The following is a 71328-nucleotide window of genomic DNA, read 5'->3' on the forward strand; positions in this document are numbered from 1 at the left end:
TCCACTTTCATCAGAAGTCATTTTAGATCATCGCTGCCTTCCACCAGGAAGACACCGTCATCTGCACATTTCAAGTTGTTGGGGGAGCTAAGCACCATTCAGTGAAAGAACAAAGAAAATCAAAAACAGCGAGGACTAGGAATGTGCTTCTAATTCACCCAGGACTGGCCCAACCTGTCCTGGCTCACCCTCCCCGCAGTGACTCCGGCAGAGGTCACACCGCTGGAGGGGGAAGGAAGGGTCCTCTACTCCGCATGAGGTTGGCTGCAGTGGGGGTGCTTCCAGGCCTGACATGGGGTTGTTGATGCCATTTTGGGAAGAACCGGGCTTGTGTATCCCATCGTTGGATGGGTTCCAGTCTGAGCCGGTGGTAGGACCTGTCAGCCCCAAACTAATGTGCTGGGGGACCCCCCAAAAATGGACTTTTGACTGTCCCTCTAACACCTGTTTACTGTCCAGTGTGGGTCACTCTGTGGTGTGATCTGGGTCTGAACCAAACACGCTTACACAACTAGAGTGGTATTCTCATGTTGGCTGAAATATTCAAATGTGTTACACCAGAAAAAAAAACCCCAACAAATCCTAATTCCACACCACCAAGAGACTCCATATGGAGTGTAAAGAGGGAGAGAGTCGGTTTGAACAAGAGCCACTAGCTCCCAATGAGACAGGGTGGGGGTACAAACCCCATTTCCTCCTCTGCACTGGGGCTCATCGGAGAGCAGACACAGCAGGAGTGGGGCAGACGGGACCGGTGATGGAAGGTGCTTCCTCACCTGGCACGCACAGCAGGAAGGCGGCTGCGGGGGGACACGCATGACTGTTTGGGAAGGACCCGTCCCCGTGGAAAATGTGGGCGTGAGATCGGTCCCGTGTGGATTCAAATCAGGCTCTCCAGTACCAGTACAGGGGCCACGCCTGTTTGTGCCTCCACGAAATGGAAGGGATAAAACGCAGTCTAAGGGGTGTTGTGATGATTGAATCCAGCTCCTGGCAGGTGTGCGAGAGAGAGCCAACTACGGCTCAGTTCCAGGTCCCCTCCGTTAACTTGGGGTTACAGAGTTAGTTTTAACACCTCTGGAGACGTGCAGGTGAGCACAGCTTCATTTGACCGCGCCCAGCAGGCTCCCCTTTCGCCCGGGGAAGTCAGGGGCCGATGACCCCGCAGGTAATTTGCGCCTCTAGCCCTTCCACGTGCGCCAGTCGTGGTTTGGACTCAAGTGAATAAAATAACCTGGAAATCACTGAAAACAGTACCTCCTGGCTGCCAGTTTTACGGACATCCTGCATTACCCAAAGAGATAAATTAGGAATGACTTTGGGAAAATTGTATTTCCTCTTGATCTCTTCTTAGCTGAAGCCCTTGCTTTGATTTATTTGCTATTGCTGCCTTCTAATATTTTCCCATTATTTTTCCTCTGCCTTCTCCAAAAAGTAATTGCTCCTGGAAAAAGTTAATTCCGTTTCTAGTGTCACTAATGAACAATTTAGTCTGTTGGTTTAGAGCTGAAATAAAGCTTCCGCAAACATCAAAATCAGAGCTGAATGTGCGTCCCTAAGAAAAGAATCGCCTCTGTGCTTTGAAACGTGACCGAGTTCCGCCAAGGAATGAGACCAGAGTTTGCTCCATGTCACCTACAAAGTTACCTGGGGAAAGAAAAAAAAACCCCAACCCACAACTGTGTATTTTTTTCTGACAGGCAAACAGGCAAATCACAGTCCACATGCAGGGCAGAGGGGATGGGGGTTGGGGGGCCTTGAAAAAGCTCAGCTTCCTGTCTCTTCCCGCCCGTCGCTGTGAAGGATGGCTTCCCTCCCTTTCTGAACTAAGTCTGCCACTGTAAAATCCTACCGTCATTCTTCCACACAGAAAGGACAAATAAGCCCAAGGGGAGGACCTGCATGCTTTCAGTTTTAACTCCTCACCAATGGGGGCGAAGGCAGAAGGCCCGAGCTGGCTGTCGGGCCAATGGGCTGGCTGTGTGTGTCCCACATGACTCGCTGCCCCTGCCTTTCGCACGGGCTGTAATTCAGTTCAATTCAGAACTGCGGCTAGTCCAGCCCTCACAGGAGCAGGGTGCTGGAGCACAGGCCGCGTCCCGGGCACTTGACTGGGCCTGGCTCTCCCCCCCACCCCACCCGTCCACCCCCGCCCAGAGCGGGGCTCTGCACCTGCGGCGGGGGCAGCGTGGCTCGAGCCCCCGCGCTGCCCCTGGGGACCAGGAGCCAGCGCCGATGACCGTCTGGAAATGGTAAGTGTGCCTTCCTTTCCGTCCAGCGCCCTGGCTCAAATAGTTTGATGTCATCCGCATCAAACAGTGGCAGATTTCGAAGGCACTCTTTTTCTGTGCGGGGTTGGAAGGGTATTCCAGCGGCAGGAAAACCTTTCGGGCACAATTGTTGCTGAAGGCTGGGAGAGATGAAGGATGGGAAATAAAGTAGGGGCTGCACGGCGTAGCCGCAGGAGCCTCTGTCCCGGAGCAGAGCCCCAGCGTGCTGCTTTGTTCGAAAGGAAAGATGAAGGCACACAGGGTGCCCTCCCTTCGCTCCCCTCTGCTCCCTCCGTCCGAGCAGATCCGCCCTGGCCCCTGGAAAAATAAAAGACAAACTTTGCTGACGCCCCTGACAAGAGCCCCCTCGAGTCCCCAGCCATCTGACAGTCATTATAATTAGCGACGAAAGACGGCGAGGCACTTGGGGCAAAGAGCTCTTAAATTCTGAACAATGGCTTCAAGCCAGGGCTTCCTTTTAATTTATTTTCTAACCACCACTTGGCACTTCGTAGTAACGATGGAGACTGAACGGGTTTCAGCGTTTTTGCCCATAAAATGTGCAGTCGGGTCCTGGCAGAAGTGAAGGGCAGGTCCCAGACGCCCAGTGTGGAGACGAGGGGAGAAGGCAGCTTCCGGACCCAGCCTTCCATGTAGAAAGATTTTTTTTTTTTTTTTTTTTTTTTTTTGAAATTCCTAACAGGGTGGAGTGAGGATGTGGGGGTGGGGAGGAAGCATGCGGAAGCTCCTTTATAGAAGAACGCTGGAAGGATAACATAATTTGGGATCTCTTCTTACAAGCAGGCAAAAGGTTAGCCTCCAAGTTACATTCACGGTAAGATTTTCTGATAGAGTTTCAAACAGAAGCAACCTACAAAGCAGTTTTCTTTTTGTTAATTTATAAAACATTTGGGAACAAATGGGGAGGGGGAGTGCTCCCACTGCTTCCCTTTTCCGTCCAGCCAGCATAATCTAGCCATGTTTATGCCTTTACTTCTGGGATCAGCCAAAGCCTTCGAAAGTTACCAGCGAAGTCTGGTAAGAAATTAAAAGGCAAATCAGATGGATGTGATTTTGACTGATGAAGGTTTTGAACAACAAAGCTCCGAGAGAAAGAGAGTTTGTGAGGAGCTCTTGCCCTCCTCGTTTTTAAAAGAAGAATATTAACTCCATCAATTATTGAAGGGAATTATTCACAGGCTCCAGACATAACTAATTATGGCTTCGCGAGCTCTGCCCAGAGCAGAGGCTGTGTGCTCTAATTATAAAAGTCCGAGACGTTAGGGTTCTTTTTTTTTTTTTTTTTTTTTCTTAAAGAGGACCCGGACACACATTTTCCCATAATCTTTGTGAAATACACCATTTTTTTTTCTTTGTCTGCTCTCACATTATCCCCACCCCACCCCCTGCCGCCCCCCCGCATGCGGGGACACCTGAAGGCGAGACATAATGACCTGCAGAGCTCCAGCCGGCCTGGCCTCCAGCCAGATCCCCCACCCCGCAGCCAGCAGCCTGCTCGCAGTGCCTGCCCAGCCCTCGCCCCTGCTCCCTGCTCCCCGCTCCCTGCTCCCCGCTCCTCGGTGCGGAGGGGCTGGGAGTCCGCACCGACTGCAGCTGCGGAAAGATTAAAGACAATATCCCTTTTCTCTTACCCCAGACGGCCTGGGCGCTTAACCCTTTCCTGGCCTTGAAAAGCAAGACTCCTTCTCCGCTCGGGGCAGGTCTCAGGGGACCCTGCACCGTGGTAGAGGCGCACGCCTCACTGGGCAGAGTGGCTCGGCCGCACAGACCCGCCCCGGACATCTTAGGCTCTGCGGCGTGCCCACGAACCGGAGCCTCGTCGGCGTGTGCGGGGAAGCGCGTTCTCGATGAACTCGAGCTGTCTGAAATCTGGAACGAGTCAAAGGTCTGTGGAAAGATTTTTGCAAACCTTGCAGATGGTTGTGCTATTTCTGACCGTGCTGTTCCTTAAGCAAACCCCCCTCCTCTCTCTCTCTCTGTCTCTCTCTCTCTCAAACGCACACACACACTCACACTCACTCTCAGGAGACACACTCAGCCAGGCAACCCTATCATGGTATCGCAAAGAAACCAGGTTTGCTGGTGATGTCACCAGAACACTTCGCCTTTGTGGGTGCCGTTCGCAACCCCCTTCTCGCCAGGGTCTGTTGGGTGTGTGCCCGTAGGGACCTCACGTGGCTGCGGGGTTACCCGACCCCCACAGGAAGGGACTGTTTTGTTGGTGGTGCTCTCTGTCTTGAAGATGTGTTTGTGGGGCAGTGTGGCCATGCTTTTCCAGATGTACCTGGCTCTGGGAAGCCTTATTCACATGCAGGTGGAAGACGGGAGAGGGGGCTGAATTTCAATGGCGTGCATAGGGTGCGGGAATGGTGAGCGTTTTTGAAATCACTTGGATAAAAAAGCTACCCTACGGACGATAGGTGTGACGACTTGGTGATTCTTACTTGCCATTTAAATTTTTGCAACCGTGAAAGCGTGTTTACTATTAACTTGCTGCTTAAGGAGAGGTTATATACAAATGGTTTAAAAGTCATGCTGGTTTCCTGGGCTCTGTGTCCACAGTCATCGGGCTACAATGTTACCTGCTGGGACAGCATGTGGATTTATTTTCAAGTCTGTTTTATGGGTCTTACACGAAACAGTTTTCTACAAAACAAGTGTTCGCATTTTAGGAATATGTAGATTTAAGTACATTATTTTATTTTACTTAACTCAAATAGAAAAAGTTTAATAATTTTACCAAAACATATTGCTATGTCTGAGATATAAATATAAAGCAACTATGTATACGTAATGTCTCTTAATTACCAATTTTTAATGTAGAAATAAATTAATCTTCATTCCTAAAGGATTGCTGGGTATATTTACCAGTTCTCACATACCAAGTATCTGATACGTTATTTTCTTCACATGGCGATTTGCCCTGAATGCTTCTTTCTTGCATACTTACAAAAGGGTTAATTGTGCAAAGATCACAAGGCAGACGAACAGGGACAGCACAATTTTTACTTCAGTGCACACGGTGATGAGATTAATGTTGCCGATGGATTGTGCAACTGTTTTCAAACAAGTGAAGAGTGTTTTGTTCTTTTTTGCCGTCGTGTCTCTATTGTTGCGAAAAGTATAGAGCTTAAAGAAGGGACACATTTTGTCCTTGGGAAAAAACAAGCTCCACGAGTTAGGTGACATTCTCGGGGGTAAGACAGCAATGTGGACGAACGAATAACTTTGAGAAATGCTTGGGCCTGACACACTGTGCTCATAAACAGCTCTCTCATCGTCCAGGGGCGCTCATGCCCGGGGATGAATTATGTAATTGTTTCATCAGAGATCAAAAATGAACGAAGAGTTAGACTTCAGTTTCACCTACTTTCTGAAAACAAACCACGATGCGGCCCGCTGGGAACACTCGTTACTAAAAAGGCCTCTTTCAAAGAAAACAAGATAACGGACTTGATTGAAACAGTTGAACTACGTAACGCCCGTTCAGAACAAATGGTTTTTCAGAGCACAACGAGGAAGAACAATTTGCTACAGTCCAGTTTATTCTCCCCACACAATAGTAATGATTTGTTTCAAATGGCAGAACAAGCAAAGTAAATACACAGAAAACAGCCAGCGATATCTTCCTTCAGGGACCTATCTCGATTCTCCTGTTTCTTCATATGTTAGATACTCTTAATCCAATTATTTATTTATCTGAGGACTTTAGTTGAAACTACACTCTTGCTTAGCCAGCGTTAATATAGTCGTGCATCCTTGTACATGCATGTAGTACATGCAGCATGTACATACGTGTATTTGAGGATAGTCACGTGGACAAAATAATTGTTGGTATTGTATTGTGACCAGAGTTTTTTCAAAATCCTCTGGAGTTAGGATATTAACATATTTTAATACAATGAAATTTGGGAGCCGCCCTCAGCTAGCTGTGTGTCTGCCAGCGGTGGGCCCTGTTCAGATATCAGCTAGATTAATGTAGGAAGGATGTAATTATTGCAAGTGCCTCGAATCAGAAAAAAATGGAATCATATCAAAAGACACGACTCTACTTTGGCAAAGAGTATAAAATGTTCTTTTAATTAAAATCTCTCTTTCTTACCAGGATGCAGCTGATTTCTAAAAGTAAACTCACACTCCCATTTTCTCTGTGTGGACGGAGAGATTAGGGTTTCTCAAAACTGAGCATGTGGGCACAGGGCCTGACATTATTTTGAGTGTGGTAGGTTCTTCCACACTGAGCAGGGAGCCGAGGAGCCTCCAGCCTCCATGAGAAAAGGCAGCAAGCTGGTTTGGTCGCTTCCTGCCTCAGATGGTTGTCTCCCAAATCATGCACATCTGTGAAAACTACCGGGTTATTCTCATGGTTTTCTGAAGCCCCGTGGCCCTGGTGGTACCACACAGGAAATGAGTTCGAGCAGCGATGGAGCATCCGGCTGGGCCCCAGTGGGCTCCTGCATCCTGGAGCGTGCATGGACTGGCCATGGCGTGGCTGGAGGTTAAAAAAGAAATATTTAGGGTATTTTACCGTGAACAGATTCGGGGCTGACTGGGGGCCCGTCTTTTTGAATATCAAGCCTGCAGCTCAGCTGAAACAACTTCTCTTCCCAGCTCCGACCAGGTGGCCACGTGCTCCTTTCTCATTTAGATGAGACTTTTCCTTTCAATAACATCTTTCTTCTTGACCTGCTTAAAAATTCTAGCGAATGAAATCAGCCCAGGATTTTCAATGCTAATTGGCCGTGTGCAGGGGGGGGGGGGGGTGGCCAGCTCAGTGGCAGCATTGTGAAGCTGGCGGCTCCAGTGGTGACCCTGCGCGCTTCCCCTGCTGGCCAACCTAAGCTCAGGGAACGCGTTTCGTGTGTTAATATTACTAGAGCTGCAAGAGTGCTCCCCCACGCAAGCTATTTGAGTTGGCCGTTTCTGCCATATGTAATCACAACTAATAATAATAAAAAAAAAAGTCACACACTTCCACAGCCTCCCAACTAGATAGCAAGCTATTCACTGGTTAAAAGTACAGGCATATTGGCATTGTGGTTGAAACAAGACAAAAGCCTGATGATGCCAATTTAGTTTCTTTGTCACTTGAATAAATCATCATTATTGGAATGCACACACACACACACACACACACATACTTTTACATACACCATGAAAATATCCACTACCTAAAATTCTTGGTCCATTATTTGTATAGTCATTATGTAAACAAAAAATGTTTTCGACTGGGTATTTTGTTTGCACTTGGATTAGGAGAAGAAGTATCAAGGGTTGAAGATGATACACACAGCTTAGCAAATGGCCTGTGCAGCCCAATTTCGCAGGCGTGTGTTTAGCTTTTTTCCTCTTTCGGACAAGTTCTTGACTTAAATACTTTTCTCCCTTGTTTGTTACTGCAAAGACTCAAAGGGTGTTCTCTGGTTAAAAACGTAAGTCAGGAAACGTAAAATCGTTAGATGCAAACAAGTCACCCTTCTGGTGCTGACATGAGCCTCCCCGATAAAGGCAGAACCATGCGCCCAGGCTGCCCATTTGAAAAATGTGCAACGGAGATAAGGAAAAACTTCAAGTGACGTGTCAGCGTCGCGGAGACACGGGGGCCTCAGCGCAGCCCTGCCTCGGATGGGGATTCTTGGCTCCTCCTTCAGTGAACTTCCTTTCTCAGGAGAATCTGCCAGTTCTCAAACCCAGGGTGTGCCACCAAGGGCCACACTAGTGCCAATGCTTGGAAGAGGCATCTTAGGACGAGGATCGATTCGAATTTCTTTGCATCCAAACTACACAAAGTTAACATGCGATTGCCTGTGGCCTTCACGACTGTGAAGGCATAGTTCTTTAGAGCCTTGTAAAATTTAAGTTTCTGACTCCGTCATATATATGTACCTGTGTGTGTGTATACACTTACACACACACGTCAATTCCTGTTACCAAAATAGAAGAACTCTCCTCATGCCATTAAGAGTGTGTTGGTGAATACAGCCCATGTTTGATTATTTTTCCCACTGATCGATGAATGATAAAAATCCACTAGAAAAGAGGGTATGTGGCAGTGATTTAGTCAAGTCTTGTTCTACTACCCCAAGTGCACAAAACATATTTCTCAAAGAAATCAAAATATAAACAGAAAACCTAAGCATAACACTGAGTCTAAGGTACTCAATCACACATACATATTTTTAGCTTGGTTTTACTTTTGTAACAACAGATATTAATTAGCGATGAATCTAGCCCTGGACGTAGGAGGTGATGGATAATGGAATCTTGGGGAAAATTGTAGAAATTGTATTGGCATTGTAATTACAGCTAAGATGCTCACAGACAGACGGGTATAAACAAAGGAGCGAACTCTGAGCTTCTCCAGTTTTCCCCGCCTCAGGTCTTGGTTCTGTAGGACCACAGATCATCCCAAATACTGAGGGAGTTGTGATGTTCTCGTCTGTCTGGGGTCCCGGTGGGGAGTCGCTGTGTCTCCCTGTTTATCCTGGTTCCTTAGGTGACCGGCGCTGGGCTGTGGGCTTCGCAGCTGTGTGTGGTGTCTGCCCCTCCCGCCCCCCTTTCCTGTCCCATGGGACTGCCGTGATCAGTCAGAGATGGGGTCTGTGACACCTGCAGGCCCCCTCCCCCTCTCCTGGGACACTCTATCTGTTCCCCGGCTCCTTCTGAAGGGAGCTTCCCCCGACCAGATCGCACATGTGCCCCTCGAGGCTTCCCACCCGAGTGCTGGGTTCTCAGCCACGGCTGCTTGCGTAGGGCTTCACCTCTCCCTTAAGCGTGCAGCTCTGTTCACAGTCGGGCTGCAGTTTCTTTCAAGTTCTGTATTTTTGGACTGTGAAGGAGGTGGTGCTAATGCGGCCTAGGTGCAAGGGGCAGGTAGCACCCTGCAGCCCGCGAATGGGGTAAGGAGCTCACTAGGAACGTGGCCGGACTGGACAGCTCCCCCTGGCGCTGGTGGACTGGGGCCACCTCAGGGTGGGGCCCAAGGGAGGCGGACTCACGCCCATTTCCTGCAGGGAAATGGCTGTTTTAATTTAAAGGGCCTAACTTCTCTGTCAGGAGCTCTTGGCCCAGAGAAACAAAATGCAAGCATCCAAAGAGATGGAGTCCATAAGAATACGAGAGTGCAAACGGTCCCGGACAGTCCAGAGTGAGGACAGAGACGTGTCCTGCACACACGTAGATTATCCGCAAGCCTGTCCGTGTAACTTCGGGGGGAGGGGAAGCCAGATGGGAACAGAGATCCCATTCAAGGCTTTAAGTGCTGAACTTGGCTGCTTAGAAACTGTTGTGGAAGAGACAGAGTTCCCTGGTTGGGACAGTCGCCTGGTGGCCCTGCTACCATTGATCACCTATCAGGACACTACTCAGGCAGTGGTGGGAAAAATGAGACGCTCAGCCACTTTCCCAAGTGCCTCTTGGGAAAGGCCTTGAAGGTTTAAGCTGACAGTGGGGCCCTAGGGTGAGGCTGAGGACAGAAAGGGGTTAATGTTTCAAATCTCCGTCAAGAGGGGTGGGGTGGGGGGAGAAGATAAAACCCAAAGCAAAGACTAAGCTGCTGGTGATTTGGTTGTATTTATGGGTTCTCCACATCCTGAAAAGGAGAAATCAGAGCTGGAAGGTGACACGGCAGGGGGGCGTCGGGACCCTTCTCTGAGTCTCCAGGCTGGGCCATCAGTGCTTCTTAAGGCTTCCCTTTGACCTGCGCTCCCTCGCCCTCCCTGTTCCAGGGCAGCATGTTTGCAAATGCTGCGGCTTTATTGGATTGTGTGAACGGACAGAGGGCGCTGAGCTGAAAACCAGTCCGGCAGTGTTGATGCCCGCTTTTGTGAAAAAGTTAAGTTCCAGAAACTTCCATCCACGTCCTTTTATGGTTACTAAACAGTGAAGGTAGTTCAGGTTATAACTTAGGCTATTCAAGTGCAAGTTACATTTCAACAGCTGGTGCGGTGGCTGTTACAACGAACCTTTGCAAGAATATTTACAATGGCGATTTCTGTCTAAACAAATGCTCTTTGATGTGAATTCACAAAACCGTATTTAATGATTTTTTTCCTGAATTTTCACATACACACTCTTAGTAAGGTACATGATGTTTTCATGTTCTAGCTTTGAAAATTCTACTTTTTAAAATTGCAGTAACTAAGAGAATAAAACACAAAATGCTCTAGTATTTTACCCTGAAATATAGTAAAACTTTGATTTTATCTTTCTGCTGAATGTTTTCTTTAGCAAGTCTCTAAATTACACAAATTTGCTCATTTTAAACATGTATTTTTGAACTCTGAAGAAAATGAAATCTCTAACTTACGAGGGAAATAAGGGTTTTAAAATTTCACCAAAGGAGTCATGTATAAATATGTCCTTTCAGCTGCAATAAAGTAGAAAAAATTATTCTTAACTTGCAAATATTTCAAACGACACCAAAAAGATGTATCTGTCCTGCCTTGGTTAACTTCCTTGGTGTCAAAAACTGAGAAAATAGACCCCCTACTCCCTCTTACTAAAATTCTTTAGAATTCTTTTACATTCTCCCTGTGTTCACATTGCATAGAGGATTGGTAACATGGTCAGATCAGCACACTATAACCTCATCTCCATTGCTCTCCTATCAGTTTGCTAAATGAACACGCGTACAGGTAGCTACATGCCTGCGTATTAATTTTCATATTTTATACTCTCATAGTATCTTGTAAGGATGCTCATTTGAAAATGTTCTAAGAAGCTAGAAAGGTCCCCTTTGGTGTGATGTGCTAGGAAGGTACCAGCAATATCACAGTTAAAACCCAACAGTGGGGCTGGGTTTTGCCTCTGCACGTGGAGTCAGAGTTCTTTGGAAAAGCAGCGTATGCGCTTCTGAAAAAGCAGATGGAGACCCAGGCCTCGTGCGGACGCGGCATCGCTGTGGATTTGCATAAACGTGTGGCCGTGTGTTGTGGCCACGGAGACCTGAGGGCAGCGGAGCAGAGACCACGGGCACCTCGCTGCCCTGTGCTCTGCAAACACCATCCGCGGAGAGGAAGCGCTCGCGTTCCCCCACACGCCCCTCGCCTAGTATTTGGGCAGCGATACAGAAAGAGATGCCAACTGTCCACTGAAAACTAAGTCAAGGACTTGATGCCTCTTTGAAGGGAAAAGATGCCACCAGGGTCCCTAGATCAGGTGCCGGAGATTACTCACCACCTGAGCCATTTCCAGCCCACGTTCGTGGGCTCTAGGCTATTTCCGGAGTGGACAGTGGGTCGCCGCTAGGAAGTACTTGCTCCAGGCGATATTTCGGCGGACGTAGTCGAAAGGTGAAGAGAGACAGGTGTGCAGGACCCTTGTGTTTTTTAGGTTCACACCCAAGTGTCCTGTGCCCTCCACCAACACAAAGTCTAATCTTTTGTGTTAGGTGCCAATAAAGACGGTTCCATGACTGCGACTGCGTCGTTTCTTAAAAGAGTGTTTTGGACGCAACCCCTTCAGGCCTGATTTCTTCTCTGAGTGCCGTGTACGAAATCGTTCATTCAAAGACATCGCATTTTCACCCCACAACAAGCTGAGGGGTGTGGAAAGCCGGTCTCTAAAGGCTCCCCTCTTCTACAGGCACAAGAAACGCAGACTTGGCCACTACACGTTCACTGGCTCCTCCTTTCCCTCTCTCCGCTGCCCATCTTCTCCATTCGCCGTCCGGCCCCCCAGTTACCTGAGATTAACATGTCCGTTGCTCTCGCTGGTCCCGCAGCAAGTAAGAACTGCGCTGGGAAAGCACTGAGAAGATGTGTTACTCAACACCTGGGTGATGCTTTCGGGCCTTCGGTTCCCTGCCAGCAGTTTAGGGAGTTGGGGCTGGTGGGTCTCCCAGGTCCTGGGACACACACCCCCGGGCCCACTAAAACTGAGGCAGTTGGTGGGTTGGCGCGTCCGGAGAGCTCAGGATAGTCTCCATCCTAGGAACCTGGGGTCCCCCTGATGCTGATTCCAGACTATTCCTTTTCGGACTTGAGTTTTCACCTTGTGAATTCCTTTGCACATAAACCTCGGCTCTACGTGTGCCTCCCAGAGGGTGTTTCTCACACGAGTCTGAGTTCCTGCCAAAGTGTCTTCCAGGTGTCTAATGGAAATGAGCGCACAGCTTCAGGAGGCCTGAGTGCGTTCTGACCGTGCGCGTCCCCTGACACAGCCCGGTCACTCCTCTGTAAAGGCCCCTCCTGACTCGGACTTTCTGGGCAGACTCTGTAACAGTGTGGGGCCATCGGGCCGCTCGGCAAAACGGGGATTTGCCGCAGGACAGACCTCAACGGTCATTCCTGCGGCTGACTCGGGGTTCCCAAATGCTGATTTAGACATCAGCGCTGCCCGCTCCCAAACAGGCATCCTAGAGATGTCACCGGAGTGATCACATTCCGAGGGACCACTGCCACTATTTTTATTATGGGGAAGCAGACCCCTGAGAGACCGCTGAGGGATCTTGCCACTGTCTTTACCCTGAAGTTTAGCGATGCGAAGTCACTCAGGTTTCTGGTTTATGAACAACCGAGGTAAGTCATAAATTCTCTCGCTAATTCAGACTATGCCTTAGGTGTAAACTAGTTTATAAACGTGGTGTATGTTTACTGAACATCCACAGGGAGTGAGCCTATGAACAGAACTTACCGTTTCAAATGTCAGAAGCAGAGATAATATTAAAAATCCGAAAATCAAGAGTACAGCCTGGTAATGGGAGTTCAGGGAGGAAAATATCACGTCAAGTGAGTTAAATAATAAATACAAAATGAATTCCAAAAACGTACCCTCGATATGAAGTTATAACTACATTGAGATTTTTTTCTACTGAAGTCTGCACAAAAGATTTAATTTCTTCTTTTAAGAAATTGTAATCAAAAGCTATTCAGATCATGTCAATAAAGCAGACAATTAGAAACTAATTTCTTAAACTTATTTGTCCACCAAAATTATCTCTGCCTCCAGAATATTGCATAAACAAAGAATAGATCCAAATTAAACTGCTTTTGTAGGTGTCCACAGCATACCAAAATCTAGTCGTCAAAATAGCTGTAACACGAAATAGGAGAAATGTAATTTTCTCCATCCTTCTTTTAAAAAAAATATCATTTTACTCAAGTAGTCCTATAAGCCTACCCACGAGATAAGGGGAAATAAAGGAGAAAACTAAGAGCTGTAACAGCAGATCATATGGCATCTAGAAAGCAGTTTCATGACTGAAAATGTGAAATCATTTCGTGAAAATCATGTGGACTTTCAGAAATATTTACTTATTTCAGGTTTGGATATGGTCTGTCCTTGTGGGGAGCTGTGATACATTATACACAGGCGCACATTAACACCAGGGTATTATTCACGATGACGTTTGGCCTTGGTAGAGGAACTTTAATTCCATAAGTGCTGTCGAGGTTAAATTGAATTTATGCATCTGAATTTTCGTCACAATTTTTCTTTTCAATGGGAAGATGAACTCAGGAAGAACCGACCTAGCAAATATCAGCCAAAATCAAATGCGCAAAATAAAACGCATCAACATCTTCTATGATCAAAATGTAAATTCCTTGTCTTTCAATCTAGGACATTTATGTATTAAGAGTCACACCTCAGAGCTCCAGGGCTTGGTCTTCTAGTCGGTGAAATCATACTGTTTTCAGGCAGGAAAGGGCCTTCAGGCTCATCAGCAGACAAAGAAACTGAGGCCCCCAAGGCGAGGCCAGTAGTCCGAATTCCTGGGGTCAGTGATCTGGGATGATAAGATAGAATTCTTTCAGTCGCTCTTTACAAATGACGGGATAAAGGAAGACATACAGAGATGAAAGCACAGTAGTGCCTTTGGTTAATCACATTTAGTTCTGATAAAAGTGCAGCTCAAGATAAAACAGAGTCGCTTGTTTCAATAGGAAACTTCAAACCTCCTGCGGAAGCACTTAACCGCTCTGGAACTCAGCTTCCCCACTGGCCAACCTTCCAGCACACACCCTGCCTGTCCAGCCCCCTCCCCTCCCCCTCCCCGCCCCCCCACCAGGGATGTGTATTCAATGCTTCCTACCAGTAGAGCGCAGCACTGTGCACACAGCATCTAACCCTCAGATGTTAAAAGTCTCATGACCTGCGTCGAACTATTCTCCTTGCTTTGGGAAATGAGGGAACCTAGGAACAGGTGGCTACGTAGCAAATGCAGGGTGCCCTGACACCTGTGGGGCGGGGTAGTATTTGGACCCGAAGGCCAGCCTCACCCTCTGCGCACTGAATGGCTTTTCCTCCGTTGTCGTGCTGAAATACGGGATAAAATGGGCGGGCGAAATGTCCGTGCAAGGAAGCGTTTGATGAATGTAAGACGGCGTTCACTTTAGAAAGGATGCTGCATTAGAATGAAGATTAACGTACAACCCGGCAAAAGCCCATTTATTTTCCTTATTTATTTAAACCTTCTGTGCACCGAACTCTCGTGAAAGTCACAGTAGTAAGAACTGACCACGTGGATAATGCACCTTTGTTTCCACACCAATTGTATTTCTTCTTTGAAATCAGCTTGTCCCCAGTCACAGTTCCTTATGGCTCATCACTTTCCTCTTTTTAGTTCCTTCACCTAATCTACGTGTTATATTCTGCTGTTCCATCTAAGTTGAAGTAACGCCTACAAAAAGTATATCAGCAATGGTTGCCAGTTTCAAAGGTAACCTCTCCGCATTTCCTGAATCCAGTCCACTAGGCTCTGAGGGAATTTGACAAGTAACAAAGAAGTCCAGGGTGTAATGGCCTCCATCCTAATGAATGCAGCCACCAATTAGCCTTGCAAGGGACAAAGTTGCATCTAAGAGCAGGGTTCTCAAACTGTTACAATGTAGCTCTTTCCTAATCCATCTGAGTGTTTGTTGAAGGCTCCCTCTGAGGAGGACATTGGACTTCAACCTAGTTTGTGTTCTCAGGGTTTAAAGAGAAAATCTGTCGACAATCATAACCTTGGACCCCGGTCTTTGCAGAATTGAAACTATGTGATTAGAAATCCTACAGTCTCGCACCTCTCCATTTTTTCCCCGACATTTCCCCCATTTCTGTGCACAACTAAAATTTGTTTTAGTTGGAGCTTTGGTTGTGCTCACAAGACTCTCTCGTGATTCTTTAACCCACTGGACATTTCTAGATGTGAAACTCTTGACTCAAAGCAACTTCTTTCTTGGAGGAGAAATGTCAAGTCATTGCCAGAAAATTTTCCTGTTGGTTCTCAGTTTTCTAAAAAAAAAAAAAATAGTTCTTGCTTTTGTGTCAGGTAGTGAAACTCACTACAGAAACTCATCTCTTCCACCAACAACAGTAGTTTTTTTTAATTTTTCATATGCTACATGCGGAGGAATTCCTACTGTGTACGTATGTCTTATTCTCTTGAAAATACCGTTGAAGGCATTCACTACTTAAAAACACGCATCTGGCGTGTCTAGTGTGCAGTCTCAGCCTGCTACAGCACAACTGTTATGAAGGTCAAGAGCAACATTTTAGCAAGTGACCGGAAGCTATTGTGGCTGTTTCCTGTCTGCAGGATCACTCTAAAATCTAAGAAAGCTTTTACAATAAATGTGAAATTGTCTCCTAAAGTCGTGCTGGCTGTCCTGGAGAAGGTCCACTATTTATCGGATAAAGTTTTATCCCTAAAAAAATAAGTTCTCTGATCTGTCTATTGTTAAAGCCACTAAAGAAACTTTTATTAGGAAGTTTTTATGGTCGAGTATTTGTTCATAGTTCACACCCAGTTTTATCTCCAACCTTTATAGACATGTGATTTTTGAATCATTCAGCAAAACATTCATGGGTTATGATAGATTTTTTTTTTTTTTTACCACGTGTAAAGAGTAAAGTTAAACTAACATGATGTCTCCGAGGCGTAGAAAGAAAAAGAGGTGCTGAGCAAAGTGCACAGCTTCTGGTCAAGGCGAAGAGAAAGACTGAGCCAGGTGACGGAATCGTACTTGCTAGAAATTGCCGGGAGTGTGTGTCCTCCTGGGGGTGGGCCTGGGAGGGTGCCTGCCAGACAAGCTGCCGGAGAACACGGCGGGAACTGTAAAGAGGACAGCACTCCAGGGAGAGCGCAGAGGGGCCCTCTGGGAACGCCACGGGGGCCGTGGAGGGCATGTCACCGCCTGATCACACAGACTCTGGTGCGCTGTGCCCCCTCAGTCACATGGCAGGGGTCACCAAAGGCAGCCCCGGGAGCTGCGTGCTCTTCTCGCACTTTTGTGGAAGTGGCACTTTGTTGTAGGTAGGATTCTGCTCTGAGGCCCCCAGGATGCTCTCTGGGAGTAGCCTGGCTTCCTGCCCGCTCAGCCACTTCCCCCCTGTGAGTCTCCTGTTCTTTAGGGGCCACCTCTGAAGTGCAGACTGCGGCCTACCAGTGGTCTAGGCTAACGTCCTCGAGTCCACGCCCACGTCCCTGTGCTCCCTGGATGACAGGTTTCCAGAGTTTTCACTTGATCGCTGTGGTTTTCATTGGTTGAATGTTACGTGTCTAGAGCGGAGCCAGGTTTCATTGGCCGAGACAGGGAATGAGGGGCGAGAGTTGTGTTTTACTCTTGATTTTCGTGGTTTTTCTCACTGGGGGCAACACACCACCTCTGAATTGATGGGGAGCCTCAGGAAGAAATAAAGAAACTAGCACAGTCACAGGGCAGCTGCCCCCTCTTCCTCGGCTCCTCCTCGTGGGTCTCCAGCTCAGGAGGAGTTAAAGGTTCGCAGTGGCTGCAGATGTCGGCCCCGCCAAACAGCACCATCTCGGTGCTAACACTTAGGAAGGGAAATTGTTAAGGCCGTTTGCCCTGCGTTTGGTCAAATTCATATTCCCTGATGGAGCGAAGGCAGGCATCACGACACAGGTGTTTCCCATCAAAAGTCCTAATCTGTATTCATTTGATTTATTGTCCTAATTCAGCAACAGATTACCGTCTGAGCTCAGAGAAAATGAAGTGTCAGCACAACTCAAGGAAGAAACTGATTTAGGTGGTTTAAAGGGAAAATAAGATCTGTCACATCGGGCCCCGCGCCGCCCGTAGTTCTGAGTCGCAATTAAAAAGGAGAATGGCTTATCATCATAATAATATGAAACGTGGATAAAATATGTTGGTAGTACTTTGTTTTCAGGCAGAAGACAAATATTTGCGCATTAGATGGCTCGGATCCTCCAGGCGTTCAGTAAACAGCTCCCTTCTCCCCACTCAAGTTCTGAAATAAAACAAGAAGTCAAGCAGATAGACACGAGATCACCTGTATTAATTACTGTTGTGGCGGATCATTTTGAAGAGTGTGGCTTGTACCTCCAAGCAGGAAGGCTGACGTGGCCGCGTGGAGAAGGTCGCCCAGGACTGTGCAGACTGTGCAGGCAGACCAGTTCTCTGGGGGGAGAAAGGGAGAATGAGAGGCAAAGGGAAACGCACAGAGAGCAGAGAGAGGTGAGGGAGACCAGCCCACACACCCAGGGTTTCCTGCCAAACTTTCCAACAAAGTGCCTGCCGGTGGTAGAATGACACCTACTAGAATCACTACCTGGAAAAGTCGAGTGGAAGAAACTTCTCTCCATAAAGACATGTGTAAAAGTCAGTAGAATATAAACTAGCTAAAACAGTGAAAGACAGCTTTAAAGTAAAAAAAAAAAAAAAAATCCCGTCTTTGATCCTTTAAGTAAATATTCATGAAGAGAGCTAACAAATGACCTACACAGACACGGTGGTGTGGGGGGAGTGTTTCCCACAGAGGCGAATCACGAGCAAAGGCCGGTGTGATTGCTAGAAATTTCCACGGAGAGCCATGGTGAAGAGCGCTGGTAGGTGGGCGCCACAGGCACATGCCCCTCACTCCCCCAGGACTTTGGGGGTAGGTTTCCAAACCATAAGGGGCAGGGATGGTCGATCCTCCCCCGAAGCAGCCCGGTCGACCTTCTGTCCACCCCTCTTCCAGCCACTCAACACTGGTTTCGCCATCGAGCTAAGCGTGTTTCAGCTCGTCTACAAAGGCTCCTTCTCAAGCTGCCTCACCACCACTAATACTCACTAACATAAATACATGGCAAATGTCTAGGAAAAATATTTTGTTGTATGAAGAATCCTCTTGCCTGTGATTCCTATTTTACCAACATTGAAAAGTCCTGCATCACAGTCTCAAGAGGAAAATATCTCTAGCCAAGTCATCCCACAAGATAGAATGAATGCATTTTTTTTTTTTTTTTTGCAGAGGGTAGAAACAATTTTGCCCACCAGGTTGGTGGGGGTGGTGGTCCTCCTCTGTCCTCTGCTCTCCGCCCTTCCAGGGCTATCAACCCGGAGCCTTGTTGGGCGCACAGCCGGCCACAGCAGCCTTCACAATTGCCGCTTTCAAGGCGGGCAGCCTAGGGGGGATTCGTGACCCCAGGGATGGCCCTGCCTGTGCGAATAATGCTGGTGCCGGGGGGGAGGCCAGCACACCTGCCAGATTTCTCCCAGCCCTGCTCTAAAATGAGAGGTGGCACGTGAGGCTTTACCGTGGAGTCATACAGGAGGACACTCCTGCACAGGCTGCTGGTGGGTGTTCACGGAGACATTTTTAATGAAATCTACTGGGTTGACATTCAGTAATAAGAGTATATAGGTTTTAAATGTGCCTTCCTGTGAGACATGATCTGTTTATTACACTGCGTCCCCACCACCCAAAGCCACATCTTCCACCGCCCTTTATTGGACCCCCTTTACTTCTTACCCCCACCCCCTTCCCTCCGGTCACCTCCACACTGTTGTCTGTCTATGAGTTTCGGTTTTGCATCCCACGTGAATCAAATCATATGGTTCTTAACTTTTTCAACCTGACATGTTTCGCTTAGCCGGGTATTCTCAAGGTCCATCCATGTCGTCACAAAGGGCAGGGTTTCCTCTTTTTTATGGCTGAGTAGTATTCCATCGACCTTTTAAGACATTCCACCTTCTTGTATCAGTCAGGGTTCTCCATGGAAACAAGCAACACTCTGTGTGTGTGTGTGTGTGTGGAGAGCTCGAGAGAAAGACAAATATTTATTTTCAGGAGTTGGCCGTGCAGGGAGGCACACCTCTTGCCATGTAAGCAAAGATCTGATCCTTTGAACATATTAAAACGTGACCAAATGTGACTGGCACAGGTCCTAATTAAATTGACTATAAAGAAGATTTAAAAATCGATGTATTTTTTTTATTTTTCGCATGCATGTTACCAGGTGTGCATGCGCGCTCACGGGCAGCGAGGCCATGTGCTCGTCAGTGCGCGCCTGTGCAGCGGGCTGAAGCGTATAAACAGTCGGAGCCCAAGGTCCTCCATCATCATGGGAACCTATTGTTCTGCTTTCCATATACCTCCTGAGGTTGCCTACGCCATTTCCTGCCATTGAAATGATTTCCCCCCGCTCTTCTCGGAATGCCACCTTCTCCCAGGCACCTCCCCTGTCTGCTCCTGCGGGGCCTCACCCCTTTAGTAGCCCTACTGCGCCCCTTGGGCCCTCATCTTTCACCTGTAGAAGGACCAGTGCCTGCAGGCAGACCCCCCTCAGCAGACGGTCCCAGTCCCACAGGCGGGAAGTGCACACCTGCTGAAATGTTGAATGAAGGGATAAAGACTCAGAAAACCCTGCAGAAATCCAAGAGCCGGTTCTAGGATGGAAGTAGCTCCAGCAATTCCGGGAGTACGAAGTTTTTCTATCTAAATTGTAATAAGCAAACAGTTCCAATTTTCTTTCCCGAAACCTTAGGAACTGAGGGGGAGCAGATGGGAGTGGTTTGATTTTAGTACATAAACCGCGTTTCCCCTCTTTCCCGCGACTTCACAAATCTGCACTCTCTCCAGGGCCCGTGTGGAAGACCGTGATCGCTTCTATAGATCTTCATGGGAACTGTGTGCAGATATTAATCATTCAAAAGCACAGAGAAAGAGCTCGTCAAGAAGAACCCTGGAGACCTAGAGGAGTCACATGAAACAGACGTGCCGGTACCAGGCGAGGAGAGCAGGTGACTACGGGGGCACGGGAGCGGGCAGAACCCTGAGCGATTTTGTGCGTCTGACTTCAGAGACTGGCCGCTGTCCAGTCCTTTATTCACACACATGTACTGAGCACCAGTATCTTAAGGCTGGCGCCCTGAGGAGACAGCGGTAAACAGACACATTCCTTGATCGCAGTAAAAACTTACAGAACCCGGAAGGGGCAAGGACGTGGACTAGGGCATTTTCTATAACGCTGTCAGGGAGGACCTCCAGGATAAGGTCATACGTGAACAGAGCCTTGAGTGAAAGGGTGGCTGAGCAATATGAATGCTCCAACAAGAGCTTTCCAGGCCAGGCACAGCATGTGCAAATGGCCTGGGGTAAGAATGTATTTATTAGATGCTTGGGGAAGCGTAAGAGCCCATCAGAGTCAAAGCCGAGTGAACGAGGAGTGAGGGGCAGGGGACTCTGAAGGGATGGAGGGGCATCATCTTGGGCCTTTGCAGGACATGGTTGAGACTGGGGTCTTCGTTCTGAGAGGGGTGGGAACCTGTGGGAGAGTTGGGGCGGGAGACCTGATGTGATTTGCCTTTAGCTTCACCAGGTCCGTCTGGCTTCGGAGCAATGCGCAGCTTGGGCTGGGGGTGGTGGTGTGGGCAAGGAATGAAGCAGGGGGTCCTCTTAGGACCATGTGGCAATAACCCAGGCAAGAGATGCCCGTGCCTTGTGGTAGGGGACCTGGTGGTGCCCCCATAGAGAACGAGGTGACAAGGGGCTGGTTTCTGAAGTTAGAACCAAAGTCACATTATTTTTTAAGATGTTTACTAAGTAGGGTTCTACCAGATGGAGATGAAAGACAAGTCCCTCTTCCAGGGGGACCCCATGATACCATATTTCTAGAGGCAATTATCCTGACTCTCATCCTCTGGGGGCCTGGTGTGTTAGGGTTCACCCAGTTCTCACAGAGACCTGGGGCACCCGAGTCCAGCCAGGTCCTGGAGCTCCAAAGCTGCTGTCCCTGCCTCTGAGTTCCACACGTTCCTTCTTTTTTTCTTTTTCACACCTGGGGGGAGTTTCGCTCTAAAAGGCCGGATGTGAAGTATTTCAGGCACAAGGAAAATTTGGAGTGTTGCCTGAATGGGCAGTTAGCCTCATAAAAAAATTGTCCATGGCTTTTCTTCAAAAGATCAGTGTGGAGATTTGTAGCAATTCTTGGAATTTTGTGGGCCCCAAACAATAATGCCGTAATTCCTATTTGGGCAATTTAAGAAGCACAGATACAGAGGAATCCTTACGTTCACTTAGTGATATGTTCTGCGTTGCCTTCTTTTTACTAGGTGTTTAAAATATAAATGTTATTAAAAGCATACCCGGAGATACCTTTTAACAACATTCCTGAAGGTAAAAAATGTAAGTTTATTCTCAGTCCTGACTATGCGTGTACTTATTCACCCTGAAATATGAGTCTATGTTTTCAATTCTGGAAAATTTCTAACCCACCTGTGCATTTACTCCAAAGCACGAGCCAGCGGGCGAGCGGGTTGTATCGTGGCGATGCCCCGGTGTGGACGGCACTGTCCGTGGGACGTTAGTTCTGGGGACTGCTTTCCCCTTCTGTTTTTGAATGACCGTTTATTCTTGGAGCATCTGTACTGCTATTCTACTTAGAATGCTAGAGTGTAATGCAAATGTCCGTATTTTAATCAGAAAATAGGGACCTTGGCATTCCCAAGTCTTCCCTTCACGTGTCTGTGAGTCATTTTCTTCCCCCAGGAATCTTTTCTGCATATTTCTATTGGGCCACACCTGACTTACACAAATGTTCGGCCTCTTGAGTCAAGTGTTCATTTCTTTCTCTTCCCCTTCCCCTTCCTTGGGAAGTTCAAAGAGAATTTGATGCATTTTGTGCACCTAGGAATGGTCCCTGAAATTTGTGACATCTTGGCCGTGACCTAGGGGGAGTAGCAGAAAAGTGTCCAGAGCTTCCCCCTTCCGAAGACTGGACTCCTGCGCCATCAGTGAGGTTCAGCCATCTAAGGGGATGCCCGCCAGTGGCCTTGAGAGGCTAAATATGTGCTTTCTGGTGACTCCTACCGATCGCGTATTCTCCAAGGAGAAAAATGAACATTTTGTCCAGTGTCCAAAGAGCATTTTCCACCTTTTCTTCTGTCTCATCAAAGATGACTTCTGTCACTTCTGTGAAGGTATTTTCCTCTTGGACCTTTTTTTTTTTTTTTTCATTTTGTTCCTCGGTGATGTGCTGGTGTTGAAGACGGGAGGATGTAGGTGGAAGAGAGTAGGACATAGGACCATCACCTGTTTTCTAGCCAGGATATTCATTCAGAGCATACGGACTGGAGGAAGCCATATGAAAACAGAGAAAGGAGGAGGCTCTGCTTACGTGGTACCAAGAGCTTCATTTCACCGAGAGCATTCAAGAGGGTCCTCTGTGTCTGGGGAGCCCTGTCATTGGGCAGATGGTTCTGACGCCTCCTCCAATGGAAGCCTTTTGTGCTCCCACACAGATGTTAAGGGGAACTTCTCTTGTCTCGGAAGATGCTGTAAGGGATGTGTGTGGTTTCGCTCTAGGTAGGGCACAGGAATTTATTGTGTCAGGGTTACTGATATACAGCCCCATCGTTATGGAAATTGGATTTGGGGGAAGTCGGCGTGCTTAAACCCTGATTGCATGTTTGAGATGTTTTCAAGATTGTGTCAGAGTAGAAACTGGCGTGTGTTGTCCGTTGGGTCTTCTATTCAGCTCTGTCTGTTCCATTTTCGGCAAATACAGTGAGTACTGTGAGGGAGCAGGATGAAATGGCTCTTTGGTAGTTTTGTCAGGTTCCTGGGTCCAAGGTTTTCCAATCCCACTAACAACAACAAAAACACACTGCCCCTTAAAACCACAAATGTCTCAAATATTTAAAGTTTATGCAACTAATAATTAGTATTAGAAATATTTTCTTATAGAGCTTTAAGACTATAACCAAATAATTCTGCCTGAAATTATACATGCAAATATAGTAACATAATATAAAAAAAATAGAGAAGTTCTCTGTTTATAATGTTTTGACACTAAATTTTATGATCTGCCCAGTTAGCTTAGTAGGAGCTAATTATTAGAAAAAAAGAATTTGCTGCATTATGTATAATTAAAATTGTGTATTGCAGTGAAGGAAAAATAAACATTGAATGGTTTTGCTTAACAACCATTCTAAAAGGAAGCATTTTTATTATATGAAATTGTAATGTAAACTCAAAGAAAGTTGGCTAGATTACTGTTTATTGACATAGAATTTACAAGAAAAACTGCAAAACATACCCCCAAAAGAGAAAAATCCGAGGTTTTGCGGTTTAATAAGTCTTTTCCCCAGAGACATTAAAGGCAGTTGACACTACCCCTACCCTGTGAAGTGTGGGAGCCAGGGAAGACAGGATCTTAAAAAAGCCTCGTTAAAAGGGTGTGAGCTCCGACAGAAGGAACCCACCCCCTGCTTATACGGGACACTTACTAGGGGACGAGGCGACACCCGAGGCGGGCTGAGCTGGCTTGGGCGCTATTCTCCGTGCACAGCCTGCTTACCCCGCGTCCATGAAAGCGCGCTGAGACCTTCCGGGACAGTGGGTGCCATGCGACATAAAACCATGGAATGGAATGGCATCAGGGCCTGAAAGTTGTGTGCATGTTGCTCTAGTTTTCTTTCAGGGGGAATTTATGCCCCACGTTTTGAAAATTCCAATAAACCTTCTATCTGGAAGCAAGTAAACTCCAGCGGAGTTCACAGGGCATACTTAGCTTCTATACTAAGCGGTCTATAAGCAAGCTCAGTTTCTTAAAAAGTTGGGAATTCCTTTAAGCAACATCATTAACATGTTTTATTTAAACTGAAAATATAACTTATACTTAAAAACGACTTTATTCTTAAATATTTATAGATTTTGTGAAGCAGAACTGAATCAGCTTCTGAATATATTAGGGATGAAACACACTCTCCCTGTTAGACCACCAAACAAACTGCTGCTTTTACTTTCTAAAATGAACATTTATAAGCATAATTTCCCCTCTAGCAAAGCAAATTGGATTTCTTTTGAAGGTGGAAATGGTGGGAAAGGAAGAATAATATTAATTGCTTGGCAGTAATAGTTCACCATTTTGCTCTTACTGAAGGCAAAACATTTTGTTGTTTTTTAAAGATTGTTTTTAGTTATTTTTAAAGAGAGGGTAAGTAAGGAAGAAAGAGAGGGAGAGAAACATCCATGTGTGGTTGCCTCTCACATGCCCCCTATTGGGGACCTGGCCTGCAACCCAGGCATGTGTCCTGACTGGGAATCGAACCTGCAACCCTTTGGTTCACAGGCCCACGCTCAAGCCACTGAGCTGCACCATCCTGGCTGAAGGCAAAAAAATTTTTTTTAAAGATGACTTTTACATCCTAGACACGTTCTGTTGTTTACGACGGAAGAGTCAGCAGCCCTAACGTCTGCAGACCACGCCCCTGTCCACCCTGACCTATACTTATGCTGTGAATAAAATCTTAATTGTTGCGTCCACGCGAGCCCGTCCCAACCACCACTTACCCGAGCGTGGATGCGCACAGCCGCCCTTTCATCCTCACGGCCCTGCTGCCAGCACGTTATTAACACGATGGCACGTTCCCACCGCTGGTCTGAGGTGCATCGCAGGGGCGGTGCTGGGGAGGATGTTGATGACCGAGAGTGAGATGCGCTGACGAGCGCACAGGACCCAGGACTCCAAGATCCGCAGGGCCCCGGGTGGGGCTGGAAGGGCGCCCCTGCTTCCAGGAGCAGGGGCTGGTCTGAGAGCTGTGTCTGAGGGTGACCACACGGCGTGAGGGGGTGAGTGGGGGTGGGCAGGGTTTGGAACTGGGGGTCCTGCGTGGGAGACTCAGGCCGTCCCCGCGACTTCCTGGGTTCCCCAGCCGGCCGTGGGCAATGCCCTGGGCAATGCCCTGGGCCCAGCTGGCAGGCCTGATTCCCTGCTGGGGCTGGGCCCTCGCTAGGCACCAAGCAGACCCCAGGGGGTGCTAGAGGGACAGGGGGCAAGAAGAACGCTCCAGCTTCCACTCCTGTTCGTGTACTTTATTTCTCTAAAGTACCCTTACGAGAAAGTTTACAAGGGACTAAATACATAGATAAGTAAATACATAACATCATAAAGATAAAAAATAAAAAAGATACGCACATACACAAATAAAAATTTAAAAATAAAAGGCGAAAGTCAGGAAATAGACTTTCAGGTTTTCCTGAGGGAGGTTCCCTAAAAGTAAACCAGAAAACAAGATGACAAAGAAACCTCCCAGCACCCGTGGCTGTGACGGCGAAAGCCACGCACAGCACACACGCCACGTCACCCAACAGACGTGCCAGTCACAGAATGGACACGGGCTGACCTGGAACTTCGCTTTATATGTTTCAACCCTCTGGTCAAAACATTGGTCCGTGCCCAGTATTCTACTGAGGTTCACAGGTATAGTTTTTTTTTTTTTGGTTCGGATCTCATTTTTAAGACAGGAATCTTCGTGCGTACTTTTCCACACCAGCAAGAGGAAGCTCTGAGCCCGGCAGTTCTGCGGGGAGCTCCTAGCTGTTCTAACGCCACAGCCTGCCCAGCAGTCCCACCCGAAGGCGCACACCTGCCGCTCGGATGCAGAGGAAGAAGGGAGGGGCCGATATCCTGGCCAGGGGCTGGTGATTCCATTCAGCACAACGTACCTGAGCAGCAGGCGCCACCAGCTCCAGGGCTCGGGGGCTCCAGGGGGTATCATTCCACTGGGCGGCGGCCACTGGACTCTGCAGGGTCTTTATGACGGACCACTTTGAGAGCGACTTCAGAGAGCACGGCAATCTGCCCGTGAAAAGGGTTATGTTCAAATTGGTTGCTCTTCATTGTTTCCATAAAAACTTATGTTTGATACTTAAAAGTCTATAGTTTATACGTAAAAGTCTTCCAAGAATCCTTGCCTAAAAATTCTAGAAAAATGGTTTATATTTTCCAAAGCGTCAAGTTTACAAATGGTATAATTATGGTATTAGCCCTGCTGGGCTTTACTTTTCTTCCTGTGGCAACATTGTTTTTTGTCATTTAGGGTTCATTAACATGTTTGTTGTTGTTTTTTTTTTAACAAACACCACTCTGAATGATCGGTACAGTCCTAATAATCGGCCTATGTAGTACATTCTCTCTTCAGCAAAACCCCAAATCAGCACCCTTGACATTTCAGCCCTTTAAGTTTTTACATACTTTCCTTACTGGTCTACGAACTCACTAAAATTTTACACCTTATGTCTTACTTTCACTTGTGATTAACAAGCCTCACTCTGATATTTCTTCCAGATAATTGTCTTTTTAAATTTATTTGGTAGGCTCCAAATTCTCCAACAAATACAAGGTTCTGGAGCTAGAGTGTTTCATGCTTACATTTCTTCATGGAAGTATGTGCAAAATAGGAGGCAATTTATGGGTTTTTAATCGAACCTAGTCAGCTCTGAGTATAACCCCTCTGCCTTAAATCTGTGTCTACTGCAGATTTAGCTAAAAGAAAAAAAAAAAAGATAAATTTGACTTTCAGCAACTAGGTCCGTTATGTGGCTAGACAGGGTCCGGCAGTAGTAAGGGCGGCTTGAGTGTGGCTGGTAGGGTAATAATGTGAGTGCAATAACTTATAGTTTTAATTTGAGCACTTAAAGTGTCATGGGGTGTGCTTGAGTGTGATCCTGTGATGTTACAGAACGACATGCTTGTGACTTTGTGATAAAAGCGTTTGTAATAAAAGAGGGGCATAATTTGTGCCAGACCCTGTGTGTTAGGTACAATCAAAACCCTCTGGCCCTGGCTCCCAGGTCACTGCCCCCCTCACTGGTCTGGCGTTAAGATGTCACTTCCGAGGAGCTTACCAGGAAAGCTCATAACTCTGGCCATGGGAGGCAGTTTAGGTTTCTTGTTAGGACCCTGGAAGCGTCAAAACCCACCCTTCCCTTTGCAACACAGTGCGTCGTAAAGCAAAGGCATGCCTTTCCATGGCCATCAGCCCCCATCAGCCGTCAGCCCGGCCTCTCCTGTTCCTCCCACAAAACCGAATATAAACATTTTGGCTTCATCTTCCTTTGCTGTAATAAACATTTTTCAGGTAAAGGATCAAGACATGCATACCTAAAACCTAACTGCACGTCAAGCAGCGAACTCTGTAAAAACGCTCCGAAGTCAAGTCGAGCTCAGTGTCTCTAGGAAAGAGGGAAACGGCACCGCACCTCAGCCTGCTGCTCCCAGGGCCGGAGCTGAGATGGGACCGTCCCCCTCCAGGGTGCCACAGCGGGGTGAAGACACATGCCTTCCCGGGGAGCTCTGTCTGGGGCTTTCAGCACAAGTGGGTCAAGTTGCCCCGTGACCCTTTGTGTCTAATTAACGACTTGCATGTAATTTGCCTAAGGTCTCATGAATATGCTCCCCCCCACCCCCAAAGCAACACCATACACACACCAAGATCATCCTCTCCGGCCTTCGCATTTCCAGAAGCGTGCAGCAAGGACAGCCTTCCGAAATGTCGTAATAATTTTTTAATAAAGAAAAGATTGTCCTTTTTCATGTTCACTTGACTGCCTGGAAAAGCTATACTCCAGAAAATAAGGATTTTCTGCCTAAATGTTAAAGGACATAAACAGCCCGAGATCACTTTCAAATAGTAACCGGTGGGAGAAATGATTGCATTCTGCAAGCATGTATTTACATGGTCAGAGATCACCTTGCAATGGGAAAGGAGTGACCGTTTTATGTGAGTTTTGCCTGCAGACTTGGGCTCCGGGCCCCTTCTGGGGTAACTGCACAGTGACATTCCAGCCCACTCCCACGCCTGTGTGTGTGTCTGTGTGTGTGTGTGTGTGTGTGGCTCTTTCGGTTTCAGTTGTCAGCAAATGCCTGTTTACCCTGCTTCCTGTTATTAATTATGGGAAACAGGTTTTTCTTGAAATGCATTCGAGACTCTTTTAACTCATCCAGACACTTCAAGGCAAGATACTGATGAATCCTTTCTGTGTATACGAAGCCGGAAACCGAGTTAAAGTCCATTGTTGTCTCACGTAGCTTACAACTTCTTCTCTCTCACAGAAAAAAAAAATTAAAAAGACAGAAACAGAAAAACAAAAACAAAAGCAGCAACTTCTTTTCCTCTTCCTGGACACGGACGGATCACGGTATCGGTTTGGAACTCTTTCGCAGCCCACAAAGAGGTTTCAAACACCAGCTCAAGCGGAAAGTGCTAAAAGGCAGTAAGATATATTGTATCATGAAGGTAACGTTACAAAGAGACAGAAACAGTGACTGCTGGCGCATCGCAAAGCTTTTCCTATGGAAGCGTCTGGTCGGTTCGTCTTGCTCTCTGTCTGTGAAATGGCAGAAAATACACTTGCATGCATTGCAGTCACGAAGGAGCCAGAACATCTGGAACTTTTAGAAGAAAAGCAAAATAGTTTTCTTTGAGGGGGTGGTTTCCAGATTAAAAAATGCAGATGTTTCATTGGGCTGTCATTTAGGTTATAAGGAAATGAGGGCAGAAAGAACCAGAAGCCGCCGGTGGAAAACTAAACGAGCTGCACGGGCCTGGGCCAGGCTGAGAGCCATGAAACCCACAACGTAATGTGGAGAGGGGCTTTCTGCCCTGAGATCTGGAAATGTTGCCGTGTGCGATTTTGTAAATGAGCCATTTCCAGAGAGTCTTTTTCATTAGAGCACAGTAAAAGTTTCTCCGGCTCCCCCCTCTCTCCCTGGTCATTAGCATGGGGCAGGCCTCCCAGTCCGGCTTTCATCAGTGAAAAGCACCCCCTCCCTCCGGGCCCCTCTCTGAGACCTTCGAATACTGCTGAGTGGCCAGAAATGACAGAAACAGAAAAGCCGGGGAGGGCCTGCCAGGCCCATCCCCCACCCCGTGCCTCGACAGTCCCAGCTCTGCCAGGACTTGCCGGAGAGACAAAGACACAAAGATCCCATTTTTCTCCAGGAAAATAGATTGCATGTGTAAGACACCCGCGAGGAGAGCGGCGATCCGACTCCCGTGTGTGACGCGGGGAGGCGGGGCCGTGCGCTTCAAGGAGACTGAAATTGCATCTGATTGCATCAAAGCCTAACAAATGTTGAACCTAAAAGTCTTTTCATCCTGTAAAAAGACATTCAGTGGCGAGATATTTTTTTTTTTAAGCACATGGCTACAAAGATCTTGAGCTCAGCAGAGACTTTGCTCACACACCACTGTTGCATAAGAATGAACTCAGGCTCCCTTCACGGGGTCTGCAGAATAAAGGGAGGGAGCGAAAAGAAACCCTGTTGAATCAAAGGATTCAGCAAGATAATATTACATCCTTGTGAGTGTGTTTCCTATAAAAAGAGGCCCCTCCCAGCAGCCCCAGGCTGTCGTTACTGGAGAGGCAGCGAGGGTTTATTAGAGATGCAGACCTCAGCATCTCAGCCCTGCCAAGCAGGCGGGCTGGAGCTCGTGAGCCCAAGGCCCTTGGCTTCCACGGCCCCTTCTGGCATCTTGCAGGGAGGGCCGTCTGCTCGGCCTCCACGCCAAGCCAGGCGAGTGGGTGCAAAGGCAGGCCCGGGGACAAAGGGAAGCCATCGCTCACTCCGGAAGGGCAGGCTGCTCTTGCTGCCTGAGCTCACATAGGCCAGGATGGCTTTCAGAGATGAAGAGGCAAATATGTGACGAAAGAAAAGATGAGGGAAAGCATTTGGGCATGAATTCACAACATATCCTCAAGTAATGGGGCATGCATGGGGGGGGAGGCAAAAGCTTGAAATATTCATTTAAAGTAACCTTTTTTATGCAAAGGATGGGTCTTCTCCCAGCTGCCCTCTGAGATCTGTGACTGCTGCGTGCCTGTATTTCTTTAACTTCATCCCCAGGTGAAGCAGATTCCATTGCGTGTGAGGAGGGACTTTTAAACGGCAGAATTCTGTCGAAGTTTTCAGTGGACGGAGTGATGGCATCTTGTTCCCCTTCGCATGCCCTCAGCTCCCGGCGCCGAGGGCTCAGGCGAAGCCCTCGTACATCCTCCATCTCAGAACACGTCACTCGCCTCCGGTCCTGTCCCTGCAACAGAGCTCTTCTGTGCTGACAGGCTCAAGGCGTCTAGAGGAATCGGAATGGGCTTTACTGTAAGTGGGAAAGTGCTAGATCGTTAGCACGTTAAATGGAGTTCGTGTAGCTGTCCCAACTTCCAGGCTGAGAAATTGCCCTGGAACTATTTTAATTAAAAAATGTACAACAATTAAAAAAAAATTAAGAACACCATTTGGACTCTACTACTGCCTTTCAAGCTCCTGAGATTCTTAAACTTCTTTAGGCAAAAGGAGTGTCAGAGAGAGAACAGAAGCCGGTAGATGACACTGTAATCGGTGCAAGATGACAGAGGATGATGAGACCCAGGCAATTCCTGGGACCATTCCAGAGTTTTGTACAAACTCCTTGTTGCCACCCCAGCGTGTCCGCGTGTCCGTCAGGATCCATTCTAGCTACCCTTCCCGGGCTACTCCAAACACTCCCCGGCATTTTAAACAAGAGACCCTAATAGTCATCAATGAAACATGTATGTCCTTCGCAGCATTTAAAATAACGTAAGTGCAGCAAAGCAGTCATCTATTCTATTTGCTGTCAAAAGGAGGCCTGGCGGAGCGCCTGTGCAGAAGTTGGGGGACCTCGTTTTGCACGCCCTTGTTGAGTCTCTGAGCCTCAGTTTCCCCATCTGAAATGAGGGGTTTTGCCAATCCCAGGACCATTGATCTACGAAGGCAGTGTTGCCTCCAAAACGCAGGCAGGCCCGTGCGCGGAAGCAGAGGGTCAAACTCGGGTGGCCTTTCAGAACTTCCAGCTGTGACGTGGAGCACCAGGCGGCAGCACTGAAAGCGTGAGGAAGTCCTTCCCGGTAAAATCGGTAACATGGGTCAGTCCAACGCTAGGAATCGTCACCGCGCAGGCCGGTTGGTTGGTGTTTTTGTGACCTACTCAGAATGTTTCAACGTTCTGTAACACCAAGTCTGATTCCCTGTGATTTCGAATTTCTTCAAGTATAGCTGACCTATTTATTTGTATTAACCCTTTTTCCAAACAGTGTCTCGTACAGTATTTTTGAGGCAAAGTACCAGGATTCTCTAGTTCATTAGTAAAAAGGAAAGAAACACATTTGCTTGCCTTCCTTGAGCCTAATCGAAAGGGAGACCTGTTGTAAGATTTCCTTTCTGAAAATTCAACTATTATCGTGGACTAGAAAAATGGTATGAAGACAGCGTGGTATAATTCAGATAGATTAACTAGTCTCTTTAGGGAAACTGAACGATAGAAAGCAAAGCAGATATACTTAATGTTTGGCAGCGAAATCTAGATTTATATAACAAATGTATGAACACGATTGAATAATCTCAAACCTTTCTACGCGTGGGAGACACATCCAAGTGGAAACTGATTCTGACCCTTAATCTGCGTCACGGACGCAGCCAAACTGTCTCATCTTTGCCTCGGGCCTGGTGGTGGTTTGACAAGACCTGCTTCACGTGGGGTGAACCCGAACAGTGGCGTCGGGGGCCAAATTAGCGGCCTAGACAGGCAAACACTTAGGGCATGAGAGGCTGGCAGGCCTCTGTGGGTGGGTTGGATTGGAAAACATTTCCGTAAGAGGATAAAAATCAATTTTGGCTGATTGATCGATTTTTGGATAAAAATCTATTTTAACCTCTCTGAATGGCTAATTTGCTTAGAGTGGCCTGAGTTTCACGTAGTATCTCCCGTTCTGTTTTTTTTTTTTCACCAGGGATATTGGCAAAATCAGCAGCCAGTCCCTCAAGGAACCCGAAGACGGTTTGATCTGCATCTTCCACGAGGGTCCCTCAAACCGGGCAGGGAGACGGTTTGTCTCCAGAGAAGAGCGCGCTGCACGGGGACGCAGGCTGGACTCAGGTGCGTAGGTCCCCTCTTCCGGTCCAGTTGACACGCTCAGTTCTCTCCATCCAGATCCCTGCCCCCGCCCCGGCTCTCTTCCTTTTCTTTTTCACGGAATGCTTGCTGCGTCACCGAGGCCAGCCTGGCGGGAGGACACGTAAATGCACCCAGTGGTTGGGGACCACTGGGAGCTGGGGCCACTGCACCCGTGTCACCGGGGCCGTTATAATACACATCTGGGTGCCACTGAACGTGACGTGTGTCAGATAATAGCTTTCATCTTCGCTCTCTTCAAACATACAAGTAAATACGCAGAAGTGAACCGGGCAGCTCTCCGTGGGGCCCAGCCAAACCGCTCGTGTGCAGTAGGTGAGCAGGCCTCTGGGAGGCCCTCTGTCCGGTCTGCCGAGCATCTGAGCAGGTTTGCAAGGACGGCCTGCGGAAACGATGGCTTTTAGTGACACACATGACAGTCTCCATTACGAGAAGCTGTCGCGCGTGTCCTCTGTGCCACTTCATGTCCCGGCAGGGCGTTTTTCCTCATTGATGGTTCCAGGGGTGGCTTCTGCTCCACTGTGTGTAGAGCATGGGGAAGTGGCCCCCCTAAAGCTGTGCTCGAGGTTTTTAAAAAGCAAAAACAAAAAAAACCCAAAACAAAAAAGACAACTTTGCCGAGTGGTCAGACAGACTGGACCTGGGGATTATAGGTAAGAGGGGAAATGAAGCGTGGGAAGCTGTAATTTCTCCTTCTGCGGCGGCAGCCGCAGCTGCAGTCAGGCAGGGAAAGGTGTGGCCGCTCCGTGGAGGCTGGGGAGAAGGTCCCTCAGGTTACAGCAGGGGACCAGGCCACTGTCCTCGTCCCACTTCCCCACGCTGCGTCCCCCACCTCCCATTTGATTCCATGTCTGTCTGGGACAGTTTGGTGATTGCTTTCCCTCCTCCCACTTTATTACCTTCCTCACTTTTTTTTTTTTAACACGAGTTGTTTGGCTCCTGACTGCGGTCCAGGGTGCGGACTTCGTCACCGCACCCGAGTGCAGTTCATGTTTAAACATGCTGTGGCTGGAGGTTTTCAGAAGAAGTCCCAGCCCCGAATGGTTTTGGAGAACGAGGTGTCCCAGCGGGGGTCAGGAAGCCCAGTGTGTGGACCGGGAGATTTGTAGGACAAATCACAGCGATAGGATCACCGATAAAACGATGAGACATGGGCGCCTGTCAGAGTGCATAATATTCACTGTGATCTGGGGTCTTGCCTTCCCTGATTTGCCGTGGTCCTTACAGTTTCTCTAAACAGAGCAGAGTCACCGAGCTGCCAGAGGGCAGAGGGATTCTGCGATTCAGCTCTCGTCCCAACGATGTGAAGGAAGCCCGCAAAATGACCTAAGTCATTCTGCCTGTTTGTGCGTGCTTTTAGTTTTGCCTATATTGAGTCAAAGAAAATGTTTTCCCAGAAACTGCTTACGGATGTTTGGGAAGAGAGACAGTCATAAAATACGTATACAGCACAATATAACTACCATTCAATCGAAATGCCTGGGTCGGTGGTTCTCAGCAGACGCACGTGGGTGCTTCGGACCCGGTCATCTGGGTGTGGGAGATTTCCTGAGTGTTGTACACCTTTTCTCCGCATCCTCGGCCTCTCTCCACTCACTACTGCCTGTAGCATCCCTCCCCTCCCCTCCCCTCCGCTGCTACCCCCAGACACCGCCCCGGGGCAAGAACCCTTGTCACGTGGGGTTTTTGTACTTTGCATAAAGAACTCCAGTGCTAGCTGGAGAGAGCTCCATAAGGCAAATGTTTCTTCAGGAAACACGCTCAGTGGACATACCTCACCTAAAATATTCCACGTTGCATCGAAATACACAAATTTCAAGGGACATTGAACGTGAGCTTGCATTTTGTGCCACGTTTGAAAACGTGCGATGTAGGCCAGGTAAATGAAGGTGGAAGATGCTTGCTTCTGAATGGACAGGAACGGTTTTCCTGTGGGTCGTCGTTAAATATATTGGCCTGCTTTCAGAGGTAACGTTTGCTGCAGGGAACAAATAAGACCCGACTAGACGATTTTTCACAGAACTAATTACAGCACCAGATTAGCTCTGGTGCTTCCTGTAGGCACTGACTTCACCTGTGCATGAAAGCACAGCTCTTCTGGGACGGCCCACAAATACTGCAGATGGAAGAACACAATGTGCAGGGAACCCGGGCCATCAGCCTGCAGACGGGCTGAAAACCGTGCATCGGTTTGTCAGCTATTTTTTCTTTAACTAACAACAAGGAGATAATAGAGGAGATATTAACTTGCTGTGTTTGGAATGTTGCGTGTGTGTGCATGAATATATTGAGAGGAAGGGAAAAAATAATAGACATGAGGAAGTCTGGGAGGCAAGAGAAATATCCAGGAATGAAGGAATCTTAAGACTCAGGCTGTAGGAAAAATATACTGTATGGTTTGATGCATTCTTCTTCTACCTGTGAGTGCTGTTAAACCAGAAAGTCTTAGCTTGATTTGGCTTTACCAGAAAAAGCTACATGAATGATTCCGATGCATTAAATCATAAGATTTTCTGTGTGGGACACCTGGGTAAATGTCCAGTGAGAGTGTGTGGACTCCCAGTGAGAACTTGGGAGGACTAAGCCCTCCTCCTCCCCCTGTTAAAAAATATGCCTGTGTCATTTTCCTGAACTATCAATATTTTGTTCACACTGCTTCTTAATCACCTCCTGTTCACCTGCCAGGAAAGAAATTAACCATCCTCCCTCTTCGCGGCCCCCCTCCCAGAGTGTGCAATAGCTCTTGTCCTGATAGGTTTACAGCTTTAAAGGTACTGCGGAGCCCTGCTAATTCAGTAGTTAAACTTTGGTAAGGTCCCATGACATTTAAGATGCCAGTAAACTACAGAACATCTAATATATTGAGGAAATCTTTCAGGATTCAAAATATATATACATATGTTCAGAAGTATTCAAGGCTACTTCGGAGGACAGTGGGGGCCGGAGCCACACACTGGACATCTCCTGGTGTCCCTGTGGGTACAGATGATGGTGTGACGGGTTCTCTCTGGGATTGTGCAATCAGGAGTTGCTTAGTCTGAAATAATAGGCCAGATTTAACAAGACAGATATAAAGTTCTTGTCCTAACTCCAAAATTCACCAGAACAAGGGAGACGTGGCTTAGGAGTTGCCTGTGATGATCTGTGGCCGTTTAGTGCTCTGCCGGTAGCTCAGCGCGAGTCAGGACAGAGGAGCCTGCGCTGCTCCCAAAGCCCAGGGAGGCCTAGTGTCTGGGCAGGACAGGGTTTCTGAGGTGGAGGAGAGGGGACGTCCCCGATCTCTGGGGTTGGTAGGATGGATCCAGAACTGTTTCTCAGACACGATCCTTGTTTGCAGGTCAACCAAAGCCCCCCTGTCCTGTTCACCTGCAAAGAACAGTAAACCGGCTTCCTATGCTCAGCGGTAAGTAATTGAAAACCTCAGAAAAGCAAGGAATTGTTCAGTTGAAATTTTTCAATTAGTCTCAATAACCTGTGAGTAAAAACGTACTGGTTTGCCAGTGAAATATTGCTCACATTATGTAGTCTTAAAAGTTCTCCTGCAGAAATGTGGCACCTTGATTCTAGCCTTGGCAAAAAGGCTTGTAGAGGTTTTGATAACTTGTTGACTTTTGGTAACAGCGGGGGACGCTGACAAAGAAGCCATTCTCGGTTTGTAGTGGGAATATCAGCCTCCTGTTTGCTGCTCGGCTCAGACACTAATAAGCAAAGGCAGCCTCATGGAGAGCTGCCACCTAATAAATCTGTGTCTAAACATTATCTTCTTTTTGTGAGATGTGCAAGCCGTCGTTCTGACGCACTTAGAGATAAACCTCATTATTTGGTTCTTGTCTTTGCAAGACCAGCTTTAGCTGATAACATGTCTTACCACTCACAGACACCCGGTAAGTCCAACAGCACTCTCTCCAACACACCTCAGTGCTCCTGGCCCGTCCCTTTCCATGGGGGCGGTGTCCAGCCCCCACTCCCTCCCCACCACGGCCTCCTGTTCACGTCTGCGCCCCCAAAGCGCTGACGTCAGTGCCGGAGCCATGGAGTTCAAAGCGGGGGGTAATCTTCTGATAACAAAATTGTATCCCTTCCTTCCTGCCTGCAATTACCTCACTGGCCGTGCGGCCCTGACATCTGCAGACCCTCTGTCGCAGTAGCAGCTGTGACTCCTGTCTGTCCTGTGGCAGGACGTTAGCTCCACATTCCTAAGAGCCCTAATTGTTCGGATATTTCCCTGGCGGCTCCAGAAGCTGGGACACCGGAGAGCACGCCACTTGGGACCCACCCCACTTTGGAACCAGACACAGAAGTGTAACGTGTCACAATCTGAGCCACTTGCAGGTATTGTCCTCGATGACATCCATCTATTCCTTGGGGACGTATTCCCAATTTCCCCATGTTGAGTGTGGAATTCTTTGAGAATGCCGCCAGATTCTGTTCCTACCCATAGTTCTCTCCCGAGGTTTATTTATGATTCTCTCTCTCCTAATTTCCTCAAGTACTCATCATGCAAGAGGCCTCCCCCAAAGATAGGGTCCCCCAAAGACAGGCTCCTACCTAAATAGTTTGAAGAGAATTGATTAAGTTAGCGACGGACTCTCGTGGTGCAGTGAGAACTGTATCCCTGTTTCGGCTCACTTAGTGCCTCGTTTATGAGATTTTCAGCTACCTATCAATTTGCTCACAGTCACGAGATCTCCAAAAGGCCTGCGGAATCATTCAGTGTTGAGCAAAAACAACCGCAGGTTGGGTTCCCTCAATGCCTAGAACAATTTTGTGGTTTTGACTAATAACATCTATATGTTGTTTATTCAGAATGCTTCCATTCTTTAAAAAGGGCATGATGGGATTAACCTGTCTTTGAAGAGGCTACAGATACTTACTGTCTTTATCATAAGCCCATTGGTGCTTTTTTATTCATCAAATGAAGAATGACATGGATGTTACTAACACCCGACAATTACCTTATTAATCAGAATCATCACCAGTGCACCTGAGCCGGCTTGCTGCAGACCATGTTGAGGGGCGCTCGAGGTCAGAACGCGCCTCCGTGAACATGCAATGGCGTGATTTTCATTCACTTACAAATGTTCTAATGATCTCCTCTTTCCCCCACATCTTCCGAAATGGAGCAACGTTCCCCATTATATATTTTTATTTACTTTCACTGCCAATTTAATTTAATCTCTCTCTTTGTTTCATTATTTCTTCTGGAATTTTACACTCCTAGTGGTTAAAGCTCTCTCATAATTTAATAGTTGATTTTAAATAATTACGTATGCCTTCTATTCTAGTGCCTGTAGTCTCTGGTATCTTCTTCTGATTAGAAAAGATTTTACACTGTTTTTCATATATTTTCAATGCCACTGATTCTATCTGTACATACGCGTTGTGCCAGGTTTATTGAACTTTCCCTATGATGACCAGCAGATATTTAAAAACCCCAGTGTACACTGAGTGTTTCATTAGCCGGAAAGCGGTATTTGCTTGCATAGCCTTCGGGCTGCTTACCTTCCCCGCTTCAGAAGTCTTTTTAGGAAATTAGCCTCCGGCTGATCCTTGTAATAACCATTAGCAATTATGGATTCCAGAAAAATGTCAACGCGAGTTTTTTAAAAATCAATTTTAAAAACAGACACAAAATATCCAGTGTCTTGTCCACGACCGTCTTTAGACGCCAAGGACACACCCCTTACCTTTGTTGCTGTTCGTTGTCATGCCCTTTTCATCACTGTGCCCTGGATCACGGGAAATGCTCCATCCATCATGGGCTGTTCCCAGACTTTCGTAGATGGATAAATTCTTTTTAGAATCCATAGCAGAGTTATTTTTCTTATATCCTGGCATTTTTACACATCGTTTATGTTTTACAGAGGTTTGGGCAAAATGCCAGTCATGGACTCTTCGTTGGCCAGGAATCTATCCGCAGAACGGAGGGCCACACCTGTCGGCAGGTGGGGGCCGGTGTCACGTGACCAGGTCCCGAGCTCCGGGAGGTGCAGAGCTTGCCTGGGATTCATTATGGGGCTGCGCCAGAGCCTTTGCTGTCCTGCCACAGGTGGGTGACATCGCATGCTGGGAGCCTTTCCTTGGGTGCCCACCTGGAAGCCTTTCTGCTGAGTGCCAAGCACTCAGACGTTGGAACAGGCTTCCATTTGGGGGTCGAGGGCTGGCCTGTTGATGGGTGTTTTGCGAAAATGTCAAAGGCGATTGGGTGGTTTTACTTTGATTTGTTCCAGAAATTGTACCGACTAAACTTTTAAAATTTTCCATCAACTTTTAAAATCACTTCCCATGTTCCAGAGAATTCCAGTCAGAAAGTGGGCTTTTAGGAATGTGTGATATGATAAAATACATCAAGGCAGAAATAAGAAAAAGAGGCAGACGAGGTGTGCAGGAGAAAGCTTTTCTTGTTCAAACCCGACTTTAGTCGTTTATTACCAAGGTTTCCCCACCTGAGAGCGTGAGTTTGACAGAATAAAAATGTCATTCTGGGTCGTTAGACAAGTCGCTTTCAATCATTCCCCAAATTTTCACCTAGGAGACAAACTAGAAGTTGTACTGAAGTATAATGAGATTAAAGAGATGGATAGAAATGATATTTATAATATTAGCTTCAGTCTTGGCAAAATATTCCTCACTCAGTGTCTACTTCTTTAGAAAAAGATTTCTCATTTTTAATATAAAAAAGAATCAAACTCTACATGCTTAAGACCGAAGGTTCACTGTGACCCGGAAACACCGCTGACATTCTGCGGTCTGGAAATCAGGTGCCCTGTGTGTTCCTGAGAAAAAGGTCAGCGGGTCCAGGGCACGAGCTCCCGAGACCGTGCGCGTGAGCAGGGCTAAGCCTCTGCCTGGTTTCCAAGAAGGAGGCACAGTGAGCCTACTAGACAACGTCCCACACCATCGCTTCCTCTGAAAGTGCAGTACGTCCCTCTGAAATCCTCCTTTAAGACCCCCGAGTGTTCACGTGTCGCCCGCGTTCCAGTAACTGAGACACGCACTCAGAACACGGTCACCGTGACTGCGCACATAGTTGCGGCACGTGTGTCCTTACAGATGAAGCGCTGCCGGAGCTTCCTCCCGGGTCAGACGCACAAGTGTGCCTGTGTTCTGCTGAGTCTCAGAAACAAAATGTGCCCCATCCAGGAAAGAATGTATACAGAAGAGAAGAAAACGACAGCGCTCCTCATTTCTAAGCTACCGGTGCTGCCAGGCGGCTCACGCAGAGACCCTGGAAGTGCCCGTCTCCTCGCTTCGAACCCAGATGTGGGTATGCGGGGCGAATTTTTGGAGCGCTGCACAGTCATAAAATACCCAAAAATAACAACGGAGGAAAACGCCGCTCTGCTGATACAATACACGTTGCCTTTTATGTGGTGCTAACAAAATGATGTCGATGGAAAATGAAATCTGTCTCCGCTTAAGACAGGAGCACAAAGACATTTCCCTTCTGGACAGCAGGCTCTGGCGTGGCGAGATCAAAGGAACAATTTTATCTGCATTGTGACTACGGACCCCAAAATTTTTACGGTATCCCTGTCTCCACGCTCCAGCTTACGTGTCCTCGATGGCATTTAAATTATAGCCTTGCGTAGCCAGACAGTCCAAACACCACGGCATCTGAGCGGACGCCCTGTTATAATCTGTCAGGGCGTCTTATTTCAAACCTCTTCTCTCCTGTGCTTGTCCTCGTTCTTTTCTGGTAGAAAAACTGAGCAAATTATCTTTCAAACCTGGCTTATGAGTTGACCTAATCAAGCTGGGGGAAAAAAGGCATGTTTTGGTTTATATTAACTTAATTAATTTAACTAGTTTACAGGTCCCCCCCCCCTTTTTTCCTGCAGTATCCCCTCCCCATTTTGTGTGTTTGATTTTAGGATTGTCATCTTACCTATACGTGACGTGATGATGGTATATTATAGACACGTATTAAATGGTGGTCAACAATTAGAATTATAGGCAAAATATTTTCCTCTCCAAGTGAAGTGTTTTATGTTAACCTGATGTATAATGGAGTGATTATTATATATAAATGACCATTTGTTCTCTGAATTCTTCCATAGCACACAACATAGATTGTGTTTCAAATGTCACCAGAGAGAAAAGTTTAAATTCGAAGACGTTCTTTTAAAAGAATGTTTATTATAATGACTTAACAATAAAACCCTAAAAATTAACACTTTACTTAAAATGTTCCTGCAGATATAAAAATGAGTTGTTACATTCTTCCAGAAGTAGGATTTTTCTCAAATACAGATAGGCAGAAATATGTAATCAATTATTTTATACCTTCCTACTATCCAATGTTATATATCTAGATAGATAAATAGTTATTAGAAAAGCAGAGCGTAGTTTGTCCAGGAGCGTGGGTTAGATTAGTAACTGGTGGATAACTTCGTTCTCATGCTCCAAAAAGACACAACGTGAGATTTCATGTATTTTCCAGTAGATTTAAATAATTTGAAAATCTAATGAGTTTTTAAATCATACCAAGATTGAGATGCCTGAGACTTGTTGAGAATAAGTGACTTTAACATGCCCTTGGGATGCATTTCCGTTTATTTTTTAATTAAGATGACACTGCTTTGGCTGAGCCAGCTGTGAGCGTGTATACTAGAATGTGTCTGTCTGCTTTGGAAAAAGACAACCACCCTGAATACATTAATTCCTAAATTTCCAAATGATTTGGCCAACTTTTAGTCCTAGTATTTTTTGTAGAGAAACCCCACCTTCTACAGGTGGCATGTAGAGTAGAAGTGAAGGGCTCGGCCGACGTGCAGGAGGAGGTCTGGGGAGCCCGCTCTGTTCCCGGAAACGCCTGGACCCTATGCGTGCTTTCCTCACAGGGGAGCCACCCACAGGAGGTGCGTGTGTGGCATGGGGACAAGTGAACGCACCCCTTTCACAGAATCAGGATGGGAGATCTCCACACTTAGTTGACATTTGAAAGAAAATCACGACCATTGGAATCTGATGTAGCTCCATGGGGCCATATACTGCAATATTCTGATCTGAAGTATCTATTTTTCTTGTATTGGAAGCAAAAAAAAAAAGATTCTGGGGGGCAAAAGAATAGATAGATTGAAAAACCCTCCACATGGGGAACACAGTTGGTTTTATACCTGCGTCCCCTCCTGCCCCAGACCCAGCAAAGAGTCTCAGATTGTTTCTGGGAATCTACTCTTTGATAAATACCCAGATGAGATGCCACTTTATGAACTCTTGTTAATCTGCCATCCCGTCAAGGACTAAAACCACACCCAATGCTGCTGCCCCCCACCCTCCCTCCCCTACCCCAGACGCTCCCACTCCCAAGGCCGCCACACACAGGTGGGCAAGGTGAGTCCTTTACTACTTTAGGAGCTGCCTGCCCTCACACCCACCTGGGCGTGATCAGAACGGTGCCCCTTGGAGTATGTGCTGCGTGACCCACGCACGCTTTCACAGTGGCCTTGCCACTGTCCTGAGCTGCTGTGGGACCGTGTTTCCGTGTATGGGATAGTTTTGCTTCTTTGACCTTTGCAAAAACGATTTTCTACGTGGCCCCACTAGAACTAGCTTTTCTCACCCCACATCGTGTCCCTCTGCATCGTCGGCATTGTAGTTAATGTTTACGTCCTTCACTGCCGTATGACCTTGCATGGTGTGTATATACATCCTCATTTTATTTTTTGTGCTCTTCCTTGATATTTGGGGTGTTGCCTCCTTTGCAATCACTTGGGCTGTTGCTCTAAAGCCCCTTGGGGGTGCCTTCTGGGGCCCATGGACGAGAAACACTCCAAGGGGTTCCTAGACCAGGAATTTCTGAGTCTCAATGTTTGAGGCGGGATTAAGGGCAGTTAGGAAGGGTAGAACGCAGAGGCTCCAGTGATGGACAGAAAGAATATCGGGCTATGCAAGGCTTTCTTTTTAAAGACCTGAAAAGGGCTTCATACCACATCCATACAAGTGCTGTTTGTGCGTCGTTGTAAGTGGCTCTTTGGGCAGCTCTGTAAAATGCTGGCCTCGCTAAATCGATCAGCCGTTCTCTCCAAATCCATTAGACACAAGGGGAAGTGAAGCCAGAAACCCTTTTGGTCACCTTAATATGGACGGAATGCATTTATTTTAAACGTGGGAGATGGGGATTAAAATGAGAGGATCCGGCCAAAGCAAAGAATGACCAGTTTTACTCCCACACCCTCTTCAAGCTATTTTGGGGGGTTTCAGAGAAGGCGGCAGGGTACAACTCATCTGCGTTAGGGAACGAGTGTGCATGGGCCAGACCAGCGTGGCTGGACTGCAAAGTCCGAGAGAGGCCAGGTCAGGAGAGGCAAAGGGGATGTTTGAAGAAGCCGAGTTCCTTTCTCCCTGGCACACCTCTGTCCATTTTCTTCCGGGGTCATTGCTACTCATCTTTTTAATGGACAAGAATTGTTCAGTGCTTCCCCGAATACTTTCAGGGACTTAGTGGTTAGAGAAAAGAGACTGCTAAAATGGAAGAGGATGAAGGGATTATCTAGCCCACCCTTCTCATTTTGCAGCTGGGGAAACTGAGGCACGGAGAGGGAGGCGAGTGACATGGCCAGTCTCTCCAGTGGGGATCACACCCCCCCTGCCATCAGAGGGTTCTAGAGTTAACCTTCAGGTCACAGCCGCCATTTCAGACCCAGGCACCACGTGGTGGTGGGGGTGCTGTCCTCACCGTCCTCGCCCAGGCAGGGCCCGGGCCCCTCGCTCTGGGAGTTCTCTTCCTGCAAGGCCGCTCTGCCTCGGGGCGATGGAGAACTCTTTTCAGCTTGGGTTACTGGCCAGTCAATCACACAGGGGAAAGAGGCATCTCTCTGACCATCTCCAGTCATTTTCCCTTTACGTCAGATGATAGTGCAGGGGGATGGCTCACAATGAAGATGTGTTCTCACTCACACACACACACACACACACACACACACACAGAGAAACCGCTCATCATGGACCACCTAGTTCTCCGGCTCTGGGGAAGCCCCTCCCCGCGCCCTCCTGTCGAGGGGTCATAGAGAAACAGCTCGCACACGGTCGTGCTCACAGGTTCCTCTGGTCGCCATGGGCGGGGCCCAGGTCTGCTTCCCACGGGGACAAGGCAGGCAGCCTCAGTGGAGACCTGCTGGCCTCCAAAATACGTGCTCACACCAGGCTTCGGGAAATCTGTTTGGTTTTTGTTTTCTTTTTTTTTTTTTTTTCATTTTCATGGGCTTCCCACTTTCCATAGTCCATTTTTCTGTACATTCAGAGTGGATTTGTATAGGAATCCGTTGATCTATTTCTTGGTGGGGGAGAATGTAAGGCAAGAAGGTAAGCCCTAAAGAGCAAGATTCAAACTAGTGGAATAGTTGCCCTAAATGTCTATATGAATAATGAACGTCGGCGAAAACCTCTCACAACATACTGTGAATCGTGTCTCTTGTGCACCCAGTAGGGCCGGAGCTTTTTTACAGTTTCAGGCTGTCGATAGATGGATGGGAAGCTACGTGGAGACCATACCATTGTGAGGGAGGCTGCGTATTTCTCCAGAGACTGGTTTTTCCTGTTTCCAAGTTTTGATCTCTTCTTCTTAATTTCAAATATGGGAAAGTAACTTAGCTGCTTTTGAAAAAAAAGGAGGAGGAGGGATGGTGATGTGTCCAGAGGTTTCAGAACTATATACAAGTTTTATTTATTGCAAAAATAGAAGGCATTCGACTCTGGGTCCCAGGGAAAAATAACAAAGGAGAAACCCATTAAGCCTCCCTGCTCTTCAAAGGAAACATAATGGAGGGTTATGAGTTATGACATTTTGAGATCAAGTGTATTTGCCAGTGGCTTTGGGGACACGGGAGGGAAGGGCTGGCTGGAGAGAGCCACTGTCCAGGGGGCACCCGAGAGTGACACTGATCGGAGGGGACTGCCAAATGCTAGGTTCTCAAATGCATTTTAAAAAAAGAGAAAAACAATCAGACTAGGAGTAAAAGAAGTTACTAAGTATTATAAAACTGTAGGTATTACCTTTTGACTGAAGCAGCATAAACAATAAACTCAGAAAATGAACCAAAAGTCACACCAGGGCTGGAGCAACGGTGACGGTTTTGAAAGTTGGGACGAGAGGTTCAGCTTGACCGTGAACCTGACTGAGCGCCTCAAGGAGGAAGTGAGCCCGGGAAAGGGCCCCGGTTAGGAGCTGGCTGTGGGCGTTGTCTCTGTGTACTTATGAGAACATAAGGAAACTGACTTAAATTTTGAAAGTATCCATTTCCTCTTCTATGAGATAAAGTGATTCACTTACACTAGGTGAATTAAAAAAAAATCTAAGGAACTGGAAATTTAGGTACTAATCTATTTTCATAGGAAATATAACCCTAGTGTATGCTTTATAATAATGGAAATAGAATGAACAGTTGGTCAGCATTTTTTAATAAGTCATTAATTTAGCAGTTACTTCTTAAGATTCCATTTTACAAGAGTGTATGTTTAAGCTCTTAACTGAATGGGAAATAATTCAAATTCATACTCACTTTCCGTTAATAATCTATAACCAAAGAAGCAGAACAGGTCTATTTAAAGTAAAACACATGCCCTATTTGGTATCAATTCCTCATTTGATACTCTCTAAACTTAAACCATAGACTTTTATAACTGAGAATTTCATGAAGGAACACACAGCGAAGGCAGTTTCAGTTTCTTTTCCTTTTTTTTTAAGGTAAAACTGCCCTGACACGGTACCCTGCTCATTTGGAAGCCTCCCCTTTCTTCCTCCCGCCGTTTCTTTGTGGCTCTGCGCAGAGGAAGCAGCTTCAGTCTGCGTGGCTTCAGACGGACAGGTACTTTCCTTCCTGCTTCGGGGGCTCTGGAGAGCAGTTGCTAAGTTAGCTAGGGAGGTGGAACGGGGCTCTGCTTTCTAATCCTCAGAACAAACAGACGATTTCTATTTGGGAACTTGAACTCGCGATTCCGGAAGACTCTCCTTACATTTCTAAGGTCTTGCATCAACCACCTGAACTGACTCTCCTGGGAGTTCCAGAGCAAACGAGAAAACCGTCGAGCCAGGGAGTGAACGCCACCTCCTACTCCAGCCTGTTTCTGCAGGAGCATAAGGAACACACACAGAGCCCCGGAGCGGATTTGGAAGGACCAGTCTCTGAGACCTTCCAAAACATCCAAACCAGGAGCGAGTGACGAGCAAATCACCTGTCGGACGTGTGCAAAAGCATGACAAATGCATCTTGATGCAAATTGTCCATCTGTATTCGCTCAGATATTTCAGCAGGGAGAACCGCTCTGTCGCACTCTGAGTAACTAACTGCCTTAGGCAGTTTCAAGAGCAGAACTGGGAATAAACTTGGTCCTCGTCTGCCGCCCCCACCCTCCCACGGATGCGCACGAACTGCCCTGAAGACGAAATGCCGTGTTATGGAAAAATATACTATTTACAAGTATATAAATACGCTGAAATTTAGGAGACATCTGTTTTGTATTTCTTAGTATGCCATGCATATTTTTATTTCATTATTTCTCCTAAAGTATTCCAGACTCGTGATAATGGATGTACATCTAAATGTAAAAGTGTACTGTCCATTCCGGTAAGAGATCTTTAGTAACCACAGAGGTTTACAAAAGTTGCGCTTCCAATACAATACTGATTTCAAGTAACATAAAAAGCTCTCGTTAAAGGCAGCTGGGAAACGGGGCCCCTTCCTTCTACCTTGGGCTGCTGCCCAAATAGAAGAGGAAAGCTGATTGGTTGATACCTCTTGTCTCCCATAAACACCGTTAACTTTTTTGTACTAATTTTTAATAACAAAGAAATGATAGTATGTGTCTGGGATGCCCTTGAGGGGCTGCAGTAGGGCTTGGGAACTCGTAAGTGCCCTTGAAGTATTGCGTGGAGCTGATCTTGTTTATTGGAGTTACCACCTTGCAGTTTGGGCCCTGACAGCTGTGTGCTATTATGATTGCTCTTAAATCGGTGTAAGTTAGCAAAATTATGCTTCATTCAGTTGAGCTTACAAAACAGGGCACTGTTTAGAACTGAGAATACAAAAGAAACTTTAAAAAAATGAATATTTAGCTCAAGAAACTCCACTTAGTAAACTACTTTTGTTACCCCCAAAACCACTAAAAAAAGAATGGAGGAGTTTTCTTTGACCAGTTATTGCCAGAAAATAAAAGCTGAAAATAGCCTGAAGCATAAAGTATTTTTATAGCTTTCTGTCCAGAAGGACAGAGCCTCCCTGGAAACCTCAGAGCACGGAGTCTGCCTCCCCTGGGGTGAGGATGGGGTGAGGGCAGAATCTGACTGACTTGCTTGGATGAGTCTGTTTGAAACTATTTGAAGATGTTCAGCCTCCCAGGTAACTATTACAATACAGTTTGTTGCTTTGGGGTCAGAATTTCTTGTCTTGAGCAATAAGCGGGAGTTCACTGTCACGTGAAGAATTGCAGTTTGGGCCACCCTGTGTTGAGCGCAGATGACACGGTGTAAGTCGGCATCTGGAGAGAAAGCAGTCGCAAGCATGACACATGTGACACATGACACATGTGTGAAAACAGGACAATGAAATAGTCACCAACTCTTTAGACATTGAGGTGTTGGAAAAAGAAGGCTCTAGAATACATTAACATATGGTATTTCTATGCCAGGTCTACGGTGAGCCTGCACCTGTTCAACGTTTCCACGCTGCCCTGGAGGGTGACCACCTGATACGCCGCAGAATTCAGATTCCAGAGCACCCAGCCGCCTGGGGCACCCACGTGGAAGTCAGCGGCTCTCACACTGTTCCCCAGAAAGTCAGGTAAATAGTAAAGAGGGGACACAGGCTGTGTCTTGTTGGGCAGCTGGACATATATACACACCACAGGTTTAAGGGAAAGATGGCCCGCACCTCCTGCACCCCTGCGGCCTTCAAGGAAAGATGGGAGGCTCTCAGGCCCAGAGATGAACCAGCAACCATTCCCGACCTCGGGGGCCCCCACCGTTGAGTAGCAGAACTAGACCGAGAGAGAGCCACATAGGCCAAGTTCTCATTTTAAAAATGAGTGGCTGCAGCACCTCCACTTGCTCCTGAAGGCGCTGCACAGGGAAGGCGATGCAGCGTGGGAACTAGACCCTGTCACCTCCTGGCGCACAGGTCCTTTTTCCGTTACACATCCCTCGTCTACCTTGTTTTAAAGCCCGGCAGGGTCGATCAGATGGCCTAGGAGTCTCAGGGTACATGTTCTATTGTCTTCTGTATAAGTTTGGAAAAAATGAGCTAATACCTCCACAAGAAAAAAGGTGTTAAAAATAGAAGCTCATACCTACCCATCTATTGGGCACTTGGGCCGCTTCCGTAGCTCGGCTGTGGTAAATAACGCTGCCATGAACGTAGGGGCACATGTGTTCTTTTGAATTAGTGAATTATGTCTCTTCTTCAGGTAAATCCCCAGAAGTGGAATCACTGGCTCCTTTTTTTTTTTTTTTTTTTTTTTTTTGAGGAAACTCCATACTGCTTTCCACAGTGGCTGCACCCGTCTGCATTCCCACCAACAGTGCACTAGGGTTCCCCTTTCTTCACATCCTCACCAGCACTCGTGTGTTGGTTTATTGAGAGTAGGCATTCTGACAGGTGTGAAGTGATACCTCACAGTGGTTTTAATTTGCATTTCTCCCACGATCAGTGATGTTAAACGTCTTTTCAAAAAGTCTCGGCACCTACATATGATGGAATATCAGTTGGCCACAAAAATAATTAAACCTTACCATTTGCAACAGCACGGATGGAGCCGTGGGGCATTAGGCTAAGGGAAATAAGCCAGACAGAGAAAGACAAATACCGTATGATCTCACTGATATGTGGAATCTAAAGAACAAAACAAACCAGCAAGCAAAATGGAACAGACTGACAGCTGTCGGGGGGATGGGTTTGGGGGACTGTGTGAAAAAGAGGAAGTGTGGACTGGTAGTCACAGAACAGCCACGGGGCTACAGAGTTCTAGGCAGGGGACAGTCGATGATATTGTGATAACTCGGTATGGGGCCCTGTGGAGATACAGGGGCGGGGAGACCATTATGTACAGTATATGATAGTCTAACCACTAGGCTGTACACATGCAACTAATGCAAAATAACATAGTGTATAAACTGTAATTGAAAAATAAAATTAAACAAAAGGAAAGCAGCCCAAGAGTGAAGCCCAAGAGTGAAGATTTGACAATTTGTGTGGAAGGATGTTCTCTCTCTCTCTCTCTCTCTCTCTCTCTCTCTCTCTCTCTCTCTCTCTCTCTCCCTCTCCCTCTCCCTCTCCCTCTCCCTCTCCCTCCCCCTCCCTCTCCCCCTCTTCCCCCCCCCCCCCGCCCCCCTCCTCTCTTTCTCTCTCTCTATTTCAGTATGACTTTTTTGGAAGAGAAACAGTCATAAAGGATACAATGAGTTGTTTAAAGTTGCTAAGTATTCGGATTATCCCTGCACATTTCATAAGGAGCGCTCGCTCATAGGTTGGTACAAACATGGAGGAACCACTGAATGAAGGAAGTCTTTGTTTTTCTCCCCTCGGTTATGATTTCAATGGATCGAGTTGCCCTGTGGTCTTATTGTTTAAGGAACAAGCCGACCCATTAATATTTCATAAAAGAAAACGCACGTGAGCTGCTAACTAAATTGTACCGAGTTTGGCCTGTGTGCTTGCTAACGTGTGGGATGAAGGAAATGCAAACCGAGCCCTATAGAGTCATTCTCTTTGATTAAGGAAATTAAAAGTAGGAAAAAAACTTTAAAAAAATCACAGACTCTCAGGTCTGGAAGAGGCCATGAATCAAGGTTCAAAATCGAGTCTCAAATCCTTGAAACAATTAGTCCGCACACATCACATGGCACACGTTTGGTGAAGACCTTGTGCGGAAGGATTTCATTTCCGTGAGATTTCCTGAGCGATGTGATCTGTAACTGTAGCGGCCCCTTGACTTTTTTTGGCTGGGACCCTATCTCAGCCCACAGGCACCTGCGGAGGGGAGGCCGCGGCCCCGCCCCTGCCCCCCGGCCGCACTGCGCGAGGCTAGTGCACGGCCAAGCCCACTTTAGATTATTCGTTCTTCAAGGTCAGCCCTTAAAAAGACGACTTGGCTGGAGGAAACAGGTATCCACATAACAGGCATCAGAACAGTATCAAAAACTCGTATCGACTTTCCTCTGCTCCATGGTAGTGTTTTCTAGGATAGCAAAGCCGGGAGGGAGAAGCTTTCGGGAGCGATGCAGCTGTGTCCTGAGAAACTGCCACGTTCTGCTAACCTCACCGAGTTTGAAATTTCTCTGTAGACTAGAAACTTAGAATGTTATCATAGCTACTTCAATGTCATGAATTCTTTTCTGAAATTCCTACAGATGGGACTTTGGAATACACTCGTTATTTGCTATTTTGCATCCTCCCTCCTCCATCCTAATCATTCAAACATTCATTTTATTACCAAGTCAGTACTCACTAAACGCTCATGGGTAATAAAATTGTATTATATACATTGTTCCACACAGGTTGATGCAAAAAACATTCCGTATCTTGTTGATTGAAAGAACAGATGCTTGTATAATTTATGAAGCCAGGAATACATTTACAATATCTCCCAGAAATAGTAAGGTATGCAAATAACGTCATTAGTGGGGAATGAAGTCAAAAAGCTCGGGAGAGCTAGGTTGTACACTGAATTTTGAATGGAGCATTGAAAGTTTGAAAGATGTTATCAATATTCTAAAAATACGATCAGTACACTCAGCCTATAATGGAGCGTGATGTAATCATAAAGTCATACTTTACATGAAAATTAAAAAAACCCTAGCCTCTGTTTCTCGATGATGCATTCCTTGTCTCCCCCACCGACAAATTTTAAAGTCTATATAAGCAAGAGGCCTACCATCTTTTTAAAAACGAGTATTTTCTTCTGAGAAAAAAATGCTTATTTTCTGTTACACACACGTTACTGTTAATTTTCCGAGGTTCCTTTCCATGGTTAACCATCACAGCAGGGTAATGCCAGCTGTGGCACCGACGTGGCAGTGGTGCCGGGGCTTAATTTTGGAATTATTTTGACTACCGGCCAGCAAGACCATCCTTTTCAAATGGAGGGATCGCTCCAGCATTCCTGCAAAGTCTCAGATCGAGGAGGCTGCGTTTCTTCCCTAAAAATAAACCCTGCTGACCACAGCCTGGCACGGCTTCTGCATGTCACCACGGCACTCCTAGTGACAGACTGGCTTTTCAGTATAAAAATGTTTTTTTTTAAACCTAGCTTCAACTATGACTTGAATTTTTCAGTATATTTGCTTCAACTCCAAGCTTCACACTATCCTTGGGATCTTTTCTATTCAAAGGGTTTTTTTTTCCTTTTTTTTAAAAAAGACTTATCATAAATTGGTTCTTTAAATGATTAATGATTCATAAAGGAGTAGTTTTGAAAGACCAATATAATTTAACTTCAATATAAGTTCTGTGGGCTTTGGGAAAATGTAGTAATGTGTATATTTTCTTTTCTTTTTCCTTCAGGAAGAAGTCTCAACTTGAAAGCAAAGAAACACGGAACTATTTTTCTAGTAACAAGCCTCGAAACATTAAAAACAGGACGCAGAGCTGATGAATGTTTAAGAACACGATGATACACTAGTCTCATTCTATGTCGAGCTGATGGCGTGTTATTTAATGTAAAATAACTTAGGGCGTAAGCTCAGGGACAAGGAACGATTTTGCGAGGCGATCGGCCACAGTCGTCCCGAGTCATCCAGAGTCCCCACGATGGCACCACTGCGTTAGGTCACTGAGGGCTCCTGAGTTCAGGGGTTTAAGAGTAATTGCACCTTTTGCGTAGACATCACACCTGTCTTCCGGAGTGCTGCCTGTCTGCCTGTCAGTCAGTCAGCACACCTGCCAGGTAAGAAAGGGCACGGCGGGCTGACGATGAACTCACGGGGGATATTCTTATTCTGTGTTTCTTTTTTTTTTTAAAGATATATTTTGAGGCAATTTGGAAAAGAAATCTACTTTACCGAGATTCTAGACTTACGTCTCTGTCCCTTACATAATAAGTACCATGCTGTCCATGGCAGAATATCCATTGTAAAGGATTACTCAGGGGGCAACTGAACGCGTGTCCGTGGGGGTGATTTTAGTATCCACGTTTTATGTAGGAAATTGAAGACTGGCGAGGGGACGTAACCCAGCCGGTGACCGGTGCTCCCCATCCGCGGACTGGGTCCGTTTCTTCTTCGTTTAGTTGTTACACTGCGCAGCCCAGGAAAAGGGCACCTTTGAAGCTGCTACAAACCCCATACACAGAAAACCTTCATCCACGTGGACACAGTTCGTATGGATGCACGCTAGTGAAACAGCTTTAATTCAGCTCGTGATAGTAAATCGTGTGTATACGAAGAACAGTACCATAAGCAAACACTACCGGTGATTCCAAGCTCTTACTAACAGTGACCTTCATGTTGGAGCGATGAAGTTTTTTTAAAAAAAAACCTTCGTTAGAATAGACTCTAAGTATGTGGGGCATTGCATAGTTTTTCGACAAACAACACACACACATTGATGTCCAAGAACAAATACCACAGAGATGGCTAGGACGTCGATTTCCAAATCCTTCCAGAAAATACGATTTCCTTTTAAAATTGTAAGGGCTCAGTCTGTGCCAGTTGGACTGATTTGTTTGTGAAAAATACTTTAAATCCCTCAGAGTCTCCTTGGGAACATATATATGGTATGGATTTTATGTCTAAATTCAGTTAATGCGCATATTAAAAAGCAGCGGGTTTTTTCCGCTGCCAAATAGTCCAAAGGTTGCGCTGGAAGCGTTTTCCCTCCAAAGCGAATCCGGAGAGCTTTCCCAAAGCGAGTTGTGCAGAATTATTTCCACGGTGTTTGGGGAAGGGTACCCGGACATGCGTCGGGCCCCTCGCTGCGCCCCGGAGGGAAGCTGCCGGCGTCCACGAAACTGCTGCTGGGAAACGGAGCTTGGGGCCCCGCCCCTGGGGTCGGTCCCTCTAGAGCGCGCAGGTCTGGCCCCTGCGAGGTGCCCGCAGCCTGGTCCTCTGGCCCTGCCTGCGCGGGGAAGGGCACGTCCCCCATTCACCTCCGCTCTCCGCACGGCTGGGCAGGGTCTGTCCTCTCCACCACCTATCGGTGCTGCTGAAGTAGCGGGTCCCCTGATTCGCCACGACCACGCCCCAGTACGGGCCTTTCCGCGACAGGCGGGGTAGCCGCGTCCTCTGTAGGAGAATGGGCTGGTGCTGGAACCTTCCGTGAGAGTCTGCGTCATAAGCAGCGGAAGAAACCCTTCGAGAAGTTAGAAACGGACACCAGAATGGGGTCTTGGGACCCCACACACTGGTCACCCTTCCTAAGGCAGCGCTTTTTCGTGATTCATTGCGTGACTCATTTCCACGAACATTAAACAGCACGCGTTAAACTACAGATGCACGGCCCCTAAAATGTTCACACTGACCAGAGCGAAGGGTCCCCTCCAGCTGAACCCCTTCATGGGGCCATGTCCGCGCCCATTTGCTCCCTGTAGGGCCCCGCGCCCGGCGCAGGGAGCGGCCGGAGGTGGGCGCGCAGACTTCCCAGTTCACACACCTGCCCCCCGGAAGGCCTGCGGAGGCCGTCACTTAAATTAAACACGGGTCATCACAGCAGACAGAGCATCGTCACTTAAGTTAAATCACAGCATACAGAGCATCGTTCCTGAAACAGCGCCCGCGGCCCGCAGCCCTGCGGCCTGCATGCGGCACGCGCCCCATGTCCCCTTGCGCCCTTGTCAGGTCACGTTAGCTTGGCGGTGCTCACGCGGGCTCTTTCGCGTGTCCTCTGACCCTCTCGCTCACCGCAAAGAAGTCGCTTTGGTTTATTAATGATCTACAAACCATAAGCCACGCCGAGATGCGGCCGGTAGCAGAAATCGAAGCTAAACCGCGTCCGGATGGGACGCCGGTCCGCCCGCGCTCCCGGCAAGCCCCTCCTAAGTTAAGGGCGGGGCTAGGGAGGTCTCTATCCCTAAACGGCCTCTGGCTGGCGGCTCTTGTCATTCCAGGGACGCTCTGCGGGGGGAAGACTGCTACCACCGACTTAGAACCCTGGAACTGTGACGGGTCCCTCTAAAACAGGCACCGCCCGCGTCCTCGCAGCCAGTGCGACCGCTCGGTGCGGTGCAGCCTGCGCGCGCTCCGAGGTCCACGGCTCGCGGTCCGGGAATCGGTCGGGAAACGCAGGCGGAAGTAGGCGATAGGGGATGAGCAGGGCGAGCGCACACGGACGGGCAGGACACCAAGCCGAGCCGGCGGGGAGGAGGATTTTTCTAGGTGGAACAAAAATATTTGAGAGCACAGGGCCCCACAGTTTCCTCTGCTCCCTGAGTGCGCGGAAGCCCGAGCTCCAGAGGGCGTATTTCCATTATGGAAAATGGTTAAACTGCCCCAGAAATGAGCTTCTATCTTCAACAAACGACACCTGTGTGAAGCGCGCCTCCAGTTCAGTCCCAGGAAAGACAGAAATGAGCTGCTGCGATTTACGTGTCCAGGACATTTAATGTCTTATTGTCCTAAGCGAATCCTTGTAGATGTGAGAATTTTCAGCTAATTACGCTCTGCAAAGGACTTCTAGGAAAGTATTTGGAAATCGGAACACGGAACACGGCTATGCATTGCCCTCGAGCTTTGCTTCTTAGTAGGCCAAATGCCTATTTTGTGTTGATCCAAAATACACAGTTTAGTCTCTTAGCACAGCATCCCTGTTATGCAAATGAGAGCAGCTGCAGCAGGAGGGCGGGCAATGGCGGCGCACCGACCGGACACTCCCGCCCCCGGTGAGCAGGAGGCCCGCCAGGCGCGACCTGCCCTCCGCGGTCCTCGGAGAGCGGCGCGCAGATGAGTCCGGTCCGGGGAACCCTCCCCCAGCGGCGACACGAAACTGCCCACGGAGAAGGAGGCCCTCTAAAGAGTTTTATTCAGTAGGGGAGAAGAATTGCTTGTTTCAAAAGACTTAAACACAGCAAAATCCAGATTAATCTCCATTCTAAGACAACGTATCACCTCACTCCGTATGGAGGGTCAGTAGACCCCTAAAGCGTCTTCCCCTAAAAAAATCGGGTTCCATGTAAACAATATGTCTAGAAAGCATTAAAAATCAGTGGCTTTAAAATATTCTGAATGCTCAAGGCTTAAATACTTTTCACAGTACTTGAAAAAAATATTTTGATAAGTGACACATTTTGGTTTTTTTTTTAATGCCATAGATGTTTATTTAGTAATATCTTTTTTAACATTTTTTTATTATTGTTCAAGTACAGTTTTCTGCCTTTCCCCCCCACACCTCCCCTTGTTGTTGTCCATGTGTCCTTTATAATTGTTCCTGTAAGCCCTTCCCCCTTTTCCCCCACTATCCCCTCCCCCCCCCTCTGCTCACTGGTAGCCTGTTCTCAATTTCAGTGTCTTTGGTTCTGTTTTGCTTGTTTGTTCGTTCTGTTGATTAGGTCCCTGTTGAGCATAGCAATGTTCAATTGTTTGCGATGACTTATATTTTACAAAGCCAACTACTGAAGATTCTGATTAGTTAATGTCAAAGACAATTTTGGGTTGTATTTCTTAGCAATATACTCATTTTCATTTTTTGAAAAGAAAAAATTTTATTTGTATTTTGATATTTCTTTGTAAAATAATTTCTAGATTGTAACTGAAAATCAAATAAGAATCATAGGTTTTATTATCAGATAAAAATATTCTGAATGAAATATTAGAATATGTAACATTGGAGGGTTAAAGTTTCCCTTCTACATGATGATGGTCACCTTCCGATTAGGGTCACGAGTTGTTGTGGGTTGTCTGACCCACTGCTGGTTATGACCGCATTGGCTGCCGGTCACGTATGACAGGGTGACTCCCTATCTCGCTTTGGGGACATCCAAAGTGACTTTTTTAGGATCGATAATAGGAAATTATTGCAAGTGGTCTAAAAATATATTCAACCGAGTTGGCAATAATTAAAAAAAAATAAACAGATTAAAAGCACTCTGGGAGAAAGGGGATATGAAAGGCATGGGGGAAAGTACAGGGGTTTTCATATCCAAAACAGTGGGACGTGCGTAGCTCGGTCGCAGACAGAGACCACATTTACGTCAGAGCACCGGTGGCATCTCTGCCGCGAGCTCAGAAAAATGTGTTCAGCTGGTCCTGCACTTATTATTGTTCAGGAGTTTCTAAATAAGAGTATTGAGGAAATGGTACTCATTCCATAACCTCCTATGAGAGAAAAAATATAAAATACTAGTGGGTAACCCTGACTCACATTTGTTTGATTTTAGGAAATCTAAGAAAATTCTGTTTAATTTGTATGAACTAAATACTTCATGTTTACCTACTCTAAGCATAGCAATATTTAAATGATAAGATATTGTTTTGATTGGATACCTCCAGCTACTTGGAATAACACATTCTCTCTGTCATTAACCATGAGATAATTCCATCTCTGGAACTAAGCCAAGGCAAGCTTTTTTTTTTTTTTTTTTTTAGTTCAGTGAAACAGACCTACTTTTCCCATAATGTGACAGGGAGGTTTGCCAAGCTCTTGGTTGGAAGGATCACGCTTCTTCGTTCTTACTCTTTTTGAAATGGCTTAAAATGCATGAAATGTACAACTAAAGCTACTGTGTTGTCTCCAGCCCCCCCTTCGCCCCACCCCCCTGGCACCCACAGAGACTATGAAGTCGGCAGAATTCTGAGTATGAGGTTGCTTTGGTGAACATTCAACGCTGTCGGTGAGTTTGGAATTAAAGTCAAAACCATCGACCGTTGATTGTACCCTATGGCTAACCATCACCTACAAGACTCCAGAGTGCGCCAGAGACAGGAGGCCAGAGCGGGCCGCATTGCGCCGTGATGGCCCTCCGGAGCAGAGATCGTGTTGGTCAGAAGGTCACAATCAACATTCATTGCTGTCGGTGGGTTGAATTGTGTGGACAAGCTCGCTGAACAATGAATGCAACTGTGGCCCCACCTTTGACCGTTGCCGCCGCGGCACGCAGGGCTCGGAGCGATGCATTGCAGTAAGAACGCCGGTCTTTAGCTTTCCAGGTTCATCTACTCGCTGTGAGTCCTGTGATCAGATTCCAGGGAAAAGGGCGCTAGTTTAAACAGGAATGATAGTTCTCTCCACGTCTGCGTGTCATGAATAGCGAACTTGTGAAAAAAAGGTTAATGACGCTTTGTACGTGGGACCTGGGTGGAATCTATCACACACCTGTAACCTTCCTAAACTTCAGTTTTCTCACCTGTGCAGGTGGTATCATATTCCCTACTTGTTAGTGTTGTTTGGAGGATAAGTGAGATAATTCACGTGTTGACCTTGCCGCGATGCCCGACACTTCCTAGCTATTTAGTAGTGGCGGGAACGCTACCCCCTGTGTGCTAGGGCCCTGTGACATAGAAGTTATGATGTTTCTTTAACTCACTGCTGGGATGCTGGTCGTTTTTTCCTCTTCTGTTTGGTTTTTCTTTGTTTTGTTATAAACTGACAACATACACCTAGAGTCCTAGATGACTCTAGGTTTGGGTTCAAAAAAAGAATCATACCCCAAATTATGCTTAACTGTTGGTCAGTTGCAAAAAGAAACGAAGTTACATAGGATTGTTGGTTACTTTATTAAACTGGCACGGGGCTCTAGACACCACCCCTGGAGTCCTCCCAAGGACCACGGGAGGAGGGGACAGAGCTGCCTTTACGGCAGGGATGGGCCGATGGCCCCAAACCTTCCTGCTCAGTTTACACTCAAAACTTGAACACTTAGACTTTAATGGTTAACTGTGTCTACAAACAGGAAGCATGGTAGATTCTTTTGAAAACAATAGCTCAGTCCGAATTCACTTCCACTGGGATTGCAGTGAGATATAGACACGATGTGAGAACAAAATTCGTCCTCCCAGGCTCCACATTTAGAAGGATGGCTGCATCACTGAAGTGATTTGAAACCTGTTCTTTGTAATCAGAGAAAGCCCTCTGGAAACGAGAGCGTCGGCCGGCTTTACTTGCTGTCCCAGCCTGGCACCGAGAGCGATGTCACTTGCACGGCGAGGGCCCAGTAGACCTGCTGAGTGACTGGCCCGGAGTGCACCCACTCAGCCAGAGCGCCTTCAACCACCGACCCCGATAACAGAGCTTTCGGCCAGACACTCTGAGTCCAAGTTCAGGCTTATTTCACATGCAGGCTTTGTGTCCGTGTTTTATTTTTCTCGTTTTCTTTTTAGAAAACTGCATGCACCACAGCGGCGTTTATTTCTAGCCTAACAGTGACGGATGTATGTAGTGACGGAGGTCAGCGACGATATTTGTCCCCATCTCCTAGACCATCGATGGTAAGACTAACCATCCTTGCATGAAGCAGTAGGAAGAGAAAGGATGAAAGCAAGACCCCCGACCGTGGCCAGTTTAAGTGCCGTCCTCGACAAGACGCGTAGCAACGTCAGAGATGTGGAGACGCAGACAAGGTGCATCTCGGAGTCCCTGACACACAGCGTCTGTTGTCAGAACTCCGCCAGCCATGGGTCGCTGCCTTATGTTAAACAACAGATACAGTTAAACCCGAAAAGGTAACACAAGTCAGAGAGAAGCGATGGAAAGGTTTGGGAATGACCTTGATTATTTTCCCTGCCAGGGACCACAACAGACAGGCCTGGTTTGAACTTTACGAGCATTTAAAAGATATTTGAGGGTTGTTTGGGCTATAAATAATTTTTGTCTTAGATGCTGACTTTGAAACCTAACCTTAAGGGAAGAAAAATTCCATATTATAAACAGATTTTTCTTATTTCCTAAGATTATAGAGTGTAGTCAGTAAGAACAGCTCCATGTAGTTAGCAGCCAAATATGTATTTTCACTAATCCTTTCTTTTCCTTTCCACAAAGCCACGGACAATCCAGTGTAACCGTCCTGTATGTTCATCACAGCGTCCAAGTCACTCCCCACCCCAGAGACAAGGTCACTCATTCTTCTCTCTCTCTCTAGGACAGCGGACTGTGAATACTTTCAGAGTCCTTTCAACCCACCCTTCCATGTGCAAATTGTCCTGAAAAATCAGCGCCAGGCAATAAGAATAAAAGATTCCACTCTGGTCACCGGCCGGAAGGCTCTCCAACCTGCACAGAGAGCTGGGACCACGTGCGTGAAGCCCCAGCGAGGGCGCAAGTGACAAAAAGCCATTTCTAAGATGCTCGGTCTCTGTGCTCTCGATGCTTTGGCCCCAGGCAACCCCTCCTGCTGGACGCGCTAACACAGGCATTGCAGCGGCAGAAGGGGTGTGGTTCAGAGATTCAAACTAGATGCAGAATTGAATTGCTCGCACACAGCAAAAAGGACGGGGCCCTGGAAGGGGTGGAGAAGGCCGCTCGGGCCTGCCAATGCTCCCTCTCGCTCGGCTCCAAGACTCTCACTTCCACCACCCTCCATTAGGGCTCAGTTTCTACGTGCATTACTGAGAGTCGCTTTCCAACCGTAACACACAGAACCCGTCAAAGAATGCACAGCCCCGTGAAAATGGGCAGGATTTACGGCCACGACAGATCTCTGCTCCGAGTGCCAGCGCTCTGTGTGGAAAGCCAAGTCGAGTAACTTAATGATGACTAATGACATTCGTAACTCTGCAGGCGACTGTAATAGGAGCGATCAGATCTCAGGCTTTGGCATGTAATGTGATCGCCAGAAAGGCATGTCTGCGCCCTGGACAGCCCTGCACAGCTGGCCGAGCTCACGGCCGGTGATGTCAGAAGCCAGGGGGCGGCACCACCTTCTCCAGTGCGCTCAGTGCCTTTGCAGCGAGTAAACAAGCAGCTACGATAGAAGTGTCTCTACTAGATGAAAAATGCCCGCTGTGGCCGGACCGTCTGAGACCTAAGGTGAAGTTCACAGTGTGTGCTTTCTTGGTTTAGAATATAAACCTGTAAAATGAAAAGGTGTTTAGTCTTCCACTCAACAAGCATACATCAGGAGCCTGTCTATTTAGGGGAATTGTATTAAAGTGCTGGGGGCACCGTGTGAGCACGGTCCCCACCTCCTGGGAGCTAGAAGTCAGGTGGCAGAGAAAGACATTCACACAGTTGCATAATTAGAGATGGAAAAGGCTAGAGAGCAAAAGAGAAACCACCAGAACTTTAAACATGACAAAAACAGTAAAAGGGGGGTCTTATCACCTTGAAAAGCCGGTGAATATGTACCAGTGAAGACATTCGCTAGGCCATCCCCCAGCAGGGACAAGAGACAGGTGTTTCAGTGCTTGACAGGGGTGTCCTTGGTGGCGCGCTACGCAGGGACTGAAAAGTAGCTGTGGGTGAGACAATCAGGGATCCCATCCCACGCGTGGTTGGGTGAGGCTCAGTTATTGGTCCGTAGAGGGTCTTTGGTTGTGTCCAGGACGACTTGGGTGCACCAAGGTCATTCAGAGTTCAAGGTCTTTATGAGCCTTAGCTGGGTAGAGCTGGTGGAGGAGAAATTCAGTTTTGATATCATCTAGGCCAGTGTGGCCGCAGTGGAGAATTTTCCATTCACGGATGTAAAAGGTAACTGGCGAGGGGGTCGGGGACACGGAGGCAGGAAAAGGAGACAAGGACATCCCGGGAAAAGGGACGAACATGACCAGACACCAGACCTGGGGTGGGAAAGGCAGTTTGAGGACAGGAGAAAGGACTGTGTGGTGTGACTGGAATTCAAGGTCGAATAAGAATGTGAGCCATGTTGACAATGGTGGTCTGCTGCCCCAGGAGCAATGGGAACCCACGGCGGGATCTTAAAACGGAAGGTAGGAGTGGGGGCTGGAGGGTAGGGGGTTGTCTGATCTGTGTTTCCAGAACCACCCTTTGCTGGCAGTGTAAGATGAAGTGAGGAGTTTGCTGGCTGAGCTGCAAACAGTGTCGAGGGGGTGCTTCCTGGTCAGAGGAGAGGTGATGGAGTTAACAATAGGGAGGTTGTTCACCTTCAAGTCTTCACAGCAAACGCCGTGGGAGGCGGAGTGAGGAGAGATAATAACGAGAGCACCTACGTGCCAAAGTGGCTGGCTGATGATCGTGCTTCACCCTCCATCCAGAGTTTTCCGTATTGGAGACTGGTTGGCCACCTCCCTACCGGGCCCCCACGTCCCACGGACGGACACTGATACCCACCTCCTCTTCCATGTAGGCAGGACCCAGTGATGCAGATCTGACACACCGGGAGGGGTTGGGGTGATAGTGCCCCCCACCCCCAGATTGGGTCACTCAAGCCTGTGTTCTCAAGTCCTGGTGGTTCTCTCTTGTGCTCTCCTGCGTCACACCATGCAGGGAACACCTGCCGTGCCACACAAGGATCGGTCATGTGTAACAGTCACAAGGACAGGGACTCACACGTGCCAACAGCTCCTCTGTGAGTAGCAGGTGGAGCTGCCCCAGCACCTTGCTTGTGGCCCAGGAGACGCCGAGCCCAGAGCGACTGTGAGGAAGGGAGTCTTTGGTCTTTCAAGTGCTCAAGTTCGGGGTGGCTGGTGACACAGGCGTAGGTGACTGACGTGCTGGGTGAGCTGGCCGCCCTTCTTAGGTGGCTCTAAACAAAAACTCCATTGCTCCCTTCTGCAGTGTGTACTCCTGTCCACGTTCCTTACGACCCATTTTCTTAACACGTTGTTTTTACAGAAGTCAGTGTTCAGATAGATGTCGGGGAAAATGTAAGGGGTTTAAGTGTGAGAGGCTTTGAGGATGATGTAAGAGCGAAGGATGAGGGTGTGATGTATTTGTAAACAACGCCGTCATAATGCTCGGAGGTACCCCTCTGGGAAATTCAGGACCTTCAGAGAACACATAACTCGACGTCCTAGACAGCGTCCTTTCTGTTCTATTAACTTCCGGTAGCTTCTAGCAAGAACTCCAGCGGTGCTTATTGGGGCACCCACTCCACCTGTGATCGTGCCGCGACGGCAGGACGGCGGGAGATGTCGGAGAAAGGCTTTTCGGAGTCTCATTGGTGATGTTTGACCACGACCAAGTCAGGAGGCGCTGTGGGCAGATATAAAACACGGGAATCTCATCTGCTGGATAGAGTGGGGCTCCAGGCTCCAGGAGATCCCCCCTTCCCCCCACCTCCAGCATTTCTGAGAGGGTTCCAGAGACATTGCAAACCCATCAGACACCTCCAGGCCGGTGCCTCCTCCTCCTCCTCCTCCTCCTCTCTGTGGACTCACACCATTCACAAGTGTGAGCATGATGGCTGCTTTGGTGGCGGGCAGTCCCCGCCCACAGCAGGCACAGCTGCTCTCTGCAGACAGAGCCGTCCCTGGTGACCACCAAGGTGGTGGGACACTGGTCAGTGGCACCGAAGAACTGCGTTTTCTCAAGATCATGAGAAGCCTGAACGGAGTGGTTCTTGCTGTTTATTCAGAGAGTCGAACATAAGTCTGTAAGGTGAAGCCAACGGCCTCGTCCACATGCCAAGCACCTTGCTAACTAAACTCAGAACCACCCCTCGGGTCAAGGCTGAGGTTGTATGGTTGGGCCACACCTAAAAATCCTTCTTTTGCTAAAAAGCAAAAACCCAAAATGTCTTACCTTCCGTTCTAAAGCTTGTTACTCTGGGAGCCCCTAGGACCTGTCACACGGTCCTGGTAACAGTGGGTTCTCTGTGACCCCTGCCGTCTGTCCATGTCAGCTAGGAAGGTCCTGGTGTCATCTCCAAGGGTGCCAAAGCTGCAAATGACTTGGCTCCGACTTGACAATTGGTGCTAAACAGAAGCCATATGGTTCTCAGGAGAGCTGGGGTGGGGTGGGAGCTGTCCCCCTTTCCCTGCCTGCCCCCACTCTCAGCTCAAGGGCTCGGAGTAAAAGGATGTTTCTCCAGCACCAGCCTGTGGCCTTTCTCCCCAGAAAGCCCAGGGAGTACCCCAGGGTCCAGCGCGGCGCTCTCCAGGGCACATGCAGAGCTCTGGCTGCCCAGCGGCTTCCGACTTGCAGGGTGGCGAGAGGGAGGCGGGCCCCAGGCGTTTGTCAGCTGTCGGAACCCACCGGCTCCCCCACGGCACGTTCCCTTTTCCCACTGGCTTCACTGTCACAGACAGGAGGTCTCTCTGCACAGTGAGTATTATGACCTCGGAGCTGCCAGAACGCACGTCCCCCAGCTTTGCAAACAGAGCGGGACTGAGAGTGACTCATAATGTCCCCAAATTCCAAAGTCTCATGACAGGACTTTGGTGGAATCAATCAACATAGGCCGATCAACAATCACAACCTGATTGGCTAAGGAGTCAGAGTCTGTAAATCCATGACTGCCGATTGGCTAGGGGCAGAGTCTTGTAAATCCATGACTGCCGATTGGCTAGGGGGCAGAGTCCTGTAAATCCATGACTACTCCAACTGAAATGCCACCATTGAGAGCTTGAGAAGGACCGTTTTCCAGAAGAAAGACGAGCGGAAGTGCTGTCAGATCTGCAGACAGGAAACATCCCAGTGGCCATGGAAGGCGGTGGACTCTCAGGGGACATCAGCTGAGTGGTTTTTAAGTTATGTTTTAGGATGTGCTCTTCATAGGTGGCAGGGGTGTTTGTTCAGACGGTGTGACTTGAGATCCGCAAAGTCAGAACTGGTTCACTCTCCGCCCTGTCACGGAGCCCGCATTGGCCACAGCCTATGCAGTGTTTGGTTTAGGTGAGGGCTCTTCAGTGTAAGCGCAGGTGAGTGCGGAGTTCTGAGCTATCCCACTGCAAAGGGTTCACGGCCTCTCTCATATGTACCTGAAATTAGCTGCGGGGTCACGGAGAGGCTCAGATGGAAGGAGATAGACAGGAGAGAGTCGGGGTGCCCATGTGTGTGCTGCTGGGCCTGGAGAAACACCAAATAAAGCACCAAGTCCGACGACGACGAAGACCACGGTCTTTAGAAAGGAGGACCCAGGACCCAGGAGGTGTATGGTCTCCCCCACACACACACACACTGTAGTGGGATGTCAACCTTTAGAGTTCCGGTATCAGCTTTGACTGCCAGCAAATTCGTGCAAGCTCTTCGCTCTCTGCTGAGCAACGAGCAGCTTTTACACTAAGCTCCTGGGGCTGCAGTGACTTTAAATACCAGCTGTCTGATATAAACGTGGAGCCTAACCTGTAAGAAGACTCGGAAAGTATTACTGATCGCAGTTAGAGGGATCTGAGGCCCTCAGAAGTGGCAGCAGAAAACTGAAAGGGATGGGTATGAGTCCGAGAGGCTTCCGTTCCTGGGCCAGAGCCTGTGACTGCAAGGTCGGTCCAGGCCGTCTGGGGCCCAGGGCTTCACACACAGGCCAGGAGGTGAGATTCTGAGGTTTCGCCATGCTGGGGGGCAACGCCTTATTGGACACTATGAAGTCACAGTTCCATGTAAATGAAAAACTTTCTCCCCGAATTTACTCAATAGCGACTTGAACTAAGAGCCAAACATGGCTGTTACTAAGCCAGTCAGTGAGAACTTTGCTTAGTTCCTTCCCTACTTCTCAAGCTTCTTAAAATCTATTCTTAGAAGTGTGCCTTAATTGATTTTAAATAGCATCATCAATAAACCACTCTCAAGAAATGATTTTAAAGTATGGCAACAGTACAAATGTGTTCACATTAAGAATCACTAATGGGTCATTCTCAAAAATCCATGAATTGCTCTCATTTTGCTGGCCCAAAGTTGGTCTAAATTTTTTGTGGCGGACAAGGAAGTGCTTTTCTCCTGTAACTCAGGTTTGCAGCTTTTATTACAATTGTAAGAACGGCAGCTTATAATCTCAGTTTGCAGGGTTTGGAGGAAGAACCTGGGTTGGAAGTCAAGAGTTGGTTGTAAATGCAATTTCTACTAATTGTAATTTTTTATTAAAGTGCTGTTGACCTTTAAGATTATATGAGTTTCAGGTGTACAGCCTTTATGTATCTTATGAAGTGGTCACCACGCTAAGTCTCGTCACCATCTGTCACCGTACAAAGTTATTATGCTATTATTGACTGTATTTCCTATGCTATACATTACATCCCCGTGACTAATTTATTTTATAACTAGAGGTTTGTACCTCTGATTCCCCTTCACCTTTTTTGTCTACCCCCAAACTTCTCCCCTCGGGCAACATCAGTTTGCTTTTTGTGCCTGGGAGTCTCTTTCTGTTCTGCTTTGTTTTGTTACACTTGTGTATAAAATCGCTTTCTGACTACAGAGCTGCCGTTTTCCGTTGGAAGTACAGGCCCACCATCTGGACTCCTTTCAGCGGTTGGACTGAAAACCCCGTGGCCGAGGGAAACCGGCACTGTATCTTTGAGGAGAGCTGTGACTTAGTGTGATTTGTTTTCTCGGTCTTGAGAATGATGCAAATCCCTTCTCTTCACTTGACCTAAGCTGCCACCTGAGGTCAATCACATGGTAGACCTACTCGAGCTCACGCTGGAGAGCCAGAAGCTTAGGGGGTCATCCTGCCTGGGATGCCTGCAGGCTCCTCCCCATCTTGTGCCTCGGTGTCCTCTTTTGTAAGGCAAAGCTAGCAATCGCCCTCATGCCAAGGGGTTGTGATGACAATTCACTGAATTGTTCCTGAAAATTATCACGGTTGCTATTAACATCCCTTTACAACTTTGAAGATAGAAATTAGATTTTAAGATTTTCCAATGGTTATTATTTTATCCCAAGACACATGGTTGGAACCGAGGTATAAATATTCTACGTAATGCACGACTTTCCCCCTGCCCTTCCCTTGCCTGGGAGAGGGGATTCCTCCCTAGGTTTCTGTTTCTCACAGAACATTCAGGGGGAGTTCATGGAAAGTACCCGTCTCACCTCCAAGAAGCATGGTGCAAACTACCCTAGGTCAATAATTTCCTTTATAGCACGTTGAAATGTCTTGCCATGTTTTTACTTACCTTCCTTTATATTTACAGTGACCTCCGGTGTTAGGAAGCTAACTATTACCACCTTCATTTGCAAAAGTCGGAAGTGAATTTGAAGGGGAAGTTTTAGCAGAAGGAAGAATAGAAACTTCTCCTGGGCTGGGCTAAAAGGAGAGAAAAGATAACAATGTTTTCACCAGTAAACTGGGGGACCCCCTGTGAGCCCATCCCGGGGAACGCTTTCCCTGATGAAGAAAAGAGAACCCAGGAAGAAAGAATGAGTCTCCTTTAAAAGTTCTGGGAGTTTTCTCTTTGGCATTAAAGTCTCTTCATAGCTTCTCAGGCAAACACGGAATCGATTATAAAAATGGGAGCTGAATGAATGAACTGTGGATAAGTTCTCCTCAAAATCATCATTCATAATTCCATCTCTCACTGGCTAAAGATTGTAGGAGAAACCACGACCACCCAGGAATCCTGTAATCGATCTTCACGATCAATGTCGGTCCAGGGGTATCTTAACCGGCCTATTTTATCTCTGCATCACGATTTAGTGTCAAAATGAAAAGTTAAAATACTTTTAGAGTGAGATCATTTTGGCAGATTGCTAGTTTGAGAGATTGCTTCATTGTCTTGTAGACTGTGGATGTTGTGGGACAATGTGCTAACCTTAAAAAAAACCCCGAAAAATGTAAACAAGCATGCAACCCAACCACTACCAAAACCCCCAAACACACACACACACACACACACACACACACACACACCCTACAGGTGTTCTCGCTTCCCTTGAAGCTAAAGGAAATCACTGCATCCCTAGCCATTAAGATACCAGCAGAGAACCCGCTGGGTTTACTTGGCTCTCTCTTCAGAGAGAGGCAGCCCGCACCCCTCTGCCTCCTCTCCCTGTCCAGCTGAAATGCTGACAGGATGACTTGGGATGGGACAGAAATGGGGAAACAGGTGAGTAAACCCCAGGTCAGGACAGCATTGAGTCACCGATTCACCTCCAGCTGCCGCCTCTCAATTTCTTATTCTCACAAAACAAACAAAAGAATGACTTCTGTTTGCCCCGTTGCATCTCTGGGCTGGTGCAGAATCGAGTGGAAATAGACCCCAGACCTATTGCGAAGGGATAGGTATAGCATTGTGGCCACATCAGACAATGGGATTTTCTATCTTCCCATGTGATGTATTCACATCACCTCTAACACAGATTTGAGGTCACAAAGTTAAAACACAAGGATGCCGCACAGCATGGTGGGAATTGAGATCCTCCATGTGAGAGGGATGGTCCCCCATGGGACCGTGTGGGGCTGGAGCCCACCATGCTAACGGAGCCAGGAACACCCTATAGGCCGAGCTGGGCTGCTCTGCTCATTGGCTCCGAGATCCCCAGAGAGCTGCCGACGTTTTACGCCCGATGAGCCGTGGAGCAGCCAGGGAGTGCTTCTCGGACCTGGGCATCCAGCCTGGGAGGTCAGGGAATGCCAGGCACAAACCCCGGGCTCTCTGGTTAGTGGCCTGGAACGCTGAGCTGCTTTCTAGGCTGATTTGTGGGTAGAGAAAGCAGGAGACACGAACGTGAGTTTAGTCTGTTTGTCCAAGGATTTTTCTTGCTCTTTAGATTCCTCCCCACCCCCACACACACTTTCTGGGTCAGCATCCCATTTTGCATTTTCTTTCTTTTTTTTTCTTTTTATAAAGAAAACAACCTTTTCTTTCATCACCTTCTATTTTTTTTAAATTTAATTTATTTTTAGACAGAGGGGAAGGGAAAGAGGGGGAGAGAAACATCAGTTTGTGGTTGCTTCTCACGCGCCCCCTACTGGGGACCTTGCCCGCAACCCAGGCATGTGCCCTAACTGGAAATCGAACCAGCGACCCTTTGGTTCTCAGGCCAGCACTCAATCCACTGAGCCACACCAGCCAGGGTCCATTTTGCATTTTCTCCACTTTAAGTGTTCCTTACTACAAGTGTGCCTTTCACTGGGCTTGTTCATGCTCCTCCTCCACGCCAGTATCCTTATCTCCCTCCCCCATCCTTTGCTTTTCCTTCGGACCCTCCCACCCCCTTCAGCTAATCATCTCCTTCCAGCAGACGCTTCCTGAGAATAAACACTCATAATGGAACCTGAGAAATATGGGGACTATTGCAGAAAATAGCAGCAAAGCAAACATACTTTTAAGTGGCTATTGCATCCGGGGCATTTCGCCCGCTCCTGGAAACGCATCCATTACGGGGCGGGTGCCTCCCCCCACCCGCTCACACTGTTAAACATGGTGTTTATGTGATAAGTGCTCTGAACAAGGGTGAGGCTCGGCTGGGTGACGCTTTTGGCTAGAGGTACGGAGAGGCAATGGAGGACGCCTAGGGAAGGCTGATGGAGGAAATAGTCCAGCCAAAGAAAATGATGGCGGGAAGCCCCGGGGTGACAAAGAAGATAGCCTGTCTGAGAGCTGAGAGAAACCAATGGGGCAGCAGCTCAGAAGCAGGAAGAGAGAGGAAACTGGGTGTCGGGAAGGAGTTTCATGAAATCAGACGGTGGTGACCGCTTGGAGACTTGTCCCTGGTGTCAGGGGGGGGGGGGGGGGGGGGGGACGGGTGGCTCATCCGGATGTGGTGAGGGCTCTGTCTTCCAGAGATGGGTCTGCGGGTTGGGGATGGATTGGAAGAGGCAAGAGTCGGTGCGGTTAGGAGGTGACTTCCCAAGTCTGCAGGAGAAGTGGCAGCGACACAGTGAGTCAGACGAGTGAGTGCAGGAACAAGGAACAGAGGCTTCAGCTCCGGGGAGGTGGGAGCTGTGGGACCCTGTTCCAGCCCGGTCTGTAACAGTCCGGGTCGCCCAGCCCTGGAGACGCCAGAAGGCCAGAGGGGGAAGGCTGTGCCTATTAGGACGGGCAGATGGGGTCCCCGACAGGCTGGGTCTACTTACCAGGCTGATGGAATACTTTAGGAAGGGAGAACACATAGTTTATAACGTTTGTGGATCCTCCAGTCTGCCGAGTTTAAGCTTTTGCTAACTTGGACATATTTTTGTCGGCCTGGCTTCTTCAATTACTGGACCTCAATAAAACGGATCATGCCTGGGGCAAAGAGACGAGGTCTGTGCTACGTGCGAAATTTGAGCTGTATCCTCACTAGGCACTGCCTGGGGATGGAGACAGCAGCAGCCACATCCTTGAAGAGCAACCGAAGGTCAAGGACGGAGGCAGCCTCTGGAAAAATCAGAAATCCCTATTTTTACTGCCAGCTGGACTTGGACAAGAAGGCAGTGGGAGGGGGAGAGCCCGGGCAGGACTATTTCACCGCAGAGCTTGGGCGTCCTGGCCACAGACCCCCGATGAACCTGCCGTGGGGGTTCTCATGGTTTTGGTGGTGGTGGTGCTGCTGTTTTGGTCCAGCCCAAACGCTGCTTCTGAGTTCCAGTCCTGTTTATCCGACAGCCTGTGGACCCACTGGGTGGTGTAACGCACATGTCAGTGCTCCTGAGTCTGAGCTCTGACTTCCTCTGTCTGGGTGGAGGCCTCTCGCAGCCGGCACATCCCTCCGGGAATGGTGATCCCCTCACCCGGTTTCTGCAGCCAGAATCCTGGGAGTCGGACACGGGCCTGCTCGCCAACCACATCTGGTCCTCCTTTTCTTCTTCCTTCTTTGTGAAACAGTCCCACATTTCCCTAGCCCCCACTCCCTGTTCTTGCCACCATCCACCCATGCTCTGTGGCTTGATTTTTTTGGTTTTAGATTCCATATATAAGAGACAGCGTACAGAATTCTCTCTCTGTCTGACTTACTTCCCTTCATGTGATATTCTCGAGGTCCATCCATGTTGTTGCAAATGGGAAGACTTCATTCTTTTTATGGCTGACAAATATTTCATTGCTTATACATAGCACAATTTTTGTATCCATTCCTCCCTCGATAGGTTGTTGCCGTGTCTCAGCTACTGTAAATAATGCTGTAATGAATGTGGGGGGGAGATAGCGCTTCACATTAGAGGACTTTGGGGTTTGGTTTGTGTTTTTTGTTTTTTAGATAAATACCCAGAAATGGAATTGCTGGATCCCATGGTAGGTGCTATTTTTAGTTTTTTGAGGACCCTCCAAACTGTTTTTCTGAGTAGCTTCCCCAGGTTACACTCCTATAAACACTGCGGAGGTTCCTTTTCTCCGTGTTCTCACCGACACTTGGCGTTTGGTTTTGGAGGAGTCATGTTAGCAGCTGTGAGGTGTTAGCTCGCTGTGGGTTGATTTGCATTTCCCTGATACTGAATGATGTTGAGCATCCTTTCATGTACCGGTTGGCCATCTGTGTGGTCTTCGGAAAAATGCTTGTTCAGATCTTCTGCCCGTTTTGTATTTTCATCATTTCAGAGTTTTTTGCTATTGGGTTGAATGAGTTCATTAGTTTAGGTATCAGCCTATTTTCGGACATAGGATTTGCAATTATTTTCTTCCCTGCGGTGGGCTGCCATTCATTTTGCTCATGGTTTCCTTACCTGTGCAGAGGGTTTGGAGTTCGATGTAGTTGCATTTTGATGAGGTTTTGTGTCTGGTGTAAGAAGGTGGTCTGGTTTCTCTCGTTTGCATGCGGCTGCCTGGTTTTCACGGCGCCAGTTGTTGAAGAGACCGCCCTTTCCCCTTTACGTGTTCTTGGGTTTTTCTCATACATTAATTGACTGTACGTTTGTGGGTTTGCTTCTGGGCTCTCTGTTCTGTTTCCTGGGTCTGTATGTTATGCCGGTAGCACACTGTTTCAATGACTAGTCTTCATAACATGGTTTAAAATTAGGGACCACGATGCCTCCAGATTTGTTCTTCTTCCTCCAAATTACTTTTGCTAGTCAAGATCTTTGGTGATTCCATACAAATTTTAGGATTCTTTGTTTTAGTTCAGTGAAAAATGCCTTCAAATTTTGATATGTATTGCATTGAATCTATACACTGCTTTGGGTAGCATGGACATTTTAATAAGATTAACTTTTCCAGCCCATAAACATGGAATATTTTTTATTTATTTGTGTCTTTCATTTCTTTCATTGATGTCTTATAGTTTTCAATATAAAGGTCTTCATCTCCTTGGTTAACTTTATTCCTAGATATTTTATTATTTTTTATGTAATTGTATATAGGATCGTTTTAAGTTCTCTGGTAGCTTATCATCAGTGTAAAGAGATGCACTAGATATGTATGTATTGATTTTTGTGTCCTGTAAATTTACTAAATTTGATTATTCTAAAAATTTTTGGTGCGGTCTTTAGGGGTTTTTATATGTAATATTATATCATCTGAAAATAGTTTTACTTTCTCCTTGCCAGTTTGGATGCCTTTTTGTTTCCTTTTCCTTTCTAATTGCTCTGGTTAGGACATCCAATACCACGTTGAATTAAGGGGTGAGAGTGGACATCCTTGTTTTATTTCCAGCCCTCGAGGAAAAGCCTTCAGCTTTTCACCACTGAGGACGATGTCAGCAGTGGGCTTGTCATGTGCGGCCTTTGTTCTGTTGAGGCGTGAGCCCTTTATACCCACTTTTTCGAGTTTTTATCATGAATGGATATTGGATTTTGTCCAGTGCTTTCTCTTCACTCACTGAGATGATCGTACAGTTTTTACTCCTTCGTGTTGTTAGTGGGACGCAGCACCTGACTGCAGTGCGGGGGTCGGGCCAGCCTTGCATCCCTGGGATGCACCCCACTTGGCCTTGGCACATGGTCCTTTCAGCAGATTGTTCAATTCAGGTTGCTAATATTTTGTTGAGGATTTTTACATCCATGTTTATCAGAAATATTGGCCTGTAATTTTCTTTTTTGCGGAATCCTTATCTGGTTCTGGTATCAGGGTAATGCTGGCCTCCTAAAAAGTGTTTCGAAGAGTCTCCCCCCCACCCCCGCTATGTTTTGGAAGAGTTTGAGGAGGACTGGTATTAATTCTTTTCTGAAAGTCTGGTAAAATTCTCCAGGGAAGCCATCTGGTCCTGGGTTTTGTTTATTGGGAGGTTTTTGATCTCCTGTTTTGACTCTCTGGAAAGAGGCACAGCATTTAAGGGCCATTCCATGTCATTTTACGAGGCAAGAGGAGGAAGGGAAGAGCTGAAACATAACGGTGTCAACACATTTATTGTGCCAGTCCGAGGGTGACGTCTAGTTTTCCCAAGTGCAGAGAAGCTGGAAAGCGGCCCTTCCCTGCGCACTCACGCTGCCTCTCTCTCTGTGGTAGAGAGAGGTGTGCGTGATCACAGGCTCTCCGGTTTGTTGGGACGACG

At 47.4% G+C, this 71328-nt stretch overlaps 1 protein-coding gene across 8 annotated transcripts; it reads left to right on the forward strand.

Moving 5' to 3' along the window:
* Positions 1-2024: 2024 nt before the first annotated feature.
* Positions 2025-51691, forward strand: LOC112318827 (uncharacterized). 8 transcript variants are annotated; one of them, XR_011650505.1, is made up of 11 exons: positions 2028-2252; positions 3928-4176; positions 20103-20263; positions 30154-30405; positions 32055-32200; positions 35574-35639; positions 38101-38285; positions 44925-45045; positions 46865-47016; positions 50734-51115; positions 51192-51691. XR_011650505.1 is itself a non-coding variant. In XM_071219574.1 (9 exons), coding segments are annotated over exons 4-9 (639 nt in total). In that variant the 5' UTR covers positions 2025-2252; positions 3928-4176; positions 20103-20263; positions 21575-21645; the 3' UTR covers positions 50822-51691. The 8 variants fall into 8 exon arrangements, 2 of the variants coding, with proteins under 2 accessions (XP_071075675.1, XP_071075674.1); XR_011650506.1 differs by having other exon boundaries at positions 51372-51691; XR_011650503.1 differs by having other exon boundaries at positions 50734-51691.
* The last annotated feature ends 19637 nt before the right edge of the window (positions 51692-71328 follow it).

This window comes from Desmodus rotundus, chromosome 10, assembly GCF_022682495.2.
Source record: "Desmodus rotundus isolate HL8 chromosome 10, HLdesRot8A.1, whole genome shotgun sequence".
Lineage (NCBI taxonomy): Eukaryota > Metazoa > Chordata > Mammalia > Chiroptera > Phyllostomidae > Desmodus > Desmodus rotundus.

What these genes read in the sequence shown, in the direction of transcription:
- LOC112318827 (XM_071219573.1), top strand. An exon ending in CCGGCTTCCTATGCTCAGCG is followed by an intron (nt 35,640 to 38,100) that starts GTAAGTAATTGA and finishes TATGTTTTACAG; the next exon opens with AGGTTTGGGCAAAATGCCAG. An exon ending in CCTTTGCTGTCCTGCCACAG is followed by an intron (nt 38,286 to 46,864) that starts GTGGGTGACATC and finishes TTTCTATGCCAG; the next exon opens with GTCTACGGTGAGCCTGCACC.